The sequence below is a fragment of the Gigantopelta aegis genome, chromosome 4, assembly GCF_016097555.1.
Source record: "Gigantopelta aegis isolate Gae_Host chromosome 4, Gae_host_genome, whole genome shotgun sequence".
In the NCBI taxonomy this organism is placed as follows: domain Eukaryota; kingdom Metazoa; phylum Mollusca; class Gastropoda; order Neomphalida; family Peltospiridae; genus Gigantopelta; species Gigantopelta aegis.
The window spans coordinates 80384779-80453919 of NC_054702.1; the positions used below are offsets into that span (position 1 = coordinate 80384779).

The following is a 69141-nucleotide window of genomic DNA, read 5'->3' on the forward strand; positions in this document are numbered from 1 at the left end:
GGCCAGATTCCCACTAGGAACCATTGAAACATGGCGGGCTGTTATTTTTTCCTTCCCCGACTATAATTCTTTATTTTGTACGTTTATGTTAGCTAATATATAATGATAACCATACCCCGCTATTCCACATTCTTATATAAAAAAAAGCCTGGCTTACTATTCCAAAACCAAAATGTTTAAGGGCTTGAAATTTGAATTGTATTTTCATAAGTGGTTGGGCGGCAAGAAAGTGCCATGCCAGTATTTGTAAAACAAACAAGGCTCCAAGCTTATAAAACGTGTAAGTCTAAACTCAAGCCTTATGTGTCTAGAGTCTGGGCTTTAAGTTCTTATAACACGTGTAAGTCTAAACTCAAGCCTTATGTGTCTGGGCTTTAAGTTCTTATAAAACGTGTAAGTCTAAACTCAACCTTACGTGTCTAGAGTCTGGGTTTTAAGTTCTTATAACACGTGTAAGTCTAAACTCAACCTTACGTGTCTGGGCTTTAAGTTCTTATAACACGTGTAAGTCTAAACTCAACCTTACGTGTCTAGAGTCTGGGCTTTAAGTTCTTATAACACGTGTAAGTCTAAACTCAAACTTACGTGTCTAGAGTCTGGGCTTTAAGTTCTTATAACACGTGTAAGTCTAAACTCAACCTTACGTGTCTAGAGCCTGGGCTTTAAGTTCTTATAACACGTGTAAGTCTAAACTCAACCTTACGTGTCTGGGCTTTAAGTTCTTATAACACGTGTAAGTCTAAACTCAACCTTACGTGTCTAGAGTCTGGGCTTTAAGTTCTTATAACACGTGTAAGTCTAAACTCAACCTTACGTGTCTAGAGTCTGGGCTTTAAGTTCTTATAACACGTGTAAGTCTAAACTCAACCTTACGTGTCTGGGCTTTAAGTTCTTATAACACGTGTAAGTCTAAACTCAACCTTACGTGTCTAGAGTCTGGGCTTTAAGTTCTTATAACACGTGTAAGTCTAAACTCAACCTTACGTGTCTAGAGTCTGGGCTTTAAGTTCTTATAACACGTGTAAGTCTAAACTCAACCTTACGTGTCTGGGCTTTAAGTTCTTATAACACGTGTAAGTCTAAACTCAACCTTACGTGTCTAGAGTCTGGGCTTTAAGTTCTTATAACACGTGTAAGTCTAAACTCAACCTTACGTGTCTAGAGTCTGGGCTTTAAGTTCTTATAACACGTGTAAGTCTAAACTCAACCTTACATGTCTAGAGTCTGGGCTTTAAGTTCTGTAAGCACTGACTCTGATCTCTATTGTCAGGAAAATAAGATGAATTTACAATATCCAATTTCCAACAAGGAACAACATCTCTATTTGAGCGAACAGCGATTAACTCTCCAATACGCTTCACCTGGAGAATAATTCATGTAAGAAATCGGCCAAGGAAAACCTCCAACGAGCTGGAAACAAGCAGAGGTAACTAAAGTAAGCGGTCATGTCTTGCGTAAAGGTTGAACATTAGCTGATTGCAAGTCCTTTCATTGCCGTAACCAATACCCCGACCTGTTGTATGGATAACAGCATATACCGGCCAGTTAATCTTGTTCGATCTACTTCGTTTGTGCATGCTAATACATAATATTGCCTTATGCTTGCGTCCGGCTTTTGGAGGCCACGCGATCTCTCTTGGTTGTTCTTTTGTAAGTTCTACCCTGACATGGTGCGGTGCTTTATTTCTATTCTGAATCTGAACAACAATCCCATATCAAAATCATACCTCTGCACAAGCAGAGTCAAAAGGACGTTCAACAAACTCGGATTCTGTCCATGATCCACTAACAATGACTAAAGTTAAAAGTCAAAGTTTGTTTTGTTCAACGACACCACTAGAGTCCATTGTTTTTATTAATCATCGGTTTTTGGATATCAAACACTTGATAATTACTGACGCATAGTAATCCAGCTATTTTGTTTTAGACAGGAAGATATAACGTAACTGTGTAAAAAATAATAATAGCTGGATTGCATTAATATATATATATATATATATATATATATATATATATATATATATATATATATACAATAATATACAGTAAAACATTGAAGAGAAAACTTTAACAAATAAAATGAAGTACAAGAGAAAGAAATGTACGAAAAAGAGAAACATGTCGATGAACTAGAAGAAAAATAAAACGGTGACGTATTGATATTATATATTATTTTCTTATATTCTATGAAGATGATTATACCCAATACATGTTAACATGTTACATGTATTTACATATTTAAAGGGACATTCCTGAGTTTGCTGCATTGTAAGATGTTTCCGACTAATAAAATATTTCTACGATTAAACTTATATATTAAATATATTTTCTTGTTTAGAATATCAATGTCTGTATAGTTAATGTGTTTCTGGTCGTCTTAATATTTGTAAGAAGCCCAAACTGGATTTTGTCTTCAAATAAATTCGTACGCACGAAAAACATTTTTTTAGGAAATAAAATGAAATTTAACCTAGTACAAATATTAGAACGATCAGAAACACGTTTACTATACAGCCACTGATACTTTATGCAGAAAAATATATTTGATATGTAATTAAATCGTTAAAAAGTCTCTGTTAGTCGATATCATCTTTAAAATTGCAGCAAACTCAGGAATATCCCTTTAAAGGATAAGGTCGTCGGTTTTGGGATAAATACAGCAACAAATAAAACAGGTTTTATTCCATGGTAGGTTGTTTGTTTGTTTGTTTGTTTTTTTGTTGTTTTTTTTTGTTGTTTTTTGGGGGGGATGGTGGTATCAATGAATCTAAAACAATTCTGCTCATACAATATCTTGAAACATTGATGTCTTTATGACTGCTGCAAGGCTGTTTGCTAAACAAATCGAGAGCTTTTTTGAAAGTGTATACATGTAATTTTGTTTTTAGCCTAATTTATTCCTGCAGAAGTCATCAGTATAATATGTGCTGGCATTCGCCATTACAGATGACTTACCTCTAAACTGGAATGGCATCCATAAAGCCGTAACGTTAAAGTTTGTATTGTTTAACGACACCACTAGAGCACATTAATTTATTAATCATCAGCTATTGGATGCCAAACATTGGATGACAAACTATAAAATGTGGTGGGCAGAAAAAGAGGTGTGGTTGGATGGGGGCCTTGACCTCAATACTTTCCCAACCCCCGGGCTACACTAGTGCACTATTAGTTTTGACGACTGGGAATGAATGTAATTATAAGATATGATCAATTATCGTGGGGTTGATTGAATTATTTGATATAACGCGTGTACAGCTGTTGCGTTATTGGCGATGCCGTGATAGCGTGCCGCGTGTTGATGTTTACCACGTGGCCGTACAACTCGGTTTTGTGTCAAGGCCGACGAGAAACGTGTTGTAATAATGCGTCAGCACCTCCCTAATGATTTTATATTAAAATAATACGCATTCTATAATAATGTAAAGCAATGAGTCAAGGCAACCAATCTCGACTTTGCTCTTATTTATTTGTATTTATTTATTATTTATTTTACTAAAAACATACAGTTTAAAGGCATAACATAGACATTCACCTTACTATTTACAGACTATAATAATGTTCATAGACGGGCGAATGATAAAAATACATTGTAAGCCAATAACAGATTTGAAGTTTACATTTATATAATAAAACATATAAACTTCGTTTTTACATGCGGTCTATTTTATTTTGTATAAGGTAGCATTAATAAGAAATATAGGGCCTACATAGTTTAATCAACTGTTTTGTGCTATCAATGGACAATTGTTGAATTATGACACCATGCAACATATTTGGTGGTGTTGTTGCTTGCCTTTTAAAGTTACTTGTTATTTTAATACCAAATGATTACAACGGTTACTGTGTAAGCGGTATGCTGTCACTGGCATAAGGTTAGTTAATTCAAAATGTCCGTGGTCAATCTACTTTTATTTTTTGACGTAGAAGTTACGAAGGGAACACACTTACTAAAACAAAATAGCAGTCACGAAGCCCTTTCGACATTGTCCTGTTTTTCACACATATGACGTTGTATTGAAATGTATGCTGATGTGAATACTGGTGTGCAACCTCAAGTAGAAAACTTTGTTAAGCATATTGAATTATCAATAGAATAGAGGAAACACGCCACATTTTTTCCATTAACGGCAAGGGATTATATATATATATATATATATATATATATATATATATATATATATATATATATATATATATATATACACACGCACTTTCCCACAGACATTTGATATTATGTCAGTCGTAGTGGTGCACTGGCTGGACTTGAAAACCACAATCAGAGAATAGGTCCACTGAGGTGGTTCGACCCTACAACAGAAGCACGTCAGGAAAGCTAACAATCGATGGCAGTTAGAGCTGTTAGATTTTACAGTCAAAAGTCATGAATCGGCTCATTAATTTGGATTCTAAGAAGTCGACATTATTTTGTCGAAGAGGGTGGAGTCGAAGGATATGTTATTGTTTTTAAAAACAGACTGTCCCAGGTTTTCTTCCATTTAAAGATGTTTCCGACTAACACAGCCTGTTTTTAAGAACGAAAATACATATTAAATGCACTTTCTTCTTTTGAATACCAGGGTCCTTCTGTATATGCAGTGTTTTTCTGATCCTTCTAAAGTCTGCAGTTGCTCAAAGTTCATTTTGTTTCCTAACATTGTTTTTTCGAACGCGCCGTACTAAAGTATTGTGAAATAAAACACAGTTTATGAAGTAAAATCAAGTTATGAAGTAAAATACAGTTTATGAAGTAAAATCAAGTTATGAAGTAAAATACAGTTTATAAAGTAAAATCAAGTTATGAAGTAAAATACAGTTTATGAAGTAAAATACAGTTATGAACTAAAATACAGTTTGGGGTACTACAAAAATAAGGACGACGAGAAACACATAGCAATAATACAGACAATCAAGAAAACATATTCAGTTTGTCATTTTAATCCTTAAAAGGGTTCTGTTATTAAGGAACATGTTACAATGGTACTAAACTCAGTCAGCTTGGTATAGGAAACAACACCTGATTTATCACTGCTTAATTTAGTTTACACGGTAGCGCTAATAAATCATAAAATATAGCTAGTTTACTTTGACATGCATCATTTTAAAGTAAAAAAAATAAAATTAATTCCTTCCTCAGTAATATGTTGTGTAACTCACCCTAATGTAAATGTAGGAACGAGGGGGAAATGACACCTTGTTGAGTTAGATAAAAGAAAAATACACAAACAACATACTTTAGGTTTACTATTATTATACATGTACGTCGTATTTCATTGGCGTAGAAAACAGGACACGGTTTACCTGTCAAAGGCATGGAAAACATATCCTCATATTTACTTAACAGTCGAGTGATTTATTTCACTAACTAATGCATAACACTGCATGCTCAATGAAAAATTCGCTTCCGCAAAACCATGATGATTTTCATTTCGTTTCAACATATTTTTGTATTTTCGTGCTTATGTCCAGTTAAGGTTCAAGAACACTGTCCTAGTTACATTCCTCATTTGTTTGGGCTGTCTGTCCAGGACAGTGGATTAATGGTTACTTGTGGCGCCTTACTTGGTGGTAGCCTCTACCGTGGAGGGGGGGGGGGGGGGGGGGGGGGAACCCAGTACCTACAAGCCTTGAGTTCTACTGCTTAATCACAATGCCAAGATGGCTGATCGATGATGGAGCTGCATTAAATATAATTAGTATGCAGTTTTGTACTAGATTTTTTTTATAGGTTCGGTGACACATGCATTATTCAAATAGTAGCGATATATTCATTAGTCGAAATCTATAAGCTTATGCCATATGGGTATATAAAACTAGGCAATCAATAGTTCATACATCCTTTTAATAGAACAGTTTCTGCTTAGTTTTGTAATTTACATCAGTATCATGATTTATCATCTAAATTAAAATGTAAATTCAGTAGTACTTTCATATAAAATAATCAATAAAAACAGAACTGTTCCCATTATTACAGCATTACGGTTTTGATGTTCAGATTTAATTGACATAATGGGGAAATGAGTAGGCGCTAGAATATAATTTATTTCTAGACTGGCCCAACGCTAAATATCTTAACCGTTTATTTTCCGCCAATCCCTGACCGGTTATAATTATATTTATCATTTATAATTGTTTGTTTTTAGCAGACACATATAGCCCAAATAACGTATATTAATCTGGCACTAGATGTCTGACCTTTTTGAAACAGAAGTTGTTCTTTTGATGACATAATAGCACCCATGTGACAAAACCTATAATTTTTAAGGCAAATCTTTGACCTGTTACCGGCCTGAGCAGTGATGTAGTGGTTCGGTCATCGGCCTAAAAAGTGGTAGATACTTGGCTCTTATCCTGGTACCGGCCCACAACCCAGAACGATTTTTAACGGCTCCATCAGGTGTATGGCCACTACACCGACTTCGCTCTCATTAAGCATTAGCATTTAATAACTAATCCCTGTCCTAGACAGACTGTCCATATAGCTGAGGCGTATGCCCATGAGGGCGCGCTTGAAGCTTAAATCGGTATATACGTAAGAAAGTCAAGTCACAACCAATCAGACTGACCGGATGGTGTAAGACCAGACACGCAATAGAACCTTCAGAGATGACGCCATAAACTTGATGATAAATTTGTTTCCGAAGATGACATCTTTGGTCTACAAATACCTATCTCCCTTGCTCCGTGTCACACCGGCACATAAAATCTGAGAACCGTGACCGCACGGACCTATGTTGCCCCGACCTACACATGTATCTATTTTTCTTTCTTTTTTGTGTGTGTGTTTGTGACACCAACAAAGAAGGTCGAGCTAACCTCAGCCAGGACGGATTTGGGATGCATCTAACGTTTCATGGCTCTGCCGAAACAGGAATGGCGGTCATCAGTGCTAGCAATAAAACTCCAATAACATGGACGTCCAGCGATGACAGACAAAGCAGGTCATCGGGGCATGCAGCACTATCGTCTTGGCTCGAAACCAGCTTTCTCTCTCTGTCTGTCTCTGTCTGTCTGTCTGTCTGTCTCTCTCTCTCTCTCTCTCTCTCTCTCTCTCTCTCTCTCTCTCTCTCTCTCTCTCTCTCTCTCTCTCTCTCTCTCTCTCTCTCTCTCTCTCTCTTTCTCAGTATTCAAGTACAGTACACTGAAATACATAACAAACACCATCGACAATTAATAATTTTAAAACCACCATACATGAAAAATAAAATTAAAACAATACTTACATAAGCGTATCAGTTTTAATACGGGTGGTGATGTGAAAGGGACGTCCCCACCCTCCACCCCTATCTGCGTCAGTGATGTGCGATTGCAGTGTCATTAGTGTTGGGGGTTTTCTGTAAAGTGTACAATGTAACTTTTATACACGAATACCATAATCATTTTATTATCACTAATCAATAATATTTATTTCATAACTTGAAGCCATTAAGCATTTTGATTTTTGTTTTGTGTGCACGTAAATACCAGTACGCTTATGATATGAGCATACACTTATATATAATTACCGTGCATTCTGGGATGTTATATAGTCAGTTATGAGTGTAAATACCACACGGTATGCCAACACGGGCTCGAAAACAGGATGACGCATATATCTAAATATGATGGGTCCACGATGGGTCCACGGGAATAACCTATGATGTCCAATCAGATAGTCAGTATTATATAACAGTCTTGCATGTCAAGGTTACAATGACACACTAAATTTAAAAAACTATAATTATGATAGGTCATTAAAAGTAGTTGGTAAATTATGCTTTCTTAAACATAAATATTCCACGATTGCAGGGTTGTAAACGTTAAAAAAACTTAACTAACAAAAAATGTGACATATATATATATATATATATATATATATATATATATATATATATATATATATATATAGATAGATAGATAGATAGATAGATATAGATATAGATAGATAGATAGACAGAAAGATAGATAGATTGTGACATGGGTATAGTCTTAATTTGCTATGAAGTGTGAATGTCATTCACGATAACCTTCATTACTGGTTCGACTGTATACATAAATATATAAACAAATAAATCTGTCATCTAATTTGGCACACAATTAACTGATTACATATCGACTATGATTTTGTTGAATTCCGTGAGGGTGAGATTTAATACACGCCGAGCCAGGGTGTAAGAGTCCCCGTTAGAAGAGATGAGTGTTGAGGTCTTCACGGCAGAGAGAGAGAGAGAGAGAGAGAGAGAGAGAGAGAGAGAGAGAGAGAGAGAGAGAGAGAGAGAGAGAGAGAGAGAGAGAGAGAGAGACACACACAGAGGGAGAGAGATAGTTAGATTATAATAATAATAAAGATATCTAAAGTTTACAACATTTGAATACTGACATTCTGATCGTCAAATAACAAAGTTAAACGCTAATGATACTAAAACTATTGACCCCCCCCACCCCAACTTCCATTACTCGTATATGATGCATCAGAGCCAGTAATATATAAATCATAATAAGTTAAAAGTTTAATTTCAAAATCGGCTATAACCAAAACGCACAGAATCTTGAATTTCAGTGAAAGTATTCATGGCTTGGAACACTGTTTAAGTTTCCCAAATTAAAATTCAATTAGTGGCGTCCATTAGTTTTTCTTCTTCAAGTCGGCCGATATTCCCACACTTGTCTCTTGACCCCTCTGCCCTTTTCAATAAGATTAATTTTTGTGTCGAAATAGCAAAAACGTAACGCTAACTTTTTATGCTTGCAGTGAACCCTGACTCTGGGAACGGTTTCGTAGTTTTTGGATCATTCTCCGGTCACAAGGTGAAGTAACATAGTTGGGATACAGGCAAAGAGGAAGTTCTCTGCAACGTAGCCTTGGGGTTTTTGTGCAAAAAAATTAGTCACTGCTTTTTTCCGTATTCCCTTCAGCGCTTGGTATCAGGCGCATTCGCGCAAAGGCCAACCTCCCAATGTCCAGCCGTTTGACCCCTCATTTGAGGTGAGAGACTATTTACGTTAAGCCAGCTTCTGATTTGAATGTATGTTTTATTGTCCATCTGCTGACCGCTGATAGACCCTGAAGGTCTGGAGCCAGACTGGTCAGCATGCTATATAAGTATGGCACGCCTGATGGTAATTGTAGGTGTTCTTTTAAAGAATGCCAGGAATGTGAAACTGCCCACAACTCATGGAAAGAGTAGAAAAATACACCATCTGAAAGAGATATGTCGGCTTAAATTAATGAAAAAACGACATGGGAATTTTTAATTGATATGTATTTATGAAAAAGGAAACTAGATATAAAAAATATACATTAAAATATAAAATGCATTAGCAGCTGTATATCCATCCACCCATCCATTCATCCACCCATCCATCCATCCATTCATCCACCCATCCATCCATCCATCCATCCACCCATCCATCCATCCATCCATACATGCATGCATGCACATTTACCATAATTTGACATCCAATAGCCGATGTACTTTTCGTGCTGGGGAGTCGTTAAACATCCATTCATTCATTGATGCATGCATGTACACAATTATATGAATACAGTTTATACTTTTTTGAATTTATATCCAACTGAAGTAAATTATATAACTTAAAATAGTAATCGTGAATTAAAACTAAATGTATATTACATGTCTATTACATTCACAAATAAAATATATATGAACAGTTTTTAATGTTAAAAATAAATCAGAATTGCGAAATAGAAAATGTATACATATAAAAAGCCAGTAATATAAATGATAAACATTATGAAGCTGTTTGCCAGTTAGTGACGTCACACGCAATTAGGAAACGATGTCTTCGCAGCTGTTTGCCAGTTAGTGACGTCACACGCAATTAGGAAACGATGTCTTCGCAGCTGTTTGCCAGTTAGTGACGTCACACGCAATTAGGAAACGATGTCTTCGCAGCTGTTTGCCAGTTAGTGACGTCACACGCAATTAGGAAACGATGTCTTCGCAGCTGTTTGCCAGTTAGTGACGTCACACGCAATTAGGAAACGGTGTCTTCGCAGCTGTTTGCCATTTAGTGACGTCACACGCAATTAGGAAACGATGTCTTCGCAGCTGTTTGCCATTTAGTGACGTCACACGCAATTAGGAAACGGTGTCTTCGCAGCTGTTTGCCATTTAATGACGTCACACGCAATTAGGAAACGATGTCTTCGCAGCTGTTTGCCAGTTAGTGACGTCACACGCAATTAGGAAACGATGTCTTCGCGTTAATAGCTGACGATGATTTGCAGTTTCCATGTTGTGTGTTGGCGTCTCTTAAATGAATTAAACTTTAATGTTTCCTTATCGTCATAAGTTAGACCGTCTAAAACTTCATCTTATATCACACACTTCATAATGTCTAGCCATTGAATATCTCACATCGTCTGCATCAATTCAACATTTCGTAGGCGTATTGAGAAGACCCACTGAAGCATAAGTGCTGCAAATCGCATTTGAAGTAACTTCAGTCATACAGATTCAATAGATTTCCAGATTTTCGCTCAACTTTCAAACTATTTCTTACGTTTTTGCAAATACCTGGTTAAAATACTGTTTAGGGTTCTGTACATTTTGCTTTTTTTTAATTCTAAAAGTTGAAATTACACAATCCCAATCTCTAAAAATAGAATAGAAAACATAATACTAGTGCATTGTACTTTTCTTTGACGATATAGGCTACAATGTACTAGTAATTTCCGGTCTAAATCTGTCAAACGTATCACTAAAAAGCAATGCAAATACATGTATATAAAACGAACATTAAAAAAATTAATTATGAATGAATATACACATGCCCTTAATTATCGTTGACACGTTGTGCAAGGGATAATTATAACCATGACGTCATGTGATTTACAAGAACTCATTAACTCCTCTACGCTACTAACTCATTAACTCCTCTACGCTACTAACTCATTAACTCCTCTAAGCTACTTTAATGATATAGCGATAATAACCAGCCATCTTTCATTCTAAACAGTCTTCTCACAGATTATGAAAAAGATAGTATACCGATATGACTGGAGGTGGTTGTTTTCGCTGTATAAGGCTGACGGCAAGTCAGCTCTAATAACTTAGTCTGCACACATTGTCAGATGTGCTCATATGAAGGCCATCTCAAATCAATACGAATAAACAATGTGTCACGAGGTCCGAAATTGTTATCTAATGCAAATAAGACGAACGATACTGACAATCAATTTTAACATAACTATCCAACATCCTCAAAGACCGTCAGTTTCAACATAGCTATCTAAGATGCTCAAAGACCACCAGTTTCAACATAAAATACTCAATGACCATCAGTTTCAACATAGCTATCTAAGAGACTCAAAGATCATGTTTCCACATAGCTATCTAAGAGACTCAAAGACCAATCAGTTTCAACATAGCTATCTAAGACGTTCAAGGCTAACACGCCAATACGTGGTTTAATCAGCGGTTATGTGCTCGCACACGCACCCACGCTTCATGCACGTTTTGTGTTATTACTGATTAGGAAAACATTTTATTACATTTTTAAATATAAGCTTTAATAAGTCTTTATAATTCATCTGTTAATCGCTGATAAACCATGAAAGGACTAGACCACTATTGTTATTCTGTTTTATAGAGTAGCAGCTAAGTATAATCTGGCTAGAAAAGTGCAAATTTACAGCAAAGGAAAATTATTTTGTGTATTTATTTGACTGTTAAGTCTCTTCATCTCAGCAATATTCTTGAAAATAAATAAATAGGCTGGTTCTTTATTTTTCCTTTTGGAACTGGCTGAATGTTAATTAGAGGTGTAAGCTTTTTGCAGTTGTAAGCACAATTGGTGAAGTCGAAATAGAGTAGGTAAAATAGGAACACACACACACGCACACACACACACACATAGAGACACACACATACATACACACACACACACATACATATACACCACCCACTAGATCCATCACCGGCCTCAGTGGTGGTGTGGTTTAAACAAGGCTGGTATGTTCTGAGTTCGCGTCCCAGAATTGGCGCCCAACCAAAGCGACTAAGTGGGCAGGTGTACGGCCACAGAGCAGAACAGAACAGAACTTTATTACACCCAGGCCGTTAAGCAACGGCATATGGGGAAACATGAATAATTACATAATATAATATGTGACAAGACAGGGTTTACAGGAGAACATTAAATAGTAAATAATATAGTATATGAATAGTTAAATTATATAAATACATGTATACAAAAATATAACGAGTGGACATAACAAAAATACATATATACAATAAGTCAATAATATTAGGTATAGTAGAATAATTGAAGTTCATTATATAATTTGTTATACATGTACTAATATATTTCGATTTATTAAAATAGGGATATCTGTGCTATAATAATAAAGCATATTTAACTCGAGTGATGTGGTATATGTTGATACAAATAGCTATAGTCTTTTAAATTTATCATTAATTTCTTTAATTAATTTGCTGACTTTTCTTAGGACACCTATTTTATTACCACCACACCGATTTCTCTCTTACAAAACACTAATCACTAACCCTTTTCCTCGACAGACAGCCCAGGACAGCGTGCTTGAATCTTAATTGGATACAAACATGAAATTCGCTTAAAATAAGATGAAATGTAGGCTTAGCACTGGGTTTTGATCTGAATCAACACGCTATTTAGCGGTTAGTTACTCTTCAAATTATATATTTATTTATGACATGACGAAACAAATAAACAAAGGTACCCACCTACACACCCACAACACACTCACAAACGTTCAATCATTTATTTTCACTACTCATTTCTATTGCTTGTACACGAACAGTAAGATAGTATATATAGAAGTCAACAATCGCCATTGTGTGGAATAAACGTGTGGGTGTGTGGTGTTTCCACGGTCTGAAGAGATGTGTTTTTCGCTCGCTGTATGACGTGTTAGTCAATACATTTCATCTGCTTCACTGACCACATACGGAGTTCCGAGACAGTTGTTAAAAGGTGACTAATTCATCTGTCAGGTTTTCCCGAGTTTGAACCGGCTGTGACCTCGCACATGGAAACTCCATCCCTGAAAACACAGAGATAAACTTTTTAGTCATGAGCTGTGATTCCCAAATTCTTTCGACGTGTTCCGTTCTTTAATGCGGGGGGAGGGGGGGGGGGGGGAATAAACAGAATGTGTGGAGGCTAAACAATTTACGGATGTTCCAGATGTGATAACATGGGTTCGAATGAAAGACACTATTTTTTAAATGTATAATGTTTGCAGGTGCAGATCGGGGATGGGGGTGGGGGGGGGGGGATGTTAACGAGGTGTGCGCGCATCCCATATTTTTTTCACAGAAATCAAAGAAAAGAAAAAAAGAACAAGCAAAGCCTTTTACCATTCCCCGCACACCCCCTTTCACAAACACCTGGATCTGCTCCTTGCCTGCTAGGATTGGTAAACTTATTTTAATACAAATACAGTCAAACATCATTGAGCGGTCACCTCTGTATAACAATCTTCCAGTTTCCCCAATATAGTTTACATTGTCCTATATTAAACATATATCAAGAGTGCATGCTTCATTGTAGTCAAATTACTATAATTTTATTTTATTCCGACTCAACAGTAGTAAATCTAAAGAAAAAAGAAAAGAGAAAAAATCATTACCATTGTTACTATACTGAGAGGCATACATAACGCATTTACGTATTTCATTGGATTTTTAAATATTTATTTTGGTATAAATTAAGCATCCGGACAAATTACATACTGGTAACAACTGTAACTCAAAGAGGATGTGTCTGAAACAAACAAGCAAACCAAACAAAAATCACAACAACATAGCATCGCACATGAAACTCTTTTTGCACGTGTGTTATCTGTACTCGTCTCTCTATAACAGCCAGCGTTTTTTCTACCTTTTTTCAATATGCCACGATAAGTAATGCTGAGAAAATGCAGAACATTGTGTTGCAATAAACACCAAGTTGTGTGTTTTTGTTTCAAAGTTTGTTTTGTTTAACGACACCACTAGATCACATTGATTTATTAAGCATCGTCTATTGGATGTCAAACATTTAGTAATAGTCTTTTTTCCATTAGTAGCAAAGGCTCTTTTACATGCTCCATCCCACAGACAGGATAGCACATACCACAGCCTTTGATATACCAGTCGTGGTGCACTGACTGGAATGAGAAATAGGGCCCACCGACGAGGATCGATCCCAAAGCGACCGAGCATTAAGCGAGCGCTTTATCACTGGGCTACGTCCTGACCTTGTTTCAAACGCATTTTATTCCATATTTAAACAATAACATCTTTCAGCGACAGTTACCAATATGCCATTAATTTTGTCCGCTTTCTGAAAATATGTATGACATTTCCATAAACAAATATTACGTGAAATACCCATTGTGTTATTTTTGCCTCTCAGTATACAAAGTTCATTTGGAGTTGTGACCAAGTCTGTCTAATAAATAATTCAATAAACAATCACTACTGTTAGGCACAAAGGTCAAATTGTGGACGGAAAAAAATATAGACATTTTTCTCACGAAGCGATGTCTATGTCTGGACATTTTAAATAGCTGTAACACAGGGTTTACATTGCGTGTTTATGTTCTGTGTACATTATTAAAAATTATTATATAAGTTTTCGTATACATATATTATACAACGTGAACATTACATTTAAACAGTGTAGTGTGTTGAACGAAACGAAATGGTTTATTTAATGACGCACTCAACATTTCATTTACGCTTATATGGCGTCGGACATATGGTTAAGGACCACACGGATATTGAGGGAGAAAACCCGCTGTCGCCATTTTTCAATTAGCAGCAAGGGATCTTTTATATGCATCATCCCATAGACAGGATAGCACATACCACGGCCTTTGATGTACCAGTCGTGGTGCACTGGCTGGAGCGAGAAATAGCCGGAGATCGATCCCAAACCGACCGCGCATCAAGCGAGCGCTTTACCACTGGGCAGTGTGGTGTGTTGAAGCCCAAAATATCCCAACTGCCCAAGATGTCTCAATTGGGACATTTTGTGCCGAATACCGACCCATGGTGTCCCAATCGAGACATCTTGGGCAGTTAGGATATTTTGGGCTTCAACACTGGTTCATGTCATGATCAGCCGAGGGGGATGGAGAGGCGGTTTTGATAATATACAAAGTGTCATTATAGGTGTGTGGCTTTTGTTTCAAAATTCCCTTTCTATCTAGCACATTACAATCTATGTCAACGTTGTCCTATACTCGTTTTACCGCCCCATCAATTATTTTGAGCCAGGCATGCTCTTGGTCACTCGGCAGTGTTCAGTTTGCTTCAGTTTCTGTCTGTGTCTCTAACGTTATTTTTATAAGCACGATTCCACTAACACAATTGTGGCTAGGCATATTAAATGAGTTTCCAGTTCATACCTAGTATATGTGCCTCGTACAATAATTAGTCCACGAAGTACATAAAACAGTACGTAATGGTAGAGACTGGAACTGTTTATTACCTAACAAAGTAAAGTTTGTTTTGTTTAACGACGCCGCTAGAGCACATTGATTTTTTATCTTATCATCGGCTATTGGACGTCAAACATATGGTCATTTTGACACTGTTTTTAGAGGAAACCCGCTGTCGCCACATAGGCTACTCTTTTTACGACAGGCAGCAAGGGATCTTTTATTTGCGCTTCCCACAGGCAGGATAGCACAAACCATGGCCTTTGTTGAACCAGTTATGGATCACTGGTCGGTGTAAGTGGTTTACACCTACCCATTGAGCCTTGCGGAGCACTCACTCAGGGTTTGGAGTCGGTATCTGGATTAAAAATCCCATGCCTCGACTAGGATCCGAACCCAGTACCTACCAGCCTGTAGACCGATGGCCTGCCACGACGCCACCGAGGCCGGTATATTACCTAACAATGCAATACCTGGCGTAAGTTCAGTCAACCGCTTGTCACTAACGTCCGCTAGACTGATTTTCACGCTACACAGTAAACCTGGGACTAATGTAGCCTAATCACTCTTAACCAAGAAGAAAAAAAGAATGTTGGACTTCTTCCCCACATCCGATATTAAAATTACCACTTCTGTGGAACACTAAGTAGTGTCGGAAATAGAATAAAAATGATTTTCGTCAATTATTTCTTTCATATTAAACTGACAAGTAAATATTTTGTAAATACCTATTTAATGATACTCTACCTAATTTAGCATTTACTTGTTTGGGCTCTCATTGATGTACAAGGTGGTGTTTACTCTTGAAATTAAAATAAAGATGTCAGTAAACAGTAGATGTATGACCTTTACTGGAACAGACTTTAACACATTTACCCTGAAACAAACTTTTAATTTAAAACTGCAAGATAACTGATTATTTTGAATTGCAGCATAAATTATTAATTTTGACCAGCATATTTAATCATTATAAATTCAATATACATACAGTAGAAATGTACACAACCTTACAACCACTTAAAGGTGCTATATCAGAAGTTATATGTGAGCATCTGTTTGTGATAATGATTCTCCAATAAAAATGTAATTTCTACTAATAGATAAAATCATTTCCTATAATCATCTATGGGCATATAGTTAAAGGTGTAGTCTTTAAATGTTAAAGCAAAATTTAATAAAAACATGATTTGCAATAGCTGTCATTATGCAACTTTGAGATAGCACCTTTAATACCGGAAAATTGATCAGAAACTCAAAATGGTTCATGACAGTTTTGTTCAAATGTTACTTATAAATGTCTACAAATATTTAGTTTTGGAGAGGAATAGGGGTAAACCATCATCAGAAATGGTCCCTCGCATATTGTAACAGCAATGAAATTAACATATGTGGACCAAAATTTGTTATAGTCTGTTCCAATAAAGTGCACAAATCACCTGTTTACGGACATCTTTCTTTTAATCCAAGAGTAAACACCACCTTGTCAATGAGAGCCAAAACAAGTAAATGCTAAATTAGGTAGACTATAAGTAAATCGATATTTACAAAGTATTTACTTGTCTGTTTAATATGTAATAAATAATCGACGAAAATCATTTTTATTCTATTTCAGACAGAACTTTTTTTTTATATAGTTTCTCTTTGTCGGGGGTTCGAAAGATTGCATGGTATCCATTCTGACAAGTCAGCTGTACCGAGATGACGTTTAGAGGGAATTTTCTTGATGAAGTCACCGATAAATACCCCATCCATCTTCACTTAAGGGCAATTCCACGGTAACTGACGCAACATTCAGACATTTTTTAACGTCTTGATTGTTATTTTTTAAAATTAAAGTATTCAGTATTAAGAGTCTTTTTGATTGGAATAAGTATGTTGTGACAAAGTCATGTGAAAAGAAAATTTCATTGCATACAATCTCAGCGCAACTACAATCACAATTGAAGTGTGGGTAACTGATGCAACAAAAAAAGTAACTTGTGTTTGACATGTCTTTGAACTTGCCAAAATTCTCTAAATCTGAAGCATCAAGTTTTCAGGTATATATAGAAATGTGTAGTGCACAGGTAATCTATGATCTTTAGAATAAGAGAACTAAGTTTTCTACAAGGAATTTTTTATTAATGGGTAACTGACGTAACACTAAAAGTAACTGACACAACATTTGCAAATCATAAAAACTAATAAGAACATATTTTAAAAATAAAACATATGTCTTTGGCAACTGGTTCATCTAAATTGCAAGAAATACTTAAATCTTAAAAGGGAATTAAAAAAACTGACAATAGGTGCATGTTCAGGGTGGTGGGTTGGGGGTCAATGCCCCATTTCCCAGCCCTATCCCTGCTCAAAGCCAATTATTATTATTATTTTAATATGCATATACATGCATTTGTCATGATGAATTTTACTTGTAGAATGCAAAAAAATAGCATTTTAGGACATCAGGATCTCACAACCCCCCCCCCCCCCCCCCCCCCCCCCAGGAACTTGGGCAGTTGCACCCTCGATGCCAACCAGTCTAAACCCCTACTCTCTTCACAATTTTCTGCACACATGCCTCAACAATGAGACAACAGCTTACTTTTACATGTGCATTTTGATTGTAAGTGTAACGACTTTTTTTTTGCAATTTCCAAGTATATATATATACTGCATTTACTTTCTTATGACATTATCAAATGACTTAACTGAACCAAATGTTTTGTAAGAAATCAATGGGACTAAGGCAGATATTGTAAATAACTCGTATTCTTTCTTTAAAATCTGGGTTTTTTTTATTCTCAGCATTCTGTCCTGTCTCATTTTTTTCTTGTTTGATTTCACTTTATCTTGTTCCATTTTTCACTATTCTCTGTTCTTTTCCCTTTCCAACCTCTTTCTGTCTTCGTTCAAATGTGCTTGATTCTCGTTCATTTTCTAGGTTGCTGTCTTGGGAGATATTCTACTAAAACATCAACAACTTGGGTTATTTTCATTAGTAGAACCAATTTATCAAATGAAAGGACATTTGCTATTTAGAACTATTAAAGGGACAATCTCATAGTTGCATAATGCATTTCCAAACATTATTATTCTTATTTTATTTATCTTTTGAAATGTAAAGATTATTCTTGAATTAAATTACATGTCCATTAAATATTATAACCAAATAACTTCATTTACAGGTAAAAAAGAATTATATCATTACAAAATTCATTTCAAGTGACCAACAGTTAATTGCGTGAAATCACATTTTGAATTTGAGTTGCAATTCCACAATGACAAAGGATTGGCTGTTTTGTTGAATAACTGATGCAAATAGTTTATGTACTTTACAAGTTTAGCCAATAATTCATGGGAAACTACTGTGTCAGTACGGTGTAATGTTGATTTATTTTTCTGAGTTAATTATGAACGATTATGTATGAAATAATGTGTAGTTATTTATCATAAATAAATGTAAAAATAGCAAAATAAGTGACTTGCCACTACATGTATGAAATTACAATTCTAAATTTGTGTTACCGGTATTTATTATTGAACATTATAGATACTGTTTACAATAAACGGTGCTATACATATATTAATCTAAGCTAATGAAAGAATGTCTACCTCTGACATCATAAACAATACAATATATCTAATGAAACAAATTCTATGTGCATCTGACGTCAAAAGCTATACAATATATACATCTTGAAGTATAAAGGTGTATGCACTGATGCTTGTGAAACTGCTATCATCTGCATACATGTATCTATTTAAAAACAGTGTTAACTGAGTCATTATATTTTAGTAAAATAGACATCCTTAGATTAACTTTCTAAGGAGTGACAGTATTTGCAGTTCTTGAACACTTTTTTTCTATAGTTTTACACAGATGTGATAATAAAGAAATTATAAAACTTACAAGTGCAAAGGTCAAGAAAATTCTTAAACTTATTGTTAATTTTTTTTTTATAGCATTCACTCTAGTTTGGGAATTAACACATTTCACAATCTTACATTATGCCTCCAAGAAATATAACAATGGAAAATAATGTACGTGTTAATGTGTTGCGTCAGTTACTGACTGGGTAGTTACGTCAGTTACCAATAAATTTTAATTCTTGGTCTGCCCACTTAGATTATTATGTGGTCATGTTGTGTAACCATGGCACAACTAAAAGAATATAAAAATATATATAATACATGGTAGCACTGTAGGAGAGCAATATTAAAATTAAGCTTCAAAAGGTTACTGATGCAACGAGGTGATGCTATAAGTTCAAGTTTTTATTCATAAAAATCTATTCCAAATTTATTAATTTGTGTTGTTTGGGAATTATAATTAAGATTTTAGAAACAAAATGCAATACTTACCTTTATCATATCTATCCAATTTAATGACATTTAAAAAAAAAGATTTCAGTGCAATTTGGGTTCTATTTTTAGGAGGAAATAGCTCAAACTAAAGATTATTAACAAATAATTCTGTGTGAAAAATAAAGGCATAACAGGAAAAAAATTCACTCCAGAGGTATAATTTTTTCATGGAATTGCCCTTAATGAGAGTTCCCATTTTTGTTTACGACAAATGTCGTAAATCATGACACACTAAGAGAACTTTACGATACCTTTACGAAAACCTGTCGTATCTTAAATCTACGACACATTCGTATTTTGCTTTTAACTAGTTACGATATGTCATAGCCAAGATGACTTCGAAAACACCTGCCCTGGGTATTAATACACGCAACAATGTCTGACGTCATCAACAGCTGTGCTGGGACTTACAGAATGCTACGTGAGTGAACACTAGATAAGTAGATTTGTCTAACAATGAGAACTTTGTGTCAGTTCGTATCTAACGATTGACCAAGAAGGTATAACTCAGAGGCGGATCTAGGGCCCCCTAAATTTTGCGACAATTATAATTTTATTATATATTAATTTTCATTTTTTTTACGATCCCCTTCAAACCTCCCCCAAAGTTCCATTGGCATTCTGCCTCATGTCATTGCCTCCCCCCTCCCCCCAATGGATTTTCTGGATCCGCCACTGTAACTGGTGGCTAAAGTACATAGTGCAGAGTGCAGACCATCATTAATTTGGCCAGAAACTGTAGTTTTCTGTAGTTTCTATTGTTGACTAAAAACATCTTGGCGAAAACTACTGTTTCTTCTACACGTTTCAATTTTAATATTCTATAGTTAATTAAACAAACGAGTAGTGTGAGTTCGACTAATTTGAAGATATTTATCAAAATTATATGTAAAAATTGCGAAATATTGCAGCTATTACAATGAACCTTTAACTGTGACGGTCAGATTATCATCAGATTTTGTACCCACTCTTTTAGGCTTTATCAAATTAAGACCAATTTAATTATTCTGTCATTTGATATTAATTATATTTAATATTATTCACTGAAGGATCATAAGTGCAGATCATACATTTGTACTTTAGTTATTATATAACAACACTATTTGACCATTATTCATTTGATTATTTTATTGCAGTCCATTTTGCACCGCGACGCCCTTATTTCAAACACTCCTTAACCTGTAACAAAGCAAAGCAGAAACGTTACTTTAGTGAATACGTACATATACATATATACTTTAGTAACAAAAGCTTTTGTCTTCGATTTGAAAAAACAAAAATCGACGATAAGTGATTCCACAGAAATAACTGAATCACAAGTTTTCTGATTTCTGCTATTGTTCCACAAGATCGCCAGAACCGTTAATTAAAAAATCAGAGGTTATTAGCTCTTTCAGGGCGCCCTCTAACGAGCCACACATTAGACACGACTCGAGTTTCTAATGCATATAAAGTGCTGCCCACAGAAATGACCCATTGTGATTACCACAAAAGGTTTTTCTCTTCGAGTAGTTTATGGTTCTTAGAAGTAACTCTCGCATTCTCATCTAATTAAACAATGGCCGGCGGGTAGCCTTAGAGAGGCCAATAGATTTCGCTGTAAGAAATAATCAGAAGCAAACAATTTACAGGTTCATACAACGACGGACGACAACAGTTGCATGATGTGCAAACAAGAAACGCGCTGCTTCAATTGTGGTCTTATTTCTGAAAGAGATATAAATAATAAAACGATTGAAACCTGATCGTATAGTCACTATGCCCTGCCTCTCGCGGTAGATCTGATTAAACCCAATGTCCAGAATGACCTTTCATTCGACCAGTCAAAACACCGCTTGAATAAATCTGTCTGTTAACGCATTCGGAATTGATTTTCGTTATATACGTTCACGTGATATGAACGACAAAACTATTAGTGTATTCAAGTATTATCTCTGCAAACGGCAGAGTCCAAAGAAGATTTTGATAGGTCGTGACAGCTCCCGTCTATAGCACACTTATCGCTCTCCAAGACGCTTTACTTGTTCTATTTCGTTTAAACATGTTTTAAAATGTTTTCTGATTTTATAAGAATATCATTCCTTTTCATAAATTTCCTTGGACTTTATAATACACAACAGTACAACTTTGAACACGCCAATGCTTTTTTAAAATTTATTTCATTAAATACCAATATTCGTTTCGATTTATTACATAGCATTAGAGCAATATCTAATAGCCAATTATGTTTGTTCTATGGTGTTGGTAAACCTTTCTTGGAAACCTTTAAAACATGGCAGGGATCATGTACCAATTATATGTATAGCCAACAAAGCATCGGCAAACACTGGTTATTTGCTACATCGAGTGCATAGTTCATAAAACTAAGACTATGCCCCGGATCCCATCGCGGGTAAATTGCTTATCTGATTGTCTCACAAGCAGCCGGAAGCGAAATCTTTTTTTATTTGATTCGTCCTCGGCCCGGAGCACCGCTGACACCGTGTCAAAAATAACAGCCGGCGTTGCGCTCCTGGTGTCGTCCGTGCTCCGGTCCCCCGGGGACAGGACACGGGGTCGACTCTCCACCGCCATTATCGCTGATTCCGCGACCTCCTGACGTCATTACCTCTGTTGTAAGAAGACCTAAGTGTCCATTTCTGTTTACCCTAATAGTCCTGCCCGTGCATATCGATCTGTTGACCAGCGTGATGCACTTGGGGCCGAGAGGCAGTGGCGATCAATGATGTGGACAGATCGCGTATTGATTCGCAGGGCTTTCAAATTGTGTGAAACTGCCCGCTTACAATCAGCGTCGTTGCACAACTTTGATGCGAGACGTAACCGTCTATAGTTATTGATGAATTGTAACCATTAACGTCTTTGTGAAAGCGATTAAAGTTTGTTTTGGCTTAATTAACGACACCCCTAGAGCACATTGATTATTATTGATCGGCTATTGGATGTCAAACATTTGGTAATTCTGACATATTTTTTTTCATTAGTAGCAAGGAATCTTTTACGTGCACAATCTCACAGATAGGATAGCACATAACACGTCCTTCGATATACCAGTCATGGTGCACTGGCTGGAACGAGAAATAGCCCAAAAGGCCCACAGACGGGGATTGATCTTAGACCGATCGCGTATCAGGCGGGCACTTTACCACTGGGCTACGTCCCGCCCAAGTAAGTGATTAAGACACAGGGCTTATTATTCAATATGGGGCTAGATTTCTAATTTAGATTGTCACTTACACAATATATTCAGTTATATCAATGGGGCCCCTAAAAGCCGGATTCTCCATTTGGTCAGGTATTTAAAAGCAAATGACTGCAGTATATATTTTAGCTAAAAATGCAAAATATAGCCTAACTATATACACATGTCGTCAAAATATATCATGTGAAAATATTTGGCTTGTAGTGTCCAGCACGCTAAAACCCCCACAAAAAAACCCAAACTATAATACCGCCCCCACCCCAAAAAACAACAAACCCAAACCCATACAAGCAAACAAAAAGAACACCCCCACACCCCAAAGCATACATACAACCCTACAACAAATTTTAGGGGGCCAAGGAATCCCCCTTTGACGCTATTTCTATCTAAACCTGAGTTTTAAGGCCACCTTCAAGCAGATTGTGAAAAATTACCACGGTCAAGCAAAACAAAAATCATCTGGTACTCAGTCCGCAACAAAACCAACAACATAATGGTTTTAGCGGTTTACCGCGCATCCACACAATAAAACCGGTGCAACATATTTTCTGGACCACTTCGGCTGTCTATTAATGTTCCATTCATTTCTTTTTCTGACCAGTGCAGACCTACACATCAATATCGTACATATTATAGCTTGCAAGGTCACGGTCACAGACGGTAACCTGACCAGGTGACTCACCTCTTACGTCACCCATCTTACGTGCGCAGACTTGGCGGATTGTATTACGGTCGCTGCTGAGTCAAACGGGTCATAATGAGGTTATGTCGACGTGTTGCGTAACACTTCCTGACCCTGGATTCTGCTGGTAGCTTTATCAAGTCTAACGGGAAATTACGTCATAGTTTGTAATACTCAGTGGTATGTCACAATGTGGCAAAACAGAGTTATCTGAGGTCGTGTCCTGCAATATAAACACGGGTCGTATTGCTTGGTGGTCTAGTAGTTAAGCCATTGGGTCTTAAGGCTGGTAGGTTCTGGGTTCGCATCCCGGTACCTACCCAGAACGAGTTTAACGACGGCGCAATGGTTAGACTTCTCTCTCACTAACCAATAACAACTAACCACTAACCCTCTGACCCGGACAGACCCTTAATTGGAAATAAGCTCGAAAATAATTAATTATAAACAAAACTTTGGTGGTGTAGTGGTTAAGCCATCCGACTTAAGGCTTTGTGGGTACTGAATTTGCCTCCCTGTACCGGCTTCCACCAAAAGCGTGCTAAAAGATTCAGTGGGTAGGTGTAAGGTCAGTAATCCGACGTCTCTCTCACTAGGGGCGGCACGTAGCCCAGTGGTAAAGGGCTCGCTTGTTGCGCGGTCGGTCTAGGATCGATCCTCGTCGGTGGGCCCATTGGGATATTTCTCATTCCAGCCAGTGCACCACGACTGGTATATCAAAGGCTGTGGTATGTGCTATCCTGGTGCATATAAAAGATCCCTTGCTGCTAATCGAAAAGAGTAACTCATGAAGTGGCGACAGCGGGTTTCCTCTCTCAGTGGTCCTTAACCATTAACCATATGTCCAATGTCCGATGCCATATAACCGAAAATAAAATGTGTTGAGTGCGTCGTTAACTAAAACACTTCCTGTTTCCTGTTTCTCTCACTAACCATTAACAACTAACCACTAACCTTCAGTCCTGGTCAGACAGCCCAGATAGCTGATGTGTGTGCCCAAGGCAGCGTGTTTGAACCTTAATTGGACATAAGCACGAAACTAACTATAAATGAATGAAATAAAACCTAAGATTGCGTAGTGATTATACCATCCATTGGTTAGGTGTTAGGTTCGCGGCCCTGTACCGGCTCTAACCAAGAGTGAGTCTTAACGGCCAAATAAATATGCTACAGATCACTACATAAACAATAACATTCTTCGAACATTCTTCGTTTTAACTGTAAAACAAATATGCCGCAATCTGGGAGTATGCAAATAAACATGTTGATAGTTAGTTTATTAGGAATGTAGTTGTGTTGATATTGGGTTTATTAAGGATGTAGTTCTATTCAGTTGTTGATAGTTAGTTTATTAATGATGTAGTTGTATTCAGTTGTTGATAGTGAGTTTATTAAGTTTGTAGTTGTATTCAGTTGTTGATAGTTTATTAAGGATGTAGTTGTATTCAGTTGTTGATAGTTAGTTTATTAAGGATGTAGTTGTATTCGGTTGTTGATAGTGCGTTTACTATGGGATGTACAATGTAGTTGTATTTCACTGTTGATAGTGAATTGAGTACAAGTACAGTTGTATTTCATTGTAGGTAGTGAGTTTATTCAGTTTGTAGTTATATATATATATATAGTTAAAACTGTAGTTGTATTTTTCATTGTGTTAATAAGATTTGTAAATTATTAATGGCGATATATAACAAACAACATAAGAAGAATAGGAAAGGAAAAAAATCCGTATGAGCAGAAGTCTTTTGATAGAAGGAAAAATATATGAATAATTTCTCTAATCAGTTTCTTAAATTTCCTCAAACCACGTGCAGTTGATAGTTGATAATTTCACATATTATATGTATTTTCAAGGCACTCGCAATGCATATCTTTATGTGTTAATATCATACTTATTGGCAGGTATACTTACGTTTACCATGCATGCAATGGTTTTAAGATGTTGTTTAATGTGTATTCTTTGAGTGGGATCAGAATTGAAAAGCTTAAAAGCAAACTTTAAAAGTTTACAGCAATAAGCTAGTTACTGTTCGGTTTTAAAGTATATGGGTGAACTTGAAAATATATAGTAATCTATATATTAGTTTCGTTTTAAAATTAATGTTTTATTTAACAACGCACTTAACATATTTTAATTATGGATATATGACTGTTTTAAATGATCAGACATGCGTATGCGTAGTGAAAGGTAAAACAAAGGTATAAGAAGGAAATCTTTCATTTAACGACGCACTCAACACATTTTATTTAGGGTTATATGGCGTTGGACATATGACTAAGGACCACACAGATATTGCGGGAGGAAACCCGCTGTCGCCACTTCATGGGCTACTCGTTTCAATTAGCAGCAAGGGATCTTTTATATGCATCATCCCATAGACAGGATAACACATACCACAGCCTTTGATGTACCAGTCGTGGTGCACTGGCTGGAACGAGAAATAGCCCAATGGACCCACTGACGGGGATCGATCCCAGACCGACCGCGCATCAAGCGAACGCGTTGCCACTCGGCTACGTCTCGCCCCTATAAAGGTATAATTCGTGATCGATGTATGTATGTGAAAACAAACATGACGGGGAAATCTCACTTGCCAGATGGTACGGTATCCACGTGTTATATAAAACACGTAGCTAGGGATAGGACAAACACCTGTTGCTTTAATTGCAAAATGTTACTGCATTAACGATAACGTGACTCAAAACGTAATCATACGGGAATGAATTGTATAAAGCCCCAGTCACATATACACGATTTTTACCCCGAATGGCCACGGGGTTATTCATGGATATGCGTAGTGAGACCCTAGCGGCTTCCTGGCCATTCTTTAGTATTCTTGGAACGTCTGGATAGGCACCCAACAGTTTTGATCATGTTTAAAACTGTCGGGAGCATTGGAATTTTTCACTTCGTGACGCATTCTTAAAGCAGTCGTGAGTGCGACATGCATATCCGCAAGTGCACCGTAGACACAGTCATGATAATCGGGGGTAATCGTGGGACTTGGGGAAAGTAGAATAAAATCTTGAAAATCAGAAAATGGGTCCACTGAGATGATTCGATCCTATGATGCAAGCGTCTCATGTAAAATACAGATCGAATAATGAGATGAAACAATATATTTTAATTAAAATTAACACTAGTCACGCCAGTGACTTAAGGGGCGGGATGTAGCCTATTGGTAAAGCGCTCGCTTGATGCATAGTCGGTCTGGGATCGATCACCATTGGTGGGCCCATTGGGCTATTTTTCACTCCAGCCAGTGCACCACGACTGGTATATAAAGGCCGTGTTATGTACTATCCTGTCTTATGATAGTGCCAATAAAAGATCCCTTGCTACTAATGGAAAATATTGCGGGTTTCCTTTCTAAGTCTCATTGTCAAAATTACTCGTACAAAATTTACCAAAATTATCAATAGGCGATGATCAATAAATCAATGTGCTCTAGTGGTGTCGGCAAACAAAACAAACTTTAACTCGGTGACTTCAGTGTAATTGATATTTCATCAAGACAGCCTCTTATAGTTATATGAAACACGTACCGGCCTCGGTGGTGTCGTGGTTAAGCCATCGGACGTAATAGCTGGTAGTTACCGGCTCTCACACAGCGAGTTTTATCGACTCAATGTGTAGGTGTAAGACCACTACACCCTCTTTTCTCTCAAAGGGACATTCCTGAGTTTGCTGCATTGTAAGATTGTTCCGACTAATAAAATTATTAAACTTACATATTAAATATAGTTTCTTGTTTAGTATATCAGTGTCTCTATGTTCAATGTGTTTCTAGTCGTCCTAATATTTGTAAGAAGCCCAAACTGGATTTTGTATTTAAATAATTTCGTACGTACAAAAAAAATATACGTTAGGAAATAAAATGAAATTTAACCTAGTACAAATATCAGAACGATCAGAAACACGTTTAATATACAGCCACTAATATTTAATGCAGAAAAATATATTTGATATGTAATTACAATCATTAAAAAGTCTCTGTTAGTCGATAACATCTTAAAATGTGCAGCAAACTCAGGACTGTCCTTTCAATAACAACTAACAACTAACCCACTGTCCTGGACAGACACCTGAGGTGTGTGTCCAGGACAGCGTGCTTGAACCTTAATTGGATATAAGCACAACAATAAGTTGAAATAAAACACCAGACGTTCCTTTCTTGCACCTGCCGATGTCAACGCAATGACTCATTATCCCCACGATACTGTCCATAAACTGGAGTGGTCGGTTATCTAGGTTCCCGCAAACTACACCTCACAGCGATACATCTTATGACAATGGTATATCCTCAATTCAAATAGGTATACCCTTTGTTCATAGTAATTACGACACATTTCCTTTTGGGTCGTCAATTATTAATATACAACTAACTATAAATGCTTGTATTTTTATACCTAAAAAAAAACCTATTATTAGCTTCGATCTGTACTGTTGGGCATATGTATTTATAACCTTTATTCTGTTTCCCCTGCGCCTAGTGTGATGAACTAAAAGGATAACTACATAACCGATAGATTTGCTGAGAGATAAATAATAATGCTTCAGGGAATACATTAACCTCCATTACTTTAAGTTTGTGCAAAACCTACCGGAACTCGGGGTCAGATAACTCTCACGCAATTCTATAATTACACAACGTATAAACGAAAGCAACAAGTTGGAGCTGTTTTTGATTATTGCAACATGAGAAAATTATAATTACTTGACTAGTGGGACGAGAGATGACAAGAATTTGCTTACTTCCTAGAGTGAATCTACTGGATGTTTGTAATGGCTGAAATAAAAACCACCATTAAAGGGACAGACCCTAGTGTTTAAAGACTACAGCATATTTGTCACTATTAGAGCCGTTTATGATCACTGAACTCAAACATTACTTGTATTGTATTGTTTAGATTATCCATTTCCGTAGAACCAAAGTGTTTCTGGTCATCCTGTTGTTTCTAATACCACAAAATGCATTTTTCATATTTTTAAAAGCGCACGTGCCTCTGAGAAATATCGCTCCAAAACATTTACATTGTAATGTTTACTAGCGTCCGTAGTAAACACTACAATGTAACTGTATTGGAGCGATATTTGTACGGACCGCATCAGTGCCGGATACGTGTGCTAGTGAACCTAGCTTTATACACATACAGACAGATGGACGTAAACACAAACAATCGTCTTTCTGTCCGAAATATATGAATGAATGAATGAATGTTTAACGACACCCCAGCACGAAAAATACATCGGCAATTGGGTGTCATACTATGAAACATATGAAGACATGCAAGGAGAAGTAAACATTGATATTAACGGCACAGACCCGTGTGTGTGTGTGTGTGTGTGTGCGCGCGCGCGCCTGTGCGTACGTTTGTATGTATGCATACACACACACACACACACACACACACATACACACACACACACGTGTTTTTATTTATATACTAGTGTGTGTATCACTGTGTCATTGAAATAGTTCTTTCCAATTGATATGTGCATATATGTCTAAACAATGGCTGTCACCATGGTCGAGTAAAATTATTTGGTTTTAATTCTGGACGATATATAATGAAACGAGTTACCTTCCATTATTTGTGATCAGTTCAGGCAAAATCCATAACCATTCCTATGGAGATCAGGTTTTAACTGTTTGGTTCCAGTAAAAACGTTTGTTTTGTTTAACGACACCACTAGAACACATTGATTAATTAATCATTGCCTACTGGATGTTGGTTCCAGTAGATCGTGCTGTCACTCCGGCTGTGATGGGATCTATTATGAGATCTCAGAACTGACATAACTGTCATATAAAAGTGCCTGCATCACAACGCAAAGAAGGATCCTCCACCTCAGTATGAGCGCTGTCGGTGTACTCGGACGGTATGCCACATTTTGGTGTAGAGTACTCATCACAACGCAAAGAAGGATCCTCCACCTCAGTATGAGCGCTGTCGGTGTACTCGGACGGTATGCCACATTTTGGTGGAGAGTACTCATCACAACGCAAAGAAGGATCCTTCACCTCAGTATGAGCGCTGTCGGTGTACTCGGACGGTATGCCACATTTTGGTGGAGAGTACTCATCACAACGCAAAGAAGGATCCTCCACCTCAGTATGAGCGCTGTCGGTGTATTCGGACGGTATGCCACATTTTGGTGGAGAGTACTCATCACAACGCAAAGAAGGACCCTCCACCTCAGTATGAGCGCTGTCGGTGTATTCGGACGGTATGCCACATTTTGGTGGAGAGTACTCATCACAACGCAAAGAAGGACCCTCCACCTCAGTATTAGCGCTGTCGGTGTACTCGGACGGTATGCCACATTTTGGTGGAGAGTACTCATCACAACGCAAAGAAGGATCCTCCACCTCAGTATGAGCGCTGTCGGTGTACTCGGACGGTATGCCACATTTTGGTGGAGAGTACTCATTCACAACGCAAAGAAGGATCCTCCACCTCAGTATTAGCGCTGTCGGTGTACTCGGACGGTATGCCACATTTTGGTGGAGAGTACTCATCACAACGCAAAGAAGGATCCTCCACCTCAGTATGAGCGCTGTCGGTGTACTCGGACGGTATGCCACATTTTGGTGGAGAGTACTCATCACAACGCAAAGAAGGATCCTCCACCTCAGTATGAGCGCTGTCGGTGTACTCGGACGGTATGCCACATTTTGGTGGAGAGTACTCATCACAACGCAAAGAAGGATCCTCCACCTCAGTATGAGCGCTGTCGGTGTATTCGGACGGTATGCCACATTTTGGTGGAGAGTACTCATCACAACGCAAAGAAGGATCCTCCACCTCAGTATGAGCGCTGTCGGTGTACTCGGACGGTATGCCACATTTTGGTGGAGAGTACTCATTCACAACGCAAAGAAGGATCCTCCACCTCAGTATGAGCGCTGTCGGTGTACTCGGACGGTATGCCACATTTTGGTGGAGAGTACTCATCACAACGCAAAGAAGGATCCTCCACCTCAGTATGAGCGCTGTCGGTGTACTCGGACGGTATGCCACATTTTGGTGGAGAGTACTCATTCACAACGCAAAGAAGGATCCTCCACCTCAGTATGAGCGCTGTCGGTGTACTCGGACGGTATGCCACATTTTGGTGGAGAGTACTCATCTCAAGGAAAACTAGAAAAAATATATTTGGTCAAAGAAATGTGATGGAATCCATTCGATTCCCTCGATGCGCGGTCGGTCTGGGATCGATCCTCGTCGGTGGGCCCATTGGGCTATTTTTCGTTCCAGCCAGTGCACCACGACTGGTATATCAAAGGCCGTGGTATGTAGTACCCTGTATGTGGGATGGTGCATATAAAAGATCCCTTGCTGCTAATCGGAAAGATACTGACTTTTATTCTAAATTTGAATTTTATCTACCTGTGATATTTGTAATTTTTGCACACTTCTTTACACTGTTTTTATTTAACTTTTAAATTTTTATCTTGATGATGTTCATCACTTACTGTTTGCATTTACCATAATTTGACACCCAATAGCCGATGTATTTTTCGTGCTGGGATGTCGTTAAACATTCATTTATTCAACCGGCCTCGGTGATGTAGTGGGTTAAGCTATCGGACTAAATATTGGTAGGTACTGGGTTCGCATCCCGTTATCCGCTTCCACCCAGAGCAAGCTTAACAACTGAATGGGTAGGTGTAAGGTCACTACACAGCGTGCCCAGGACAGTGGGTTAAAGGGATATTTCTGAGTTTTCTCCATTATAAGATGTTTCCGACTAATACAATATTTCTACGATTAAACTTACATATTAAATATATTTTCTTGTTTAGAATATCAGAGTCTGTATATTCAATGTGTTTCTGGTCGTCTTAATATTTCTAAGAAGCCCAAACTGGATTTTGTCTTCAAGTAATTTCGTACGTACGAGAAAAAATTTAGGAAATAAAATGAAATTTAACCTAGTACAAATATTAGAACGATCAGAAACACGTTTAATATACAGCCACTTATATTTTATGCAGAAAAATATATTTGATATGTAAATACAATCGTTAAAAAGTCTCTGTTAGTCGATAACATCTTAAAAATTGCAGCAAACTCGGGAATGTCCCTTTAATAATATGATACGATTTTGGTTTGAACGAAAGACTATTTGGCAAAATAGTAGTTGATTCCATGAATCTCTATCTAGTGCCTCGTCTTTAGGACAGCCACTCCCGAGGAGATCCTTTACTGGAGATTTCTTCATTCCTGCACCGCCACCACAGAGGACTGCCACTCCCAGACTAGTTTACTAAATCAAAACTAGCACAGGAGAGAGCGCATTGGAATAAATACAGCTGTTTTGTCACCCACTCGTGAATCACTGTTACAACAGTAATAATATAAAGTGTTCGCGAAAGTTGAGCATATCCTGCCCCACGGGTGGCACCCGCCACGAGTATTTCTACTTCAGTCACTTCATCTAAAACGATGAAGCATAATTGTGCAACAGTTTTACCATACATGAAAACGTATGCACAAGTTCAAAACATGGAATAGCATCAGCCATCAGTTTGGCAGCAATGCAACGTATTTAGTAAATAGTCTACCATAAAATATTTTGAACGCCCTCAGGAGCGCCTGGACATCATATGATAAACATGATGGAACAACTTATGTGCCAGAATGATATGGCGTTGTTTGAAATCTGCATACAATGAGCCCTACAAGGTAAACCACATATGTTACCATGTAGTCAGTCTTTAGTGATTTGGTAAAACACCAATTATGGAAGTAGGAAACATTTACGAACGCCCGAAGTGTTTGGTCGTTGTTATAAATTAAACCAATGTATCAAACCTTATAGGCGTGTTATAACAATATATGTTTTGTGAAAATCAGTTTTCAGTCTTATAAATCGGAACCACGTCTGATGATCGCCAGCTTGGATTAACCAACTTGGCATATAAACAAAATCATCCCCACTGTAAAACCAGTTTGTCCCGTGCATATGAGATTCAACGTCTATCGTTACGCATGCAATAAAGAAAACAAACACTAATTCGAGGTAATACATGTTTAATAAAATTCGCTAAGGGCAAAACATTCTCCATAAATAACAATATTTCTTAAAGTGAGTGACAACAGTGAATGAGGTAGTTCAAAACGATTGATACAAAATGAATCATGGGAAACCCAACATACACGATTATTTCAGCGAAAGCACGTGATTGTATGTGGAACAGATAGCAGAGCTTAGTGTAAAGTAAAACCAGTATTATTGCAATGGACGAGGTATTTAGAAATTCACAGAGGTATAGGCAACTGTTACCACAGTGAATAAACGTGTATATAAAATATTCTATCTCTGGCACTTAAATGCAACACGGTAGTTTATTCACTGTGGAACAAGTTTTATTACACACAGTAGACATCACAAGAAGTTATGTATCACATTTTCTTCATAAAAAGAAATGTTTTTACGTACAAAAAACGAAGAGAAACAATACAAAGACCATAACCACACATCAATATTATTATAACGGACATGGCTTTTGTCACACTTCTCTCTTGCTAATTTGCATATTTAAAAAAAAGGGATAATGAAATCGTGAATGTTGGGTTTCAGGAACAGTGTATGTGATTAATATAAAATCATGTTACATGTACAACCATTTGAGAGTTCTCCATTCGTTCTAGCATATCCTCCAATGGACAGGAAATGACGTATGCATGGTTTGAAAGAGCAGACGCGCAAATCACTTTCGCACCATTATTTACAAAACCTAACTAACCATTTCACAACTTTCAATACAGAAAAAACAAAACAAACAATGGAAACAAAAGCGAGAATACCTTCAACCACATTTAGATGCGTTTGGTTCTTATTCAGTTTTGAAGTTTCAGAACCAACTGTCGTACATTGCTAAGAGCACCTCCGAAGCTAACATGGACAACGAAATTCAGACGTTTTGTCACATGGGACATTTGAAAATGGCAAAAGAAAATAATTGACCCGTTTTTGCGAAAATAGAATTATATATATATATATTTATATATATTAACGAACAAGCACACACCAAACACAAAATAAATCTAGTATTCTATCAATGTGTAATACACTCTCACTCAGACACTAAAATAAAATTAAAAGATCGTTAAAGGCGCTTATTCAGAGTTTTTGCAAAGAGGTATTTAAATTCGTAGGCAAAAATATGAAATGAATTTAGCAAAGTATTAGCGAATATCGACGAAATTATTTTTCAATTGTTATCTTTTTATTAATGATGTTTTACAGAACTCGCAATCGCAGGTGAACAGTTATTGTTCAGTTTACTGCCCACCCATAGCCCTTGTATTGATTATAAAACATACAAAAATATATTCCCTATACGTACGTATTAAAATCGGAGTGAGACAGACAATTAAAAGTTATAAATAACATCCATTAACTAACATAATTATTCTGACGCTTTGGGCTGTTCCACAAATGAAAATGGTCACTGGATGAGGGGGTTTACGTTTTAAAACCCACCACCCTGTTCGTCGTCATCATTATCAAACACCTACAAAATATATTTGAAATAGCACCCTGTATGTAAAACAAAGTAATGAAATATACACGTAGATTACCCACTACACCTCACCCCCCAAAGTATAGATATCAATAGAAATCCTGCCAGTCTCCAGCATACATACATTTCTATGAAAACTCTACCATGCATATCGAAGGTATTCAGCAGACTCAGCAGGAATAAAGGCATCAGGCAACCTTTTTGTCTCCCACCCATACCATATCCTGCCACGGAACCACCCACTAGCGAAGTCAGACGCTGGATCCGTGGTAGGCGTGCCTGAACCTTTTTGGATAGGGGCACGTAAATAGAGTTTCCATTCCACCCATACCATTGTCTCCCACCCATACCATACCATGACAAGTCAGATTTCTGGAACAGCCCCTTAGGGCAAGTGCATGCGCTCGTTTTCAAATCTATATGTACATGTATATACAAGACAAATGAATAAATACATGTTTTCGTATGGTCGATAGATACATAAGCGTATTACTCAAGTAAATCATAATATAAAAAAACCAATATAATCTTTAATAAACAGAAATATCAATGAAGTTTGTGAACAGGTGTAAATGTCAGTCAATACCTGCAGTCACCGCGCATGCGCATGTTGAACATAGATTAAAAAGCCTCTTATTTGCGTAGCTACAAGTACTGTGAAATAACAAGCTAATGAAAAACGATATTGCGGTTAACTGAATGATTTAGTGAAACACAATAGCTGATAATCGAAATTAGAATAAAAATACAGTGTACAGTTGTAATTCAGCGTATATAAATATTTGAAATGTAGACGGAGATAAAAAGAAATATTGAAAACTATAAATATTTAAATATCCAAATATTTAATGCGTTTTCACATCATAAACATCCAAGATCGCCACTTTTTTTCTAGAGAAAAATTTTATTTTTGAAATTAACTGATACAAGAAACATCTGATATTATTCTTCTCCTACGTGACGGTCAAGGTCAGTTACTGACGTGATAATAATAATAATAAAACCTGTTGTAGGACCTAAAACACGCCCTTCGTGCAGACACGTTCTAAAAGACGGACCGCGGACGATTGACGCAGACACGGTTTTTATACACTACACTGAAACGTAACTGTTTGGAAAAGCCGTCCTTGAAGAAGATATGTAACCCCTTTAATGTGAACGTCTCTGCGTCAATATGCTACACGCTGGCCGGGATACAGCAGATAGCACAGCGCACATCGTAACCATTGACGTTGAAAACTACCAGGACATTCACAAACAAAACGTAAACTACTTCTCGGCGATAATCACATGTGCAATGTGGAAAATGTTAATACACGGCATCTCTGGGAAGGGGCATGTCTTAGGCAAACAGGTATGAACAGGTAAACAGGTAAACAGGTATTTTTCTTCTTCTTCGCCGCTAAACGACCGCTTTACACTCGCGGGAAATAAACAGAATGGCCTTGAATGACATTTGTTTTTCTTACGTGTGTACATTTGTTTTTTGAACGATATTCAATAACGCAAATTTCATCACAAACGGAAATCAATTCCTCCGAGTTGTGTACTGACATGGGAACATCCCTGTGGTTTACACAATGGAAATGGTACGTCATTGCCTGGCTGGTTATTATGTTTATCACCGTATTGTCCATGAATACACGACATCTTAGCTTGTTAGCAGCTTGGAACAGAATGATGTGATATAGAATTGCGTGATATATTCAGAGTTGTTTGCCACAATACGGTGGTACACGAATACACAACCTTTTGGGTTATTTATTTCCCAGTCGACAGTTCAGGTTATCCGCCACTAACTAAACGAAAACGTGGTACTTCGGGCTTGTTGGTCGCGGTATTATACACGAAATAGCTATATTAAAAGTTGCTTGCGGTTACGTATACGAATTAACAAAATATTTGACGGTTTGTTATACTGAACACGGACATTTTACACTAGATGTAAGCCATGACATGCACGGGAAAGTTTACATGGAGTGTGTGGCTTTATATTGGGCTTTTCCACACACAATCATACATAGCAACTTCTGTGTTAGTGACAAACATGGCGACGTCCATCACGGATGTATTTATGTAATTCATTTTTTTACGCAATATTTAGCTTGATGTGTGTATGGTAGTCGACTGGATCAGAGTGCAAAAGTACCTTTACGAAATGCGGTTTCGAATACAAAGAGGTCGTCGGCAGTACACATCAAAAGGGAGAAACGGTCAGAAGTAATGAAAACTTGCGTATTATATTTTATATTATACATTTTTTAGGGATGACGAATGTGATGCGAGGATGAATAATGTTGATATTCAACAATGATAAAATAAGTAACTTCAAATAACTTGCAATAATAGGCTAAGCTATGTTCAACGCACCCATAAAATATACAGACATAATTATTTATAGCTTTTTGTAAAGGTGTAGTATAATTTACAAAAATAACCTTATGAAATATATCGCACCTTTTCTTCGTTTGTAATCATTTATGAATATTAATTTACGTATGTTGATAAGTTCACAAACACGATGACATATATTTAATGAAGTGTAGAATAATAAAATATGATTTCTGGGTTTGCTATTGTAACCGTATTCAGTGAGTGAAAACCAGTTCAAGGCCCGTGCTTATAAATGTCAAAGTCTGCATTCATATTTCATCTTGAACTTCTAAACTCGAAATCTATACAGGTTGCTTACAGTTTATATCTACACTTGGATCTAGTTACGAATAGCTTCGTTCTATTTTCAACTAAAGTTTAAGCGATTTCATGCGAGAGGAAACCAGCCGTCTCTGCATAGGTCATTACCACCGATTAACAACAAGCTAATGAACAGTTCATCCAACGACTTTGATATATATGTCGTGAACAAGCAACAATCTCTTCCCCTCCCCCCAGAATAACTAAATTGGACCTTTTTTAATTGGCAAAAACTGGCATTTCACTAACCACGAATGTAAGTAAAGTTCTATTATGTTCTGTTCTCTTTTTCTAACAATGAATCCAAACTCTATTTTTATAAGCACGTGGACCTGAAGTGTCTCGTACAGACCTATTTTCTACCAGTCAGTGAGCGTAGTTTGTGGTAAAATGGTATGATCCGCATTACGGAATGTTTCCAGTTATCTTTGGTGAACGACACAGAGATAAACTAGATATATAAATATATTAACGAGGTATTATCAATTCTTATGAGGGAACCCGTAGTCTTGGTATTAAGGCATTTGCTTTTTTCCATTAATCGTTATATAACAAACAATACAAAGTACATAATCATCTGATATTACATATGTACAAAACTATGGTAAACATTTCTTAATCTAACTGTAAATCATTAGTCATTTCACAATACAATGTACATAGATTTATGTATAAAGTATCATCGATATCTGGTTTTGTGGCGGTTAATATTTAAAAGACATTTCTCAGAAAACCAATAAAATATCATCAAATTAAATAACGAAAATGAAGTAAGCAGTTATGTTGTTAAAAACATACTGTATAGAACTCAAATATCACTCAACTATATATTAACGAATTTCTTTAGCAGTGACGAAACGTACGTCCATGTTAACGTTCGCTTGTACACAAGTCGGCTTTAATTAACGGTTGATCGGTCGGTAAATAAGCGTATGAACACACAAATCCCACGCCATCTACTACACAAAACGTAACATTTAAAACACGTTTTAACAAGAACACAAAAAATAGGACAAAGCAATGATAACCATCAATGTCGTACAAACTCCCTGAGATAGTAGCAGACACAAAAACATTTTGCTATAAATAATATACAGGTCAGCAGGTGTGAAAAATGTAGTAATAAAAAAAAATATCTGTCTCACTCCGATCCCGTAATACCCAGCCATACGCCAACCACACGACAGACGTGGTGACCGTCAGGCAACACCAAGTATTCTTTGAGAGCAACAATAACGCGAAAAGAAGAAACGAGAATAGGATTCGTACAAATAAAACAGACCATTCCATTATGGTAGGAGGTGTTGTAAGCCTCCCCCACCCACAGTGTATAGACCATGGGGACAAAAACTAACCCGTCCATTTTGCATATATGTATTATATATTAAGGACCCTGTCTATGAAGGCCACTCAAAGGAGTCACAAAATGTGATTTTAATTAGTAGGTGATTTTAATATCGAGGTATCCAAGTGTAGACAGAGCAGTTAGTAACTGCAAGGTAACAAGTGGTTATCCACTTAGTGTTATAAACACGTCTAAATGAGTGTACATCGAGCAAGTATCTGTTTCCAGTACTTCAAAGCAATATCCACTAAACGTCAATATCACTGTTAAAAAACGTTTCTAAAAATTAATCTACGAAATTGAATTTGTTTTTTTAATGCTGCAGTCGAGTTTATCAATACTGAAGTTATGTTTGTATCTTGTATTTTCAATTAATTCTGCTATAGCAGTCGTTTTATTGGGACGCTATAAATACCGGTAATGTAATAGTGACACTGCAGCTTTACGGATTCATTATAGAAAATGAATCTTGTTTAAGTCTGTAGCATGGACCCAAATGTAGAATTAATATAGCTCGGCTTAACATATTATTATTCGTATCCAAACATTTTACAAGTTGACAAGCCAGGGAGGTGAATTTATACCATCCTATTGCCAGACACAATGGGCATTACGCTTGAACTTTTGACGGCTAGCACTAAATATTCGGTAGCACTGAAATGTAAATACTATGCACCAATGTAATAAAACAAAAGGACTACACACAACTGGTTTTTTGTTTAAAAATAAACAGTAATAACTAGCACATCATTTGCAACTCAACAGTTCATAAATATATACACAATTAATGCAGTTAACTTCTACACAAAACATGACTAACCGACTAAGTGCATTCGTTAAACTCTCGAGTGTTTTCGCAATCATAATATATTCCGTATGCAAATGAACATACATTCAACCAATAAACGTTAGTTGTCGAAAGTCATATTTCATCTAGGATGCAATTGAAAAAAAAAAAAAATCATGCTCTTTATACATTTACAAAAAAAAAATGTCTTGATTTTTTTTTTTTACTGTACTTTTTCGTTAGATTTGTGGATTTAAAAAAAAAAATCAGTTGACACTAGAGTTTTATACGAAATACGGAATACATCGAGAGTTTCCGAATGCGACCGTTACAGACACGAGTTCATAAAGTACTTAAAACTGGCCTACGTTCCGTCAGCCATTTTAAGCTAACGTTTGCAAACTATGTTGATTGATTCCCGAAATGCTCATTCGGCTTAATGTATATTGTAGGAAAAAAGTCTATCAAACGTTAGCAACAAACGGTTGACTGAACTTACCCCTGTTCTGCGTGCAGTAATTTAAGCAGCTACTAACACGTGACCCATGTTCTCAAGGTCAAATCATATTCTCTTTTTTTGTAATGGGTGTGTTACGACACCATTTCATTTGTGTTACCCGAAACACGATTAGAAACATAACACTGAATTATTTGTGTTTCTAGCAAAATATGAGGCTTTTTTTTTTAAATTGTACAAATATAAAACGATCAAGCACGATGCTATAGCTTGCTATAGTTAACAGCGAGGGTAAATTGCGTAAAATGTTCAACACCGCGGTTATGCTCGGAGGCGTTTGAATAAATAATAGCTGAGAAAAGAAACATCCACGTATTACACACACACACACACACACACCACACACCACGCATCAGTGAATGGGGCCGCAATACAAACATGATGATTCATCAACAGCGGCAATTCAATGGACGCAAGGACCACAGAAATGAAGTTATGAAGAGGAAAAATGATAAGCACTTCATGTACCCTAGGAAAGTATTAGGACGTCTGCAAAGAATAGAAATGAAATCAGTTTCTTTAATACCTAGCAGACGTAGTTAAAAGGCAGACGTAGTTTAAAGGTAGACGTAGTTTATAGGTGTGTGTCCTGTAACAAAAGGTTGGTATGCCTTTAACCAATACTTGTTTAAAGTATTTTGAAAATACGCAAAACATCAATTTAAATAACAAGAGTATCATTTAATTGCCTATAGTACTCCTCTTAATGGTACGGATTAATCAGGAACAGTTTTTTAACAAACAGGAAAATCCCAGTTGTATAACTATAAGCCGAAAGTCAAAAACGGAAGCGAAATGAATCCTTTCAAAAACAAGGTATTTAAAGGCTTTACACTTTACAATACTCTGAAGTCGGTCCTAAAAAAAAGGATGACCTAAAAGGAAATAAAAAAAGATCCGTATTTTATGAAGCTTTACATGAAGTGTTTGCCAGAGTACTGAGAACTCATTCAGACCACACGCATGCGATTATTCTCTGATAAGAACCTGTATGTACTGTTATCCCTGAGTCTTTATCAGATGCAATGAGACGAAATGCCTAACTTCCATTATGAAGTATAAACTGATCGACAGAAGTGACACACACTGAGTGGGATAGAGAGTGGGAGAGAGAGAGAGAGTGAGGGTGAGATATAAAAAAAAATAACAGAAAGAGCGAGAAGTTCGGGGCACGCATGTCGCACCCGCGAGATCGTAGTGATTTGAGCATATTTACAGTCGTGGTCACATAAATGTCACGTGACTGACACCCGTATTGGCTTTTCGCACCGCAGAAAATGGACATTTACTAACATACATACAACAATGACATGATCAGGAAACAAATAACGACTGCGTGCCTTTAAATGTTGTCATTGATGCCACATACCATTGCTGTGTACACAACCATATACCTACCCATTGCATGGGCTGGCGTTAGTAGGTGTGAAGATCTGTGGCGACATTTAGAGGCACTGCGTTAAACATTCGGGTTGAAAGATATTCTCCTAAGAATATTCGCAATAAACAAATTGATGAACTGTAATTGTAGATAGCAAACTAATGAGCAATAAAATCCTTGAATGTTTTTATGACTTTAAACAGATTGTGAATTCGACAATCTGAGTTAATCAAAATTATATTTCCCCCATGTCCAATTCATTATCAATACCTGGTAAAAATATTAGTTTAAATACGATATTTTTTTAATGTCCTTAAAATGCCATTTATATAAACTGTTATTTCCAGTGTAACTGAAGTCAAACGGTATTTTTAATGACGTAAGATAATTGTAATTCTAAGGAGAATATCTTCAACAAATTATATAGTCTTCCATCTCCAGAATTTAAATAACCGTACCACACCATACTAACCTATTTGTATTACTAAACATTACACAATCTCACTGCACATCGTATTTCACAAAAACCTGTTCCAAGCAACACAACATAAATTACATTTTAAATTGCAGTATCCTCAAAATATGATCCGACATTTTTCTATTAGCCTATGCTTAGGTTAAAGGTTAAAGTACATGGATTTAAGCGGCTATGGAACCTTGATCCCAGTCCTGATGGCAGTACAATTATAAGGGGGGGGGGGGGGGGGGGGGGTCCTACAAGTCTTTACAACCAATATCTCTAAGAGTTAAAACTGCAGAAAATCAGCAGTTTCGACTGTACGTGGTTTTATTTTTGACTTCCTTTTATGTCTAGTCCATTCATGTTGTGGTTATATTGGCAACCAACACGAATTGCATTTGTGAACCAATGGCAATCAAATGAAGAGTCTTGGCTCAATGAACAGTGCACATTCAGCTGGACAGATGTTAGAGTTACTATCCAGGAAAGCATGACTGGACATGCAAATGCTAGACTACTCTGGGCGTTAACGAAATAGTACTGAAAGTCCAGTCCTGTACCAGTTACTCTTAGCCAGTGGGAAAATCCACTTTTAATTCATTTGGCACAGCACTGGACTTATTGTAATTGTGAGGCTCCCCATGTCCGACCCTCATAAAAACTGAGTAACATTATTTCGAGAGATACAGCGTGTTGCTTGGAACAGAAAGTAATAATTCCCTGAGAACGCAACTGTCGTGTACATTTACACAATTATGCATTTACAAACATAACATAAAAAGTGCAGAGGCCACTTGATGACACATTAAAAATATTAAAACAGATTCGTTCAATCTTGTTATCACAGGACTCGGGACAACTTTTAAAAGGCATACCATACCCCACCTAATCAAACTGTCAATACAAAATACATCGTTTTCTTCTATTGGTGCTGGGATATTAAATTATATTTTCATAAATTGTAATAATACTAGGAATAAAACGTAGATATTTTAAACTATTTACCTTCAACAGAAATGTTTTAGATCAGATTTAAAAGCGTTAAAAGCATACACTGAGAAGAAATATAGACGTCAGGATGCTATGCTACGCTTTTAACCGAAACATGGGACAACAAGACGAAACGAATCCTTATCACCTGAGCTAGACCACCAAGCAGCGTGCAGGGTAGTCCGAATATCACCATTTCCCAGAAGGTATTTTGCATAAACGTACAAAATAAAAGAGAAACACAAATATCCAGCCTCACACATTAAAAAAACAAACTAAAATGAAGTAGAATGGATATCAAATTTTGGATGTGGACATGGATGTGGTTGATACACGTACACGTGAGTCCGATTCCCCTCCCTGTTGCCCAGCGTCACAGTAAACACGAGGTCCTAGCTATTGTACAACATACACCTGAGACGTGCCGTTTCACTCTTGAGCGCCGCCACCTCCACCCGTAGCTTGAGGTTCTCTTGCTCCAGCAGCGCCGCCCGGATGGCGATCTCGTCCTCTTTCGCTCTCCGGGCGTCCCGCGACCGCTTAGCCGCCTCGTTGTTCTTCCTGCGTCTCTCCCAGTACGCCTCGTCCTTCTGCTCGTCCGGCAGAATCTTTGGTCGCTTCCTGCTGCCGCTGGAGTTGAGCAGCGTGCTCGTGCTGGACACCAGGGTGGTCGTGCCGCTCGTGTACGGAAGAGAGGTGATCCGCGACGAGGGCGAGTTCGGGTTGTGGTACGAGGTACTGTTGTTTAACTGAGTTTCGCTGTAACTACCGCTGCTGCTGCTGCCGTTGCTGCTGTTTCTCACGGGACTGGAGACATTGGAATTGACGCTGGCCACGCTCTGCTGCTTGGCGCCGCCCGACAGTCGCTTCTCGTGCTCCTTGAGAGCCTGGATTTGATGTTTGTACATGTTCATGATCTCCTCCGAATTCACATTTAACCCGTGCATCATAGACTCTGACTGGGACACGGGCACGTAGCCCGGCATACCGTAATATCCCATGGGCATCGTCAATGTACTTTTGGGGTAAGCCTTAAACGGACGGGTGTTTTTACTCGCTTGTGCGCGTCTCTGATGTTCGATAAAAGCTGCCATTGCAGGGAACCCAGTGAGCATATTTCCATTGGAAACCATCCCCGAATTCATGTCGGGGAATACACCCATGGCTGCCAGGGCAGAGTTTGGGATGCGCGAGACAGGAGTTTTGGGTTCCATGATCGAGTCATCTTTGTCCAAAAGAGAGGATTCGTTGATTTTGTTATTGTTTGAGAAGTGCTCGTTGGAACTGTCATGACTTTGATGGGGACTGTTTGAAGAGGGTCTCGAATCGTCAGTAAAACTTTCAGACAGTGATTCAATACTTTTTCGTTTGAAGGAAAAGTCCAACGGAATATCTTGTGCTTCTGGGGAATGTATCTTCCCGTCGAGTTTCTCGTCGTGCCCCGCCACCCCATTACAGATGACCGTGTGACCGTTGGTCAAGGCAGAACTTGTTTTTTCTTGAGGTGTCTCCTGGTGTATTTCTTCTTTTATTCTTCCATTCTCCTCCATCTCACGATTTATCTCGGCTACCGGCGAATGGCCATCCAATTCCTCAGCAGTGCGGCTCCAGCTGTACGGCACCTTAAAAAGACTGAAAAAGAAAACATAACAATGTTAGCTCATTCTGAAAGACATTAAAACACTCATAATACAATATGAAATCTGAACGATAAAACTGTTGACCGTGATTAAGACTGTATCTCTGCACAATACAGAGTCGAATGGATATTTTGAACACAGTTGTTGAATCTCTATCGTTTATTGGGCAGCCACTCCCGAATAGATCCTTTAGTGAACAATACATCCTCTGAGACTTCGCAAAAAATACATTTAAGTAACCCGTTTCCTTCTTGTGCCCTAAAGTTTGCGTAGACAAAACATTGGTAACACAAAATTAGTTTTACATGAGCAAGACGCGAACGAAACTATCATTCTGGAAATTTTGAGAGGCTTGAAAAACCACAAATCTGATGCATCTTACACAGAGATGCTCACTTAAATAAGGTCCATTCTGTATTTGAGACACTTAGGCGCACAAGGGTAAATAATCCAGATCGGAATCGACTCCAATATTGCCGCTCAGAAGACCCATTGGATTGTTGGCCTGTCCCAACCAGGACTGAGCGATTGGCATACCGGCATCAATAGGACGTGGTGTGTTCTATTCTGTCTGTGAAGACAAGCATGTAAAATATTCCTTGCTGCTAATGAAAAATACACAGTCTGTAATTACGGAGACAGATGGTTTATTATTAGCAGTCTAATGTCCTCTCCTCTTTAGGTCCAAAGGGTTCAATATCAGCACGCAAGTTTATTTCATACACATAAGATAAAAAAACCAAAAACACAATCAAAACGATAATTCATCTAATTAACTCCGTGGTTCTGTATGGTGTGTTATGCTTCCATGGGAAATGCAATTAAAACTTCGTTCTACCTTTTGTAATCAAGTAACACTGTTGTGTATTATGCAAACAGTATATCGTGTACAGTCACGGTTTTCGAACCGCTAGCGAGTACGACATTCTGATTATTGTAACCAACCACCGACAGACCTTCATGTCGTGTATGTTACCCCGTGTATTTTACAGGTGTGTCTTGATGCGCCAGTGAGTACGACAATCAGACTATTGTAACCAACCACCAACAGAACTTCAGGTGTGTCTTGATGCGTAACGTGAACGTGGGTCGTTTTGATACACAGTTTTAAACCCACGAGCGACACACGGTTTCTAACCTCTGCCTCGTACATCTAATGAATTTTACGCTTGAATTCGTAAAACAAATTAAATCGATTACCTGTGATGTTCCATTCATTTTTTAAATGTTGTAATCCGTTTATCATTCATCCTTGACTAGCTTGAGTCACCTCTACCACCTTATTGATATATGTTTTATGGTTAGGATTGTACAACATATCAATAAGGGGAGGGCTAAAGGTTGCGCAATTTTGTTCTCTATTTTGGAGCAACGGTGTTTCTTTTAGGGTAATTGTTTTTGTGTTGTGGTGGTGGTGGTGGTTGCGTGTGTGTGTGTGTGTGTGTATGTGTATGTGTGGTGGTAGTGGTGTGTGTATGTGTGTGTGTATGGAAGGGGGGTGGGGGTAATCGATGACACGCCTCAGTTTGAGAGTTACCGCACCGATTCGCATCACAGGTGTATATAATGATGTTGTTTACCACCCGCCAAGGTTACGTTCGTCATGCTAATCGTCCATTCAGTTTGTGGATAGAATCATGAAATATTAATGAAAATGACACGTGGTTTCGCTACAGTTGGTAAGCAAAAACAGTTTAAAAATCAATATGAAAAGCATCCAAGCGAATATGAAAAGAAGAAATGACTCAACACAGTCATTGACAAGAGAAAAAAGGTCGAGTTCTATTGTAAATAATTAAAATAGACTACTGCAATGTACTAGCTTTTGTATAGCAAATACCAGGTGAATATGATTTTAGGCCATGAACTTACCTAGTTTCTGACGCAGAAATACACTGAAGGATGGGGGATACTAAATGAATAGAAACACATCATGAGCATTGTGCCACAAGGCATACAAGCAGTTTACTATTTAAAACATGTAGCCCACGTGTATACTTTGAGACAGTTTGCACTGTCACATGTCGTTCACGAAATTAAAGTCTGAACTTAGATTGTTTTGTTTAACGACACCACTAGATCAAACTGATTAATTCATCCTCGGCTACCGAATGCCAAACATGGGTAATTCAGGTACACTGTGTTGGAGATAACCCACTACGTCTTTCTGTTAGGAGTAATGGATCTTTTATATGCACTTTTTACAGACAAGGCAGCACATACCACGTTCTTTGATATACCAGTCATAAACACTGGCTGTCACAGGGTAAAAACACAATCAAATAATGGGCCCTCTAAGAGGGTTCGATCCTACCTGTTTAAAAGATGTTGAGTAGTTCAAGTGATGAAATTAACCAGCTTGCTTCCAAATATTTTGTCTCACAGCTCATTAAGAAATGTAAAATTCTACATGTACATAAAACTAAGTTTAAGAGATATTCTTCGGTTCAATATATATTCTATAATATTGGCAATACAAACTACACCATATCTTTGTTTACACAATAGTACAAACAGAACTAGTGAATAAAAATTAATGAATGATTGAATGACCGATTGATTGATTGATTGAATGAATGAATGAATGAATGAATGAATAAATGGAATGGATCAATGAATGAAAGAAAGAAAATATGAATGAATAAAGGAATGTTTAAGATACCCTACCACAAAGAAACCTATCGGCCACTAGACGTCGTATCTGAACCTGATTGAAGAATTAATCGTACAGACGTGTTGTATCATACCGTTATCTATTAGCCCTGGGTGCACGTCATATGACAACATAATAACCTTCAGCTGACAACACTTATCCCGTCAGCGTGTGAGTCGCATTGTTGTCTCGAGTATTAGCTTCAATATGTCACCTTCGACTGCTCAGATAACGAGGGTCTTCAAGTACCTGACAAGCATAGCGATGACTCGCCCAAACAACAGCGAAACGTCCTTAACTAGCCCTGTGTACTTCTGAACGCACACAGTTATCGTAATCGGAATATATATATATATATATATATATATATATATATATATATATATATATATATATATATATACACACACACACACACATGTATATGCACAAGGCAGAGTAAAATGTATGTGTTTATCAAGTTCATTGACTGTTTTGGGTGTACGTCATATGACTATGTAATGACCATCAGCAGATCTCATCGTAAAACAAAACACAAATGAGGGGAGTGATTAATTGCTGGAGTATGAGAAGCTATTTAAGACATACCATATTGAGAATTGATATTTAATCCTTTTGTAGTACAAGTTCATTGACTGCTTTAGGCGTACGTCATAGTTAAGATACACCATATGGAGCATTCATATAATCATTGTGTAGTACAAGTTCTCGACTACTTAGGGTGTACGTCATATCACAATATAATGACCATCAGCAGACCTCATCGTAAATATATGTTTAGGGGAGTGATTAATTGCACCCTAAATTAGTTTATGGAGAGCAATTTAAGATATACCATATTGAGCATTGATATTTAATCATTTTGTAGTATATTTTAAAAATATTGTAACTAGAAATTACTCTCCTTGAATTGAAATAAGTCCTTATTGCTTATTGCTCCAGGCTGCGAGTCGCACTGTAGTCTTGAATAAACATAATAAACACCGAAAACGAATTAAAACGTTTTGGTCTTGTCAGTATTCAAACTATGTTTTTGTTTGCTATAACCCAACCCTCTCTGTCCCCCGTCTCTCAGACCGGCCTCGGTGGCGTCGTGGCAGGCCATCGGTCTACAGGCTGGTAGGTACTGGGTTCGGATCCCAGTCGATGCATGGGATTTTTAATCGAGATACCGACTCCAAACCCTGAGTGAGTGCTCCGCAAGGCTCAATGGGTAGGTGTAAACCACTTGCACCGACCAGTGATCCATAACTGGTTCAACAAAGGCCATGGTTTGTGCTATCCTGCCTGTGGGAAGCGCAAATAAAAGATCCCTTGCTGCCTGTCGTAAAAAGAGTAGCCTATGTGGCGACAGCGGGTTTCCTCTAAAAACAGTGTCAGAATGACCATATGTTTGAAGTCCAATAGCCGATGATAAGATAAAAAATCAATGTGCTCTAGCGGCGTCGTTAAATAAAACAAACTTTTCTTTTTTTACCGTCTCTCAGAACGGTCTATGTTGTATTTATAAACATCTTAATCAGGATTTAGTCCGTAAGATGCTTAGAAATGTGGCAAGTGATGATCATAAAAAGTTCAAGCTTTAAAAATACTCACACACGTATTATGTCGGATTTTATATCTTGATTACCACAAAATTCGCCAAGTTAAAGACTGTGGCCAGTTGTTTGAATATTAATTAGCTTAACCAGTCATTAACAAAAAAATTCAAAATTGAAAACAATGTTGAAACATGATTTAAAACAACTAAAGATACCTGTACATTCTAGTAATCAAATTTAAAGTGGTTTTTTTTTAATCTGTTCAAAATATAATTTATAGGAAAACAAGTAGATTAACACAGGGTTAATTTAACTACGTTTTGAACAACTTGGCTTAGGATTATTAACTAATGTCAGTATTGTATCGTTTTACGATATTATAATGTATAATGTGTTTCTCTGTCAACAAAGAGTGAGTGTGCAGTTCTGCCGACGCCCTGAGATCAGATTAAATGGTGTTGGTTTGATAACAGGTATTTGGGTTAGGGCCAAACAGTGCAGTGTTTGTATCAATTATCTAACAGTGTCATGGTAGTCCTTGCCATGTCTCTATCCACTGAATATTCAGTCATACCTATCCATGATTCAACTTCTTACTTCGCCAGTTGCAGGATCCGGGCCCACAACGTAACGGGTAATTGGTAAGGAAAGTCAGTATGATATACTAAACACGTAATGGGTTACGCTAAGTCAATAATGTATTTATAACAGATAACTGTTTACGAGACAGTCCATGTGATAATGCGGTTTACAAAGATACTAAGTACGTGAAACTTGTTTGTCAAGTACGTCATTCAGAATTGTTGCAACACAGATATACATAATAATAACTTAATCGCATTAGACCTAATGACCCTTGAGCACATAATATATATATATATATATATATATATATATATATATATATATATATATATATATATATATATTAAGATAGATAGATAGCTGGATAGATATATATAGATATACATACATACATACATACATACATAACTACATGAGCAGGATTAAATCAGTCTTGTGCTGAATTTGTCGGTTTAAAGAATTATCAGTACATCAACCACCAAAATGTTTATCTTATTATTTATGAGTTTAATAATTTTGGCACAAACTTATTTTTCGTGTTCAAACTTATATATATATATATAAATATGACAATTGCTTTTTTTTATTTAACTAACATTGTACATTCGCAACAAAAGTTTTGATCTTATCCGCATGCCAGCCTATCACGTAACAGGAACACCGGTCATGTAACACAAAGACACCAGATACGACCTCCCGTGACACGTACTGCTATTAAATCTATCCGGGTTTTAAACTATTAGTTTTAAATATCGGTCACCCGTGCAGCCAATGTTAGACGCGTCTCTATTGGCTGAAATACCATTTCTCCCATGTCGTTACATAAACAGACCCGAAAACGACTGGTATCACGTCAACACTGCGAACCGCCACACCTAACCTTTTTATTAAATGTACGTCTTTATAGCCACAAAGGCTGTGTTATTAATGAAGTATTTATCCAACTGTCGGTCGTTTATTGTATCACGAGACGACTAATAAGAGAACAAGCACGAGATAATAGAAATAGTATACGTTATATCATAAGGCCATTCACGACCCATTTTCCGACCGTAGTGTTTATTTATTCACCAAATAGATTAATAATCTCCACAAAACAGATAGGAACCCGACACGTCATATACGTAAGACTTGACAACAAGTTTAAATCTGGTGGTGTTGTGTTTCTTCCTATACACGTAGATAATTGCAGGCTAACCAACGGGCAAAATGTTACCGTGGAACCAAGGGAATCACTGATGTAAATACATATAGTAATTTCACTAAATATTTGGCAAGGCATGGTAGGCCAAACACTTTTGGGGCATTTTCATCATTTTCGGGGCACTTGTATTTCATTAAAAATAGACAAAAATTAATGAAATAAACATTAATGTAATTTATGTGTTTGCTTTAAGAAATGAATGGCAAAAGATATAAAAGGCATATTTTATTAATTAATAATACCTTTTTTGGTGTTTTATAAAGGCAATTTTAGAATTAATTACTGAAAAAGGCTTCTTTAATCTCAGGGCAGCATGGTGCTGATTAAGGCAAGATGGCACTAGACTACTGAGGCATGGTGCCGCACCATGCTAAAACAAGCTAGGGAAAACACTAACATATGCTGTCAATCCGAGGACATTAAATTAATGTACAATAGAATAATATGCATAGCATCTTAGCTGAATAATATCCATGGCAATGGCACGGGTGGGAGTACACAGAAAATAAATATCAAGGAAGGAAGGAAATGTTTTATAATGACTCGTGATTGACATATACCAAAATAAGTATTGCAGACCATTGCAGACCTTGCTGTGATAACACGTTGAGGGCAGTGATGAACTGCTTCACTCACTTAGATTATGAGAAGCCATTTAAGATATTACCATATCGATACCTAATGAATTTACACGTTAAGGAGATATAAAATTACTCTCTTTGAACCAGTCTCAAGGAGGTGATGAGGAGAGGGAGTGATAGGGTCTGGTTTTGGTTTACCAGTGACTAGAGACGCAAATCTTAATTTAAATGTGAAAGGTTATAGTCGGAATATTATTCTAAATGGATTGGGGGGAGGGTGTCAGCGTCAGAAACTAATCTTTCTTTCTCCCCATCTGTACCGGGTACGAAACTGTATTAGTGAAACAATGATAACCAACAAACATTGCGTGTACTACTGTTAACCTAACTGTATGCATGCAGATGGGTCACCAAGTGAAATGTCCATACCATGTTCTAACAAGTAAATAACATTGCGTGTACTACTGTTAACCTTATTGTATGCATGCAGATGGGTCACAAAGGTAAATGTCCATACCATTACATCCTCCAACATGTAGATAACATTGCGTGTATTATTGTTAACCTAATTGTATACATGCAGATGGGTCACCTAGTGAAATGTCCATACCATTACCATCCCCCAACAAGTAGATAACATTGCGTGTATTATTGTTAACCTAATTGTATACATGCAGGTGGGTCACCAAGTGAAATGTCCATACCATTACCATCCTCCAACATGTTGATAACATTGCGTGTATTATTGTTAACCTAACTGTATACATGCAGGTGGGTCACCAAGTGAAATGTCCATATTATTTCCATCCTCCAACAAGTAGATAACATTGCGTGTATTATTGTTAACCTAATTGTATACATGCAGATGGGTCACCAAGTGAAATGTCCATACCATTACCATCCCCCAACAAGTAGATAACATTGCGTGTATTATTGTTAACCTAATTGTATACATGCAGATGGGTCACCAAGTGAAATGTCAATACCATTACCATCCCCCAACAAGTAGATAACATTGCGTGTATTATTGTTAACCTAATTGTATACATGCAGGTGGGTCACCAAGTGAAATGTCCATACCATTACCATCCTCCAACATGTTGATAACATTGCGTGTATTATTGTTAACCTAACTGTATACATGCAGGTGGGTCACCAAGTGAAATGTCCATATTATTTCCATCCTCCAACAAGTAGATAACATTGCGTGTATTATTGTTAACCTAATTGTATACATGCAGATGGGTCACCAAGTGAAATGTCCATACCATTACCATCCCCCAACAAGTAGATAACATTGCGTGTATTATTGTTAACCTAATTGTATACATGCAGATGGGTCACCAAGTGAAATGTCAATACCATTACCATCCCCCAACAAGTAGATAACATTGCGTGTATTATTGTTAACCTAATTGTATACATGCAGATGGGTCACCAAGTGAAATGTCCATACCATTACCATCCTCCAACATGTAGATAACATTGCGTGTATTATTGTTAACCTAATTGTATACATGCAGATGGGTCACCAAGTGAAATGTCCATACCATTACCATCCTCCAACATGTAGATAACATTGCGTGTATTATTGTTAACCTAATTGTATACATGCAGATGGGTCACCAAGTGAAATGTCCATACCATGCTCTAACAAGTAGAACGTGTCGTTTAAAGCGTAATTGTTTAATGTGGTGAAAGCTGAAAGTGATCGGTGTCACACAGACAGTTAGTTTACTTTGAACAACACCTTCCCTCGGGCAAGCCGTAAACAGATGATTGTAACTTGACACACTCATGAAAATAAACCCGACTTACTTTTTTTTTCAACCCAATTTCTTCAAATACTCCTTCCCTTTTCAAAAATATATTATTTATGCTGAAGTAGCTAGTCGGGTTACAGGAAATTGGATTCATTGTTAGGAGTCGTCGGTCTTTGCCCATCAGATTTGTAAAACAGGCCACACTGCGAGTATTTCACGCAAACCGCGGCGAGGCGGTTACGCAAGTTTAAATCCACGCGAAAAGACAGTCGGTTACGTGGTGAACCGTTATGTTCTAGAATTAAAAGTCTCAAACTTAAAGAGCACAGTTATTTATTCGGATATTAAAAAATTCTGTGTTCCAAGAATGTTCTAGACTCATATATTAATTTTGGAAGGAAGGGAGGAAATATTTTATTTAACGACGCACTCAACATAATTTATTTACCGTCATATGGCTTCAGACATTATGGTTAAGGACCACACAGATATTGAAAGGAAACCCGCTGTCGCCACTTGACGGGCTACTCTGTTCGATTAGCAGCAAGACAGACAGGGTAGTACATACCACGGCATTTAACATACCAGTCGTGGTGCACTGGCTGGAACGAGAAATATTTAACTTTGGATGCTTGATGAGCAGTACATCAATGATATAATCCAGAAGAAAAAGACTACCATTGCAAATCAGTTTGATGCATGTAAGAGTTTGAATGTCAGTGTATTACACCGTTGCACATATTATGTGTTAGGGCTACGTAACTTACACAAATAAAATTCCCGTAAACGAACAATCGCTTAACTAGACTTCCGGTTACCCCCGATTTTTAAATATTGTCACCTGTAAAATATAACAATCTCATTATTTAAAGCGGCAGTCTCGCCTCCCCATCCCTATCCTATATGTTACTAATGCGAAAAGCGAAAGTATGGTGTTACACCGTGTGTTTTCCCCATCAACCAACATCACCGGCTGCCTTGTGTGCAATTCCCCAGTCTCGTAATTTTTAGCACTAAATACAATTCCGTAAACGCTATAGGCCATATATATACATTAATACTCTAGACAACAATTGTGTAACCGCTACAGACCTTATTACATTAATGAAGGTGAATATTTCCCCTAAGACATTTTTCAATATGATGCTTAACGGTAAGGAAAATTGGGAGTTTTTCCCAAATTTCCTGCGCGCATTACGTTCGAGGAACGACCAAAGTGATTCAAATCTATATCTGTACGTGACATCTTGGTTCCATTCCACATTATTTAGCCAATAAATTGATCATTAACAAGTCAACAACAAAACTGTCTGTCTGGCATTGTTATTAATAAAGTTCCATTGATATAAAATACACTCCGGTGATACTAGTGTTCTATACTCCTGAGAATATGGTTAAAACACTTGCTAATCAGGGTTTCTGCCAGAGTGTAAAATGGGTATGGCGCCATACCCAAATTGTTTTGCGGATTTTCTTTTCTTCAGTTGACCTTTTGACAATATTGATGACTTGTCATAACTTTATGATTTTCTTAACCCTAACCCATTTTCTTTCTGGGGGAGGCCCCCAATACCCTGTTGGCTGCGGCAGCATTCAATTTCATATAGCCATACCCACAGATTTCTTTCTAGCAGAAACTCTGCTAACAAGAAAGCATCTACATTTGCCCATGAGGGCTGTATTAAACATGTAACAGAGTATGTTTACAGATGAGCAATCGTTTTACTCTTCCTAATGTGAAGTTTTCCCCCATGATGGGGTGCAAGTTACCGCTCTGCTAAAACAGTTATAGTCAGGAGCGGATCCAGGAAACTATTTTAGGAGGAACTACAAGAAAAGGGCAACCCGATGACATTATTTTAAAGCCTTAAAACGAGATACTTGAATATATTGGGGAGGGGAACGGACCCCTTGATCCCCTGAATGCATCTCTGGTCGACTGCATTACTTGTCTTTTAGTCCAATCTTTAGGAAAGGAATGCAATATTTGTTTAACAACCCTTCTGTACATTTTAAACTATGGCTATTTGGTGTCAAGTATATGGCTATTTTGACACTTCATCTAGAGAAGGACATAGGAAACCCGCAGCCACCACAACATGGGCTACAACTACTAAAAAAAAAACATCAAGGAATCTTTTCTATTTCTAGTCTTCCGATTAATTTGAAAACATCGTTTGGCCGCACAGTAAATTAGAAAATTTGAAGGTTCAACAGTTCAGCTACCAGTTGTTGCAGCCGTAAACAAAATCGATATTTATGGACGCTTTCACCAACTGGAATCGGGCGTGAACGTTGATTGCGTTTAGTAAGAACCATGTCCTATAACAACCGTTGTATTCCGACGAGGTCGGATAGGTTACAACACACAACAGCTGCGTGTAAAGTCGAGACTGGTATCAAGAGTCTAAATAATACTCAATAAAGCGGTGACAAAACGTGTACGGACTGGTTTCGGTGTGGTTTATGTGGTCCTTCCGCTTGAGTGTAACACCCACAATACCAGTAGTATCAGCAAAAACAAGAAACTGAATACAAATACTTGTGTGTACCATCACAGAAGCTGCTATGTCTTCTCCTATTGGTATTATGTTCATAAGGTCATATTTCTATAGCCACGTGTGTTCTGAAGAAACGGTTTAGACAAATGTATTAATACACATATCAACTTGCACACACACAGACACGGGGTAACTTCATTCTGTGAATAGATACTAACAGATTTAATAATAGGTCATCTAAATGCGTCAACTGTGATCTTTGTTTACTAAACTGTTATTCATTATTTGTTTTGTCAAGTAAACGCGCCACTCAACCATAATAATTACGTCCACTTTAAAATATATCTAAAAATAGAGTAAATCGCTGTATGGACAACGCAGGTTAGATAAGGGTGTAGAAATGGCTGTTTATTATTATACGTGTGTCACAAGCCTAAGGGTATACAATACCGTGGTTAGTAATGGTATGGAAATGGGGGTGTGAACGGTGGGAGAAGGAGGAGATGGGGAACAGTGGTTCCCTCAAAAACATTTTCTTGTTTAAAACAAAAAGATAGTAAAGTGATAGACTAAATTTACCTCATTAGTGTTTTGCTGTGTATTGTTAGTCATTAGTATTACCAGCATTGCCCATCCCCATAGGAAAAAAACCACTATCCTTTGATCCTGACATCCAAACAAACAATGATATCCAGTAGTGAGATATGACACAGGAACCTTGTTAATGTTATTAATAAGCGAAAAGGTAAACATTTCCCGGGATGGGGGGGGGGGGGGCATGCCCCCCCCCCCCAGCTACGCCACTGCTTGGAACAAGTCGGGAAATGTATTCATTATTTTCATATCTTGTTTATAAACTAAACACTGAATCCAGCAAACCGGCGTTTAGTTGTAAAATAGTTTCCCACAAATGCACACTTCACGAGGAACGAAATGACTAATATTATACAATTTTAAAATCCAATGAAGTAACTGAAACTGAAAGAGGAAGTTTAGTCACCACATGGTTGATCTCAGTTATTTCCTCTACGTAACACTGCAGTCACTACAATGTTTAAGTTCACACAATTGCAATATTTTAATGTTTATAATATTTACTGAGGTTGGGCATCATTTATTACAATTATAATACAAAAATATTTTCTTTAAGCTGGTCTGGCAGTACTGTGAGTAAAATAGGACTCAAAAACTGATAAACTGATATCTGATGTTATGATGTAGCGAGAAAACAATGTTTAGATTTAACCTTTTTTTTTTAAAGCAGTATAAATCACAAAACATTAAAAACGTAGATTCCTCAAAAGTAAACGATTACAGCTTTCGAATACTTGTGAAAATAGAATAAGAGAAAAAATGTTTAGCAATCCAGATTTTAATAACATTTTTAAAAAATTATATGAATCACAAAACATCATAAACGTAGACTCCTCCAAAAGAAATAATTGAAATTCGTTAATTTCCTACCTTCAAACACTCGACGAAACATATTACTACGTAAAACATGGCCTCTCTTGACCGAATTACGTTACATTTCTGTGTTACACTTGCGCTGAACTTACGCCTGTTCCGTATTACACGCACGTTAACGTTACATCACAGTTCGTATTATATCAGTAGGAAGTACAACACACAGCGTAAAACTCGTTACGGCGTTAGCCCTGCGTAATAAAACGCAATACACAAAGCCAGGCCTCGTTAGAGACGCACCTAGTGAGTAAACACATTACAGCGCCTATCCTTTTTTTTAACAACGGGTTGAGTAAGCGGACAGTCCGGCCCAGGCCGTGGTCGATGAAAACTCGGCAATCAATGCCGATCTTTCACACCGCGATGGGCATGCCACTCATCGTTGTTTACTACAACCATGCAACACGTACTGTTTAGTGTAACAACACACAACACGCACAGCGCGTGCAGGAAAATGTACTATACAGCTAGTACTACACGTGTATACCGACTCGATTGTAAACAATCATAATACATTGCCCCACCACCGCCGAACTGCGTCGTTACCGCCCACTCGTAGTATTACTAACGGTAAACATCCCAGCACACGCAATCGATAGCCGGTTTCTTTTCGTTAACAACAGCGATGAAAATATTCATTGAAATAGAATAAACTTCATTACCTGGTATGCTGTTACTGTTGGCAAGTGGCCTGTGTTGCGTTCCGCTGGCCTCGAAGTAGCGGCCATACAAACTGGTGTAATCCGCTATCACAGGTCCATAATGGCTGGCTCTGTGACCCGAAATGACGCCAGTAAGTGCCATGTATGCAAATGCTTTCCGAATCACGTAATCCAAAATTAGCTAACCAATCATCTCTGGTCTTCTTCGGTGCAAGGCATGTCCAGTTGAAAAGCTTACTGACATCACAGTCCAGTGGTAACCTCTGATTGGCTGGCCGGGCACACAGCTCAAGGTTGCGTAAGGACACGGCAGTTGCTTACAAGGCCAAAAGGTGACAGCCTCGTTTCCATGTCCAATTGAACTGACCCTGTTACATGGAGATGTCCGCAAAGTGCCCAATATGCTGTAACGTTGCGCAATGGTTTACGCCGGCTTTAATTAATCGTTTCGTGAATGACTAGGTGGCAAAGAAGAATTCGGTTAATCCCCCCACGCATTTACCGTATGCGGAGCCGAACACTATGCGCGCTGTGTGTTTTGACGGCGTAACGTGGTTGCAGTGTTGTGCTGTAACTAGCCTTTTAATATATACGGGTTATGACTATTGAGTCCTCACTACCCACCATAAGAGGGATAGGGTTGCAAACAACCCACTAGAAAGCTACAAAACTCTTCACAGATTACCAATCTCTATCTTTACTATAAAAAATGCGAGCGTTAGCGATAACAAAAACCCCACATATCGGCTGCAAATCTATTTTCTCTTCTTCTTTCTTTCTCTCTTTCACGCTAGACGCCGCGTGCTTACGATTAAAAATACCGAAAGGTTTTCGGTCATCGGTTGAGTGAAAGGGCATCCAGAGTTCAGCGTGGGTCAGAGTGGAGGAGTATTCCTGTACTAGTGTGCGGCTATGTAAGTGCGAGCGGGACGAGAAACATAAATATACTACACCTTGAGAACACACACCGTTCTTGTTACTGGTGCTCAATGGAACCTGGTATGTAAATCCCCCGCCACCGCCAGCTGACCCCTTACACAAAGTACAGAACTGGCTCAGGCCTGTCCTAATGCTAAATAGTACAGTGAAATTAATAATATATAGGTGTGCGTGTGTGGGTTGCACAAGAAGCTATAAATCTCAACTTTTTTCTTGTAAACACCCGGATTAGGATGGTAATCGGTCCAGAATTGGCGATATATATATATATATATATATATATATATATATATATATATATATATATATATATATATATATATATATATGTATATATATATATATATATATATATGTATATATATATATATATATATATATATATATATATATATATATATATATATATATATATATATATATGTATATATATATATATATATATATATATATATATATATATATATATATATATATATATATATATATATATATATATATATATATATATAATATATATATATGTATATTATTATTATTATTATCATCATTATGTACATTAGAAAGGAAATATGCAGTTAATGAAGTCCAATTTAATTAAATTGTATATATATATTTTAAAATTCATGGAAAAAATAAGTTAAAGAACCTCTAAATTAATTTATTTTATAATAATAATAAAATAAAATTGGGAGTTACAATATTATATAACGTATATATTTTCATCAAAAATATAGAGAAAGCATGAAATACACTAAAACATTAAGGAATTTTATTCCTATATGAAAAACCCCCAATAACATTTATTTGATGAAGACCAATCAATTAAAAATATATATATTTAATACGTACTGCTCATGATAAAATATAATATGCAAATTAATTAAACAGTAATATCTGAAGACAACAAATATCATACAATTTAAGTTTAGCTGTACAAAGTTTAACTGATGGTGTGTGGGGGGAGTGGGTAGTAATGGCAATTTGTTTTAATTAGTCGGGGTTTTTTTGTGTGTGGTTTTTGTTTTTAATAAACAGTTTATTGCCCCAGAAATATGTTATGATAATGCCAGGCTTGGGGCCCTGAATTCACTACCTTACATACTAACATAGTAAACAATCATTACAAAATGTTAATCTACAAATAATGTACATACTAACATATAAAAAAGGAGCAGTGACAAAGTGGAAATAAAAAGAAGATTGAAAGGAGAAAAGAAAAAATGAAACGATAGATATACTTCCAAACTGGCGTCATACTTAAACAAATTTTTTTTTTATACCAAAAGTACTATGTGTCTCAGTTGTGACGTTCTAGAACTTTTAACCAGGGTTCCCAATTGTCGTCGAATTCTGTATACAGTAAACAGTTTTTGTAATATATGTATTTTTCTATTTATAACTTATCTTTGTTTTAATTAGTTAATAAATGACATTATTGTGCAAACCAATATTAAAAACACCACAAAATGCAGAAATAAATATATTAACCAATTCGGTATAGCAGGTTAATTTATTTCGCAAGATCTTAACCAAAAATGTGTAATGAAATGGGTTTTTTTAAAGAAAACAATATATATACATGCATATGCATAATTATATAATGCTACTGAACATCTGTTGGTCTGGGTGTGCCGATACATTAATTTGTATAGGACATAATAGGCTATATTTTAAATGTGTTTAAAATTAATATTTCTAACTCGTTACATGTCTGTTCTTTGATGGTAAAATAAATGTCTTTTTGAATTCAGATTTTAAACATTTTATATTTTAAAAATTATCGCATAGCAATACTTTATAATAAAATGACGTCTTTTTGTTATTTAGTAATATATAATATTCAAAATCACGACAACCTACGCAATTGTAAGATATCAAATTGTAAAAGAAATTCAGTTAATTTCCTGAAATATATTCCCATAGGAATTTGACGTGTGACGGGAAATTCCACACTACGAAGAAGTAGATTTTTAGCTCTTAAAAATTTAATAAATATGGAATAATCAATACTACGATTGTTATCATTAGAATGGAAATCGGGCACGGGAGGAGGCAGCGGTGCGGGCATCCAATTCTGTATATTACTGTCCCTTCCCACCCCGTCCCTTTGATGATGCCCTATGCTTAGTTTGTTTTGTTTAACGACACCACTAGAGCGAATTGATTATTAATCATCGGCTACTGGATGTCAAACATTTTGACAGTCTTAGAGAAGAAACATGCTACATTTTTCAGTTAGTAGCAAGGGATCTTTTATATGGACTTTCCCACTGGCAGGAAAGCACATACTACGACCTTTGACCAGTCGTGGTGTACTGGCTGAAATGAGAAATAGTCCAATGGGCCCACCGGGCATTGATCCCAAACCGACCGCGCATCAAGTGAGCGCTCTACCAAGTTGACAATCGAGTAAATAAATCAATGTATGAATGAATGAATGAATGAATGAATGGATGGATGGATGGATGGATGGATGCGTAAATTAATGAGATGGGGACACTGAAGTAGAAACTAATTAGCAATATGGTTGGTACTAATGTTACTACTACTTCGTCAAATACTACTACTACTACTACTACTACTACTACTACTACTATATAGAAGTAGTAGTAGTAGTAGTAGTAGTAGTAGCAGTGGTGGTGATGGTAGCACTATTAGCTGAAATTTAATAAAAACAGATGTTATCAGAATCAAAAGTAATATCAGACTCAACAGTAGTTCTGACACTGGCTGTAGTAATAATGGCAGTAGAAACTATGGTAACAAAACAACGTCCACTGCTGAAACGAGTGATAAAAATCAATTGACGGAGCATTAGGAAGCGAATCCCTAGTATTTGGTCACTGCTACCGAAAGCTGGCGAACTAGCCGCAATTAAATAAATACATTAAGCAACCGTGTGCGAAGCAGTTGGAGATCAATACTGGACTGTTGTGATGCGTTCAATTTGCCGCGCGCTGTTTTCACAACTGGCCAATCAATAAGTGTCACACATAATGCGCAATATTTATTTACAAGTGACCGGGCACACACATGCCGCTTGCTGCGGATTGCCACTGCAGCTGGAAAACATGTTTTTCAACCTGGACTCGGCTGAACTGTTTGCTCGTCATATTGTTTGTTACTCACGAGTACAAGGTTATATAAATCAGCGTTTGTTAAAAAAAAAAGCCGCGATTTTGAAATTAAAATTGTTATAAAACAGAAGAAAAAAAGAGATCTAAATTAAATCCATTCTCCCCAAAAGCCAAAACCAAAAATATGAAAAACAAAATAAACAAAAACAAAAACTCTCCCCCACCCCACACCTCAAAAAAATAAAAAAATAAAAATAAAAACGAACAATTAAACAAATGAAACAAAAATAAAATTTTAAATAATTTAAAAATTAAACAAAAAACACCCGTTCCCCACTCTCACCACCCAGAAAAGAAAGGAAAAAAAAAAACAAGAAAAAACTGCGGCTGATGAGATCCAAATTTGTCACAGATATGTCATCTTTGTTAAAATATGTTACTACTTCGAGTGGTACCATACTGTTGCCCCTAAGCGTAAAAACGCTAGCTACATGCCGGTTTACATTGCTAGTATCAAGGTCTTTAATAATGATGTTAGCAAGTAATGATGTTAGCTAGTGCATGTTTAGCATAAAGCTCTATCTTCCCTCGGTCACTGGTTTGTAACTGTGTGTAGAACTTCAGGCTGAGGTGCGATCCTTGTCGTAACCAGGAGTTTATAGTGGTGGGGCACCAACATGGGGTGGGGGGGGGGGGGGGCACACCGTCTATGAGTTGTGTTATGGGGTGAAAGGAAAATCTAAAAGATGGTGCACCCTCCTCCCCACACACACACCACCACCACCGAATCTGGATAACAACATTTATTCAGATTAGTATTACTACCAAGCAACTACTAAATATAGGGTTGCACGCGAATCATTACGGATTTTTATAGATTAAAATTAATTTTGAGGGTAGAATGATGGAAATACATGGTCTCAGGTTAACACATTTTTCCTGAATATCTGTATAATTTTTGCCCGAATTTGAGGTTTTGCTCCAGTACAAGGGGGTGGGTGGGTGGGGGCAGTTACTCTATCTAACCCCCGTCTCGTACGCTTATGTCAGTTTTTGATGCGTATTTTCCGCGTTCTATGTCCGCACCGCGCCCACGCCGCGCCGAAACCTGCGTACATGAAAAACGACCCTACTTAAGATGTATGTATATAAAATACACCACTAGAGCACATTGAGTAGGTATTGTGTATGCCTCTCGGTACCGACTACCACCCAGAGCGAGTTTAACGAGGTACAAGGCCACGTCACCTACTTCTCTCTCACTAACCACTGTCAACTAATCACTAACCTACTGTCCTGGACAGGCAGCCCAGATAGCTGATGTTGTGCCCAGGACAGCGTGCTTGAACCTTAAATGAATGGATGAGTGGCCTGTGTGGTCACTGCTGGGGTTTTCCACAATTGCCTCGATTAAATGTAGCAGTTAGAATGCAAATACCATAAAGATACTACATGGACTCCATAGCCGCTGACCGGCTCCAGCCAGTACATCACGACTGGTATATCAAAGGCCGTGGTATGTACTACCCTGTCTGTGGGATGGCGCATATAAAATATCCCTTGCTTTTAATCGAAAAGAGTAGCCCATGAAGTGGCGACAGCGGGTTTCCTCTCTATATATTTGTGTGGTCATTAACCATATGTAAGACGCCATATAACCGCAATAAAATGTGTTGAGTGCGTCGTTAAATAAAACATTTCCTTCCTTGTTAATTAACATTCTTCCAAAAACTTAAAACTAATATGCTACATCGCGAAGCTGTGTCTTCTGGTTGTAGTTTTATACCAAGCTGTTTGTCTCGTTACTAGTTAGTTATTGCTCCTTACCTCAGCTGTTGTTGTTATTGCTGCCCATTCTTTGCTTAAATAATTGCACAGAGCGTATTAACAGATATGCACAGAAATAATCTGTACAGTTATCAGGAAGTCATCACCAACTACTTTCCCACTTCTACTTAGTACAAATCTTCCTGCATTTAATCACTATTGTTTTTACATAGCCAATCACACAAACATTAATCTATATTAATCAGAATAATATATGTGACGTGGTTCTATTTTTTAAAATACAAACAAACAAAAAATACCCCAAATTATTTCGCCACTCTTTACTTCCGGAGATCTGAAAACTAGAAGAAACATTTATTAAAAGAAACCTTATTGTCGCAACATAGAATAAGCCAAGTACCACCCCCCCCCCCCCCCCCCCCCCCCCAGTGCTGGAGTAAACCCTCAAATTCGGGCAAAAAGCGCTGGCCTGATACCTTTTTACGTGTATTTCTATCACTCTATCCACAATATTAGTTGCAATCCATGTAAAAAAAAAAAAATGTAGTTATTCGTTTGCAATCCTATACAGCTCTTTGGCTGTAATGCTAATATGAATAAACCTTGTTATTCAAATTCGGGCATTTTCGCTTAATTCAGGCAAAAATCGGCATGCTCCCTACAAAAATGGGAGCCCATTAGCCTATGCATGATAGGTGTAGACATTGGAAGCGGAGTATGTAAAGAGAAAGCGAACATTGAAGCCAAAGAGACCACAATATGCGATGCGGCCCGGCGTTTCCTTCAAGTTGACGTGTCATTATACCTCATTACCACCTAGTTTCTGACATCTTCCGACGCCAATGGATGCATATCTCTTTTTGTTTGGTGGAATAAGTAAAATGAGGTTGTTGAAAGTTCATTGGGTTCTTGTTTATGGAACACTTAGAGGCGTAACCAAAACCAGTATGTTACATAACCTAATTGTCACAATTTCGCGACCTGATAACAACAGGATATATTTTGACAATTGGTCAAAACTGAGTTAATGATTTCATGAGTTTTAAACAACATGGTTCTATCGTTGTACGTCGTTACTGAATGAGTAGGACATTCACCATGTTGTCTAATCAGAATCACAAAATTCGTAAATATATATACGTACAGAGAAATTTCAAACGCATTTATCTTTAAAGAACCCCCCCCCCAAACCCCCTCCCCCAAAAAAAAACCCCTCAAAAAACACACAAAAACCCCCCACTAGTATGTCAGTTAGAACTCTATTATTACGAACTCACAGACGAAAGTCTTATTATATATATATATAATGGTCGAGTTGTACATGTCAGTATTATATACACTACTGCAATAAACTTAACTTTCATAAACAAAAACAAATCTTGCAATTACCGTTATGGGGTGTATTCACCTTTTTGTCGCGGGGTTTTCAATTTCCGCGGCATTTATTTTGCCGTGGAATTTTCCATTTTTAATGTCATTTTTCTTTCTTAAGTACTTTTTTTTAAAATAATACTAACACATTAAACTCCTCTCTTACACATTAACCGCAAAAATGCCGGCATATTGGTTTTCGTCATGGCCATTTTCTTAACTGCCAAGGTTGCAGTAATTACATAAATGATGTCTTTTAAGTGAAGACAAATTTCTGTAATCAAACAGTAATAATCAAGAAGTTTGTTTTGTTTAACGACACCACTAGAGCACATAGATTAATTAATCATCGGCTATTGGATGTAAAATATTTGGTAATTCTGACACGTAGTCATTAGAGGAAACCCGCTACATTTTTCCTAATGCAGCAAGGGATCTTTTATATGCACCATCCCACAGACAGGGTAGAACACACCGTGGCCTTTGATATACCATTCGAGGTGCACTGGCTGGAATGAGAAATCAATAACAATCATGTTTGTAGTTTGACGCACATTCATTAGTCCAATAGGAGAAGGAAGGAAATGTTGTATTTAACGACGCACTCAACACCTTCTATTTACGGTTATATGGCGTTGGACATATGGTTAAGGATCACGTAGATATGAGATAGGAAACCCGCTGTCGTCACTTCATGGGCTACTCTTTTCGATTAGCAGCAAGGGATCTTTTATATGCATCATCCCACAGACGGGGTAGTACATACTACAGCCTTTGATATGCCAGTCGTGGTGCACTGGCTGGAACGAGAAATAGCCCAATGGGCCCACCGACGGGGATCGATCCCAGACCGACAGCGCTTTGAGCGAGCGCTTTACCACTGGGCTACGTCCCGTCCCTTCCATTAGGAGGAAGCGTTAAAACAAACATCTACAATAAATACCAGTTCCTAGTTATGTTATCGGTTGTCAATCACTGGGGTTAAAAAAACGATTGACATAAAAAATAATGAACGGTTCGTTACGGATTTTAAGATTAAAATAATAATACTATCGTCATGGTTTATTGAACGCATGTAACAGCTAATGCACGTTTCAATTGTGTTTCAACAGATGTAATATTAACTGGACCAGCTTTATTGTAAATAGGTGAGTGGGCGGGATGTTGCCCAGTGCGGGGTTGTTCTTGCTGGTGTTAAATGGAATGGCGACAATATGGTGGTTTGTATAGCATCCCGTGGTATTTTATTATAAAACAAAAACAATGTGCAAATATGTACTGAAAATGCTCTAACTGCATTAACACCGCATTTGCAGTTATTGGTGTACTTATCTGTTAGAATATTAATGCATCAATCATAATGTATATAAACCGAATGAATGGAGTTTAATAAAGGCGCAAACGAAAACATTCAATAGATGTTTGTACTGATGGTAATGGTGCTGCAAATAATGATGATGATGATGATGATGATGACCGTGGCAATGATGATGGTGATAATAGTAATAATGATGATAATAATAATAATAATAATAATAATAATAAAGATGACGACGATGACGATGACGATGACGGTGATGACGATGACTGTATGTAATGATGATGTATATCATGTTGATGATCATGATGAAATGTTGTTCTTAATGTTATGGAATTAAGATACATGCAATTACCCATACACGTAACAATGATGATTTTAGCCAGGACTCTTCTGATTATGACAATAATGGGTGGGATGAGGGTGGGATGAGGGTGGGGTTTGACACATAGAAAGCATTTTCTATATAAATGCTAGCTGATATTCTTGAAACTGTTCATGTAACTAAAGCATAATTATATCATTTATAGTTTGTTGATGGTGGGTACTCGGGGGGGGGGGGGGGGGGGTCGATTCCCATCCGTCTTGTGCCACTTTATCATTTAACAAAAGTGTCCCCGAAACAAGGCCTGATTGAAGTAAATAAACCTAGTTTCTACAAAGGTGTTGGTTTAGAACGATTTACCGCCCGTGGAGTGAACCCTATCGTTACATCTTATCGGTGGCATCTAGTAAGCAGCACTTTTAACACTCTTGTCACACCACACTGGTTAAAAGGGAAATATAAATAATTGTATCCTTAAGAAGACTTGCCTCAGGTGTGATAGGTCATAGGATCCATTGTCCTCAATGGACTCAAAAGGCCTTGGTATGTACTGTTATGTGTGAATATAGAAATCACTTGCTGATTTTCTGTAGTAACTTATGTTACGAAAGCGGGTTCCATCTCTCTATCTCTATCTCCCTCCGTCCCTCCCCCCACCGCTCTTTCTCTCTCTCTCTCTCTCTCTCTCTCTCTCTCTCTCTCTCTCTCTCTCTCTCTCTCTCTCTCTCTCTCTCTCTCTCCGAAGTCTTGAAATAACCATGCGCAACACCAAAATAGCTGTACTTTAACACGGTGAGGTGTTGTTAAACAATCCTTTTCCTTTCATATCCCCCATATTATAATATTAGTTCATCAACTATTTATATATTTAGAATTCGTCTTTAAAAACTGTTATTCAACCATTTTGACACATATATATTTAGAATTCGTTAACAAAATGGCTATACAGCTACTTCAATAGATTATTAGTGTATCACAGTATATTCCAAACTCGTTAAAATGGGGGGAGAATTCAACTATTTTCACATTATATTTAGAATTCGTCAAATATTTTTATCTGTTGACCTGGTTAGGACACAGGTCGCATTCAGATAGCCTGTTACGTCCAGTGACACGGCCAACATGGATCACGCCCCAACTGCTCGGCGGCATGCGGTCAGTCAGGCTAGGACGGTGTCATATGTTTAATGACCTCTTCAGGTAGCCAGATATGTAAATGGTGTGTTTAGTCAGAGATCATCACACACCATGCTGCCGCGCTCTGATGACACAACAGTGGACAGGACCCGGGAGTGACCCCGCAAACAACATATTTACACAAACCGGACTCCGGACCGCGATCTTGGACAGTAAAGGCATGGAAGGAAAAGGAAACTGAAACCTCCACTAGCCGCAGTGGCTAACAGAGGTGTCGGGTTCTAACACCGGGATTCGTCAACATGCACCATTGGGCTTCTTTGTGTCACCTGCTTGGTTGCTCGTATTTATTTATGCATGTATGAGTTGAGTATGTGTGTGTTTATTTAGTGTGTATGTAAAACGTACGTAAAATATTAATTTTGTATTATTTGTTGAATAAATTCGGGGCTTTTTTTTTAGGGACGAATGGTAAATTTGATTACATTTGCTGCTACAATCTATATGCATATCGGAATATATACATTGAATAAAAATATATATGAGGAAATTAGAATCACTTTTGTTTAAACAACACCGTCGTTATTTCGAATAACGGTTAATGTTATTTTGACATTACAAGTAACAAAAGGATGATAACTATGACAACAATAATAATGATGATGATGATGATAATAATTATAATAGCACTAAAATTAATGATAAGAAAATTCTTCCAAATTTACGTTCCATTTTAAAAATGAATAGGCCCTTCAGTAATAAATATAAAAGTATGCTTTGTTAGTACATACCCGACATCCATGCATTATTTATCAATGCATTAACTGTCAAACTCGTATTAATAAAAACAATTTTATCAAAATAATGCTTTCTACTTCATTTAATATTCAGTAATGCAATTGAGTTAAAATATTACAGATTAAAAATTAATGTTGTCTAAACAAACGTTCATCAAGTGCTCAGCAATTATTTGTTCCACCAATAATCCACTTAAATATTTAATTTCATAATTTAATATTTAACTTTACAAATTGTTTCGTAAATGTTCGTATTTTCCATAAATACAAAAATGCAGCGGTTCTTGAAATTCATTTAAAAATAATACTGAAAAACAAAATCAATTCCATCATTAAGTGCCACAATATACCAACTCACAATACACAATGTCATAGAGTTGCAAACAATGAATAAGTAAATGATTCCAGGGAGCGGACGGGCTGATTAAAACCAAATATATATATTATATTATACTACCAAAATTATTACAACATTTATGAACACATTAAATTTTGTTAAATAATTTCATTCATGTTAATACTATATAATATTAAAAACAACATTAATTCGTCTCAATGTTAAACATATGAAGTGAATATTTCATCTCTTACCTTGCCGGATGGATCATGTAATGCAAATACAATGGATCATTAAGCATCTGATCTTTTGGTATTTAACGACTAGCTGTGGGGTATCCAAACCTAGCTACCACGCGCGTGCTCATACGAGGAATAAATTACGAGAGACTAGCGAACTACGACTGATGGCCCAACCCATGTTCCGACTCGTCCGCCTCGACAGCAAACCATCTTACACATGTGTGTGCACATTTTATTTTTTTATCTCTCTCTCTCTATCCAGAAAATGGCGTTTTCGTCATCGTAACAATTACTGGTCAACGAAGCTCGTGACACCTGCTTCTATTATGAAAAAAATAACAGCCAATGAGAAAAGACAGATCTGGATGTTTTGTTATTTAAATTATTTGTCATATTTCTATGGTTCCCGCTGCCATTCAAGTCGCGCATTCATGGCATTTTGGCGCACGTTTGGTGGGAGGAGTTTGTAATAAAATACTCGTAACGTTGAGCGTGCCGGCCACATAGCCCGGCTTCAATCTTCTGGTAGAACAGTACTACTAGATACAGATCTGCTGATTCTGTGGGTGGGTTTAAAAAAAAAAAAAAAAAGTAAAATAGTTTTAATCTCATTATTGCTATGATTTATAATGTAATCCATATTTAATTAAAATTTTATAATTGCTATTAAAATGATGATGATATTGATGATGGTATGATGATATTGATGATGATTGTAATGATGATATTGATGATGATTGTAATGATGATACTGATGATGATTGTAATGATGATATTGGTGATGATGATGGTATGATGATATTGATGATGATTGTAATAATGATATTGATGATGATTGTAATGATGATATTG

The 69141-nt window shown here is 37.2% G+C and overlaps 1 protein-coding gene across 2 annotated transcripts; it reads right to left on the reverse strand.

Moving 5' to 3' along the window:
* Positions 1 to 32671: 32671 nt before the first annotated feature.
* LOC121371186 (G-box-binding factor 2-like) lies at positions 32672 to 57270 on the reverse strand. Of its 2 annotated transcripts, none has more exons than XM_041496893.1 (2): positions 56956 to 57270; positions 32672 to 43990 (listed from the first exon to the last, which is right to left on the reverse strand). In XM_041496893.1, the coding sequence occupies exon 2, from the start codon at positions 43906 to 43908 to the stop codon at positions 42751 to 42753; it is 1158 nt and encodes a 385-aa protein (XP_041352827.1). In that variant the 5' UTR covers positions 43909 to 43990; positions 56956 to 57270; the 3' UTR covers positions 32672 to 42750. The 2 variants fall into 2 exon arrangements, with proteins under 2 accessions (XP_041352827.1, XP_041352828.1); XM_041496894.1 differs by lacking the exon at positions 56956 to 57270 and adding an exon at positions 44837 to 45040.
* Positions 57271 to 69141: the final 11871 nt, after the last annotated feature.

Bases quoted from the DNA above. Each gene is read 5' to 3' on its own strand.
- LOC121371186 (XM_041496893.1), bottom strand. From the start codon at position 43,908: ATGGAGGAGAATGGAAGAATAAAAGAAGAAATACACCAGGAGACACCT.